The sequence below is a fragment of the Spea bombifrons genome, chromosome 4, assembly GCF_027358695.1.
Source record: "Spea bombifrons isolate aSpeBom1 chromosome 4, aSpeBom1.2.pri, whole genome shotgun sequence".
Lineage (NCBI taxonomy): Eukaryota > Metazoa > Chordata > Amphibia > Anura > Pelobatidae > Spea > Spea bombifrons.
The window spans coordinates 41868644-41936984 of NC_071090.1; the positions used below are offsets into that span (position 1 = coordinate 41868644).

A 68341-nucleotide genomic window follows, 5' to 3' on the forward strand; every position below is an offset into this window, starting at 1 on the left:
ATTGGTGTAGAAGAACTTGACTGGCCCGCACAGAGCCCTGACCTCAACCCCATTGAACACATTTTGGATGAACTGGAGTGCCTGACCTCACAAATGCTCTGCTGGATGAATGAGCAAAAATTCCCACAGACACTCAAAATATAATCTTGGTATATAAAACTTGGCATAACGTTATGTATCCCATGCCTGCTACATAGTCTTGCTCACCTTATGCCTATCGTCATATGCGTGAAATTCCATTTAACCTACCATTATGGGTTCTTTTAGAGATAGCGTTCCGTGTCTGACACCAAAAATAGGTACAACTTGCAACCCCTTGCTTACTTATTATGTCATGTTCTTGATATGCTATGAATTTGCTTAAAATGTAATATTCATTAATTTAAACAATATCTAACTTACATGTCAACATTTAATAGTGAAATGCTATGAAAAGTAAACTTGTTGCATGTCCTGACTCATGAATATGTCTCTATTCAGACAGAGCAAGGTCTTATTAATCCATCCACCATATGACCTTTCAGAATCCCTTTGCTGTTATATTTAGATGTGATAATTCACTTTTTCAGTACCCTTCCTGTGAATCATGATTCAATTATGTGTCAGCAATCTGACCATTATCATTATGTTGCTTATCTGACAGTGAATATGGTATTTTATTGTATCTCTTTCTGGGTATCGTAATTACTTCATTTCAGATAACAAAAAATGACTGTATTATGGACAGGAATTGACAAGCACTTGCACTGTGAAAACTGGGGCTGCAGGCGGAAGATAATTTCAGTTTATTTTTATTTTTAAAACATTTAACCTTCAGGGTGCACAAGAATCAACAGGTGCTAAGGAGGATTCTCCTGTTGGTTTAGACACAAAATCCCCTACAACAGTGATCTTTTTCCTTGCACAGGGCAGAAACAACGAAAGGAAAAAGTAGAGGACCCATAAATTGTAATATGTAATGAAACTCTGCATAATGGTGCACTTTAAATCATGCTGCTCAATAGAGGGGAACAAAATCTGATCGTATAGCTAATACTGTCAAGTTAGTTAATGAAGTAATGGCTTATCATGTAACCGTCCAGGTTAATACTTAATACCTGAATATGGACAGTAATAAAATCTGTCATGAATAGGAAGATATGAGCAATTAAATGATGTGGTGCCTGGAAGAGAATTGTGATGCGAAAGTTATTAGGGGGATGAAGGCATTTTGGTGTAAGAATGCATTTTAAGGAAGGTGTTAATATGCATTTTTAGTTATTCTCTGCATACACAATTATAACGGGAAATTTATAGCAAAATGATGCCACAATAAGAATTATCTAGTGCAGCTAAACGCAGTTGAATATGTCCTTGAACCTCGGATATTGGGAGCCTTGGGAACCCTGGCAGGATAAGGAGTACAGCATGAGAATCCTGCTTTTAGACAGTTACATAGACTCACATGTATTACTAAAAGATATAAAAGTGGGTCCCTTCCAGCAATGGTGAGATTCTGCCACAGATCAGTGTATGGTGCCTGGCTCTCTGTCCTGCAGCCTGTCTCACATTGAGATGCAGCGCATAGCTTTAAGGGTTTCCTGATACTGGAAGGGACATCATTATAATCTGTTTCATTCTTCATTCATTGCTGTTTTTGTGTGTATGTTGATTTGGTTTACAAACTACATGCATGATTTCATCCATTGAGTAAAAGTGTCATCACTGTATCCTCAACATGTTAACATCTGCCTGTCCACAGAGCCATTGAGTTAAATGTCAAAGTATTTGAAAACAGCAGTGTGAGTAGGCCATAGGAAGGATATTCTAGTATTATATTACTAGTGAGTATAGCCTGTACCAGCTAATAGGGACACATTGTAACTGCACACCTGGACCACAGATCGATTTGGAGGATTTGTTGTAAGTTCATGGGGTGATCTAAACTCATGTTATCTCACGTTTCGTGGAAATAACTTTTTTACTGACCAGGAAGCAGTCCGAAAGCACAAAGTGGGTGAAGAGACGATGCATTTGAGGCCATGCAGCCAACATGACTCCTACACCTAAACAAAACCCTCTACTGTGTGACTGTCAAGCAACAGCAACATTTTAAGTCTGACAACATGGAGGATAGCGCCCTATTTCTTTAGTGAGTACGACTTGACTAGTAGAAAAAAAACTAAAGTTCAACAGAAAAAGTGTAATTACAAAAGTCTTTAATTATGCCAGTATATGTGCACTGTAAACACTAAGCAGACTCAATATTAGAAGTAAATAATCTCAAATATAAAAACAGAAATGAACCACAACATGCAAAGTACATCCATGTCTCCTATACAGTATAGTCAAAATTGCTACATATAATACTCATATGTAAAATACAGATTTTCTAGATTTCCAGCAGCTATATTAGCTAACATTGCTTTAGGTTAATATATATATAAAACACAGAATATGCTGCTGTTCCTAAAAGGAAATGTATAAATGTTATAAGTTACAACTATCAGGAAAAAATATTGAATTTTGTTACAAACAACATGTTGTACATTATACAATATACAGTACAGAATATTCTTCTCAGTTGTGTGTTGATTTGTAAGTGCACTAAACTGATGCAGTTTGGTGTGCAGTGAACAGAGATGAGGATTTTTAAGAGGCAATCCCAGGTTCTCCAGCCACACGAACAGAATAAACTGGGTGCTCTGTCCTCCTTTACACATTACTCAATAAAACAGCTACATTAAACATTTGAAGGAAATTTCAAAACAAACAGTTTCTGCTATCTACCATAACTTCACCATCATAGGAAAATAGGAAACTTTTTTTGCCCAAGGATGCCTCATTCAGCCATCTGGTTGATCATGGGGACAAGTTCTTCTCCTGTCCCTTGGAATATTGATTTATGGTGGCATTGTTCCAATCTGTGTTTCATCAGTGTTTTTTTCTTGAGAAAAACCTGGAAATTAAACGGAAGAACAATCCATCTGAGAGCAAAATAATTTATAGTGTTAAATTCTTGAGGTATTAAATCCCTGTCTTTGTGAAGGCAAAACAAAAATAAAATCATCTCAGGACAAAACATATTGAAAGTTAATTAAGGATGTCTGGAGCAATTATGAACAGAACCAAGTGTACACCAAGATAATAATTGAGTTTTGAATTTGTTAAAAAAAAAAAAAATCTGTGAATAAAACTAGGCCATTGTGAACTAATAATCATATGGGGAAACCCCAGTGGTGCACACATGCATGTAAACTTGACTCCGTTTCATGTAGATGCAGACAACTGCAAAACTGATAATATGCCAAAAGGGTAAACTATGAGAACATGCACAGAGTCTCATCGAGGCTGGAACATCAGGTATTCACATGAATTAAAAAGCACGGAAATAACTGTAATTCACTCACAAAATAGCCATCAGACAAAACGCCAAACCTTGCCTAAGAAGATTTGCCCGCCATCTTGGAGCTTAATCATAGGCACAACCTCCTCTCCAAAACAAACAGTTCTAAACAGGAAAAAGTGTTTCCTATTAAATACATAAATGTATATAAAAAAATTGGTAGATCAAGACAAGATGGTGAGGATTGGCATCTTGTATGATGCATCAAATTCTACCAGTGCATTTTAATTCATGTGAATAAATGCTACATTTGTTCCAGCATAGATGAGATTCTTTGCACAGTCTTATATTTAATCCTTTTTGGAATATTATCAGTATGTAGGTCATTGTGGACTGAAGCATGACTTGGAATCATCACTTGTGTAAAGAAGTTATTGAAAGGTTACTATTACCAGATCTCTGTCCAATAATAATGGCATTTGCATGCTCAGCTGTTTAGTTTCATCCTACTTAATGTTGGATTAGTAGGGAATTATTCAGAATGGCCATGGTCCTAGAGGAGACTGCAAGCCTCATGAAAACCTATACACCCAAAAACACCCCACTGAGACATTTTGTAAGGGATAATACTGTATTCTTCCATAGACCTAATTGTGTGTAAAATGTATATCTACTTACATCTTTGGTTATATCTCATATTATTATTTAATAGTAGTTCAATCTTACTAAGTGTACCTGATGTAAGCATCACACTACTTCTTCTGCTGGTTCAATCTGATGTACTGCAAACCATGCCTAATTATTGATATCTAGTACCAGACTGAAATGGTGATTTGTATATTTGTTCTCGTTTGGAGCAGCACTAGCTTTGGTAATCTCATATAAACATACAGTGTTATGATCAAAGAATGCTGTGAAAAAAATGCCTTTCTTTCAAAAGATGTTATAGTATAAACACTGCTAGATGTCAAATAATGCAACATTAAGAGAAAATGCACAAATGCCAAATTGTTTTTGCATTTCCATTGAAATTGCTCCTGTATGTGATCTATGTTTGAAATCGTCTGTTATTATAATTCTAATTGTTTACTTTACTGATTAACTAATTATCCTTGACTTCCATAGGAAGTGACAGCAATGAAAACTCTCACCTACGACATGTGGTTTTGCTGTGTCTGTTGCTGCTGCTGCTGTTGTTGCTGCTGCTGCTGGATCAATAATTGCTGTTGTTGCCTACGTCTTGCTGTCCTCAGCTTCTCAAATCGAGCCTCCATCTCATCCAACACCTTAGGTGTGTATCGCACAACCAGCTTTACACTGTCTTTCGCAGCCTTCAGTAGCTCTACAGCTTTTTCATGATGTTCCCCTTCCACGCTCTGTATGTGAGAAAGTGAAAAATGAGATATCACACATTGAAGTAAATTACCCTGTGTCAAATGGGAAATTAATTTGATAACTATACAAATCAAATGACTTCACGTATAAACAATAGTTTACTTTGCTAAATCAAATGGATGATTGACTTGTCTTCACGGTTTATTACTACTTGTCTGCTGGTTTGTTACTCCTAAAATAAGCATTTAAGCATTATGGTGCTAGCAATGCATTCAAATTAATAAAACAATGTAGCTGACTCCCAGGCAATCTGACAGCCCTGATGGATTGTTTTCCCACAGTGTCTCCATGTTTTGGGATTTTTTATTTTTTTATTTTACACTCTATAGACAACTCTGGATTTTTATAGAATACAATGAAAGCCAAATGTGGGGCACAGGAATTATGTCATCCTCCACAACCATATGCAGTAAAAAAGTGACATGCAACACCAGGCCTTGAGGGTCACAAACATAATTTTTGGATATCCCACATTAAGCACACATAATTCATGGCCTGTTTGCAGCTATTGAGGCCTTAATGTATGCACCACTGCAGTAAAATAAGACTGTGGGGGTAAGAAAAGATTTCATAAGCATACCTGAGAACTTCCTAGGGTGGCACCCCAGACATTTTCCTGTCTCTCTCAGGTAGGAAGGGAGTGTGCAGCAGAGTAAATCTGAAGAGTACTCAGACTTGATGACATAACATTTTGGGCATATCAGACACAAATATTTGAGGGTCCCTCAAGCCCTAATTAAAAACAATTATTTGGTTGGGCTAACGTTAAACCATGGAGTGTCCCCAATAAACTAGTATTTAACCTGACTTACAGACAACTTGCTTTAAGTATGATTCACAACCTCCAGCACATAACAAGAGATGATGTTCTTTATTTTACAAAGCAATAATATTTGAAACATACCACTCCATTTACAGATAGTAGCTGGTCTCCTCGTTTTAGTCCACCATGCCTTTCTGCCACCCCTCCTGGAATGATGCGAGAAATGTAAATGGGGGAGTTCTGCTCCTTTCCTCCCATGACATTAAAGCCAAGTCCTTCATCAGTCTTTGGAAGCTCCACCACTCTAGGATGAGAATGTCCTTCACTGGCAGCAAATGCAGCAACTGTAGCCTAGAAGAAAAGTTATTAAACACTATTAAATGGATTGTGTATAAGAGTGAGATACTTTGGTGGTACAGCAATAGCATTCCCTGCACTCTCCAGGGAAGACGTAATTCAGTTTAATTGCTAAAAATGAGCTATAGACAAGTTATAACATTTTGCTGTCAATATATGGGGAAACCAAGCTGGCGGTATCACAAATCACTTTAGTAATTTTAGTAAAGAATGTATCACTTCAACCAGGCTTCCTGTTTGCTAGGAATCATTATTCTTTTTTTCTCCTTGAGGCAATGTTTTGAAGCCCTTTTAATTCAGAACGTTGATGATTCCTATCAATAAGCTTTCTCGGCATAGTTTTACTAAACATAACTTGCTTTACTACATTGACTACTTTGTATTTCAAAATTATTGCTCTTTAAGAAAGCAAAATTAAATTGTCACCTTTATTGAGTGAGTGGCCAATTCTGCAAAAAAATTTTCTGTAATTTCTGTGTTCAATAAGAAGGACTTTAAAGGGGAAACCACACAATAATTTACCACAAAAAGGCTTATACATCACATGTGAGTGCAAAATTCACAAATACAGATGCCCCAATTGGTGCATCCTCATGCAAGCCACCTATTGTCACTAAAAAAACCCAGCAAAATGCACGTTTATTAAAACACTGAATTTAATGTATGTAAATCACACTAGGTGAAATGCGAAGCAAGGACACAATGCAAACTTCTATGTAAGCTTTCCTGTTCTTCTGCTTCAGAAGTTAGCATATATTGCCAGGTAGTCAACTGCAAGTATACCGCATTGGGGGGGGGGGGACAATGGCAAGTTTCCTGTAAACAATAATCTATCCTAATTTTCAACTGCAGGTAAAAGAGGTAACTGTTGCACTGCATTAAATCCATAATTAGGTACAACACTGAAAACCACTGAGCATTTTTGAGTTTATATGTTTATGTTTTCAAATTATTGCAGTTTAAATTTTCCTATAGGCATCCACAGGGCATTTCAGGAACCACTGTTTCCATCATGATCATTTCCAGGAGATCCTCAGAAAAGTACATTTTATAGAGATGGCTCTTCATCCTGATGATCCTAGACCCCTAGCGGCTATGAATTTAGACTACACAAATTGTGTTATAAACATCAATTGTGTGCAAGGGCACCATCATTGCATTAACTGTCTAAGCTGGTCTCAGTATATGCAACAAATCACAAATCAATGTGACTTCAAGTCCCGCACCTTGCTTAGCCCAGCTCATCAAAATGACAGTTACGATTGCAGCCAACTTGAATCAAACGCTTCCTGTGTTTTGGTACTCACAAGTGTCCATACGAATATGTGCAAAGACCTTCTATGGACCATCTAATGCTTGGCTTTACTACATTTTACCAAACTGACCTTGGGCTCTGGTTGAGCCCTATCTTCTGCCATGCTAAGGGGTATTCATTTATTAAAGACTCACTAAAACTGAATATTTAGAAAGATATTTACAGAATGTTTTTCCTTCCAGGAAAGCAAACAGAAAAAAATGCTTGACTTCTTTGTTACCTGGGAAGCAGTACTGGTTCTACAATCTGGACTGAAATTGATGTCTACATCTTACTGAACACACGAGAATACCTGCAACATACACGTGCAATCAGTTACATTGTCTCACCTAGAAATCTACACAAGATGATTTAAAGACCTTACCTTTGCAGTGGCTCGAGCTCGGAACTCTGGACACCCATTTACAGGAATAGTCTCATGCATGTACTGGTAAACCTGAAAAACCAATACAAAATAGTCACATTTATAATGATTGAGTTCCTTAATTTGTTCATGACTACCAAAAAGATACAGTATATGAACAACTGATGACTAAGAACAAATAATGTGGTTTATGTGGATATTCATCCTAATTATTAGGTTTAGGTGTTTCAGCCACATCTATTGCTAATGGATGTATAAAATCAAGCAGGTAGGCATGTTATCTCCACAGACAAACATTGGTGGTAGAATGGGTAACATAGAAAAAGCTCATTGACTTTAAATGTGGCACTGTCTTAGGATGCCTCCCTGATGACCAGTCATTTTGTGAAACTACTGCTCTGCTAGATCTCCTCTACTCCACTAGAAGTGCTATTTTTGTGAAATGGAAGTGTCTAGGAGTAACAAAAGTTCAGCTAGACCCATTGGTTCCAGTGAAGGGTAATGTTAATGTTACAGAATACAAAGATATTTTAGATAAAACTTTTTGGCAATCCCTTTCATGTACAGCATGACTATGCCCCTACGCACATAAATACATGGTTTCACATGCCTGTTATGAAGAAGCTCAAGTGGCCTGCACAAAGCCATGACCTTAACCCTATTGAACACTTTTGGGGTGTATTAGAGCACCAACTGTGAGCCAGAACGTCTCATCCAATATCAGTGCCAGACCTCACAAATGCTCTGAATGGGCGCACATTTCCACAGACCCACTACAAAATCTTGTGGGTGCTATAGCCATAAGGAGGGGGAGGCTCCATATTAATGCCCATGGTTTTGGAATGGAATGTCCAACAAGCTCATATAGCTGTGATGGTCAGGTGTCCACATACTTTTGGTCATATAGTGTATATTGTATTCTGCCTCGTACGCGACTTTCAGAACCTCTCTGAAAACCCACTTGTTCAGGGAAGCGTACAACATTCCTTTACAGTGCTCCCAACCATCATCCTAACCATGTGAACAAACAGCTTCAACACATCACCGCAACCAGATCAACTCATCCCCATCCAAGCAGTCCTCTCCTATTGTCTCACTCCCCTCAACCACCGACTAGATTGTAAGCTCGCAAGAGCAGGGCCCTCTTCTCATTTGCACCAGTTTGTTATTGTATGTGTTTATAAATTGTTCTAATGAATGTAACAGCACTGCGGAATCTGCCGGCACTTTATAAATAAATGTAATGTAATGTAATTCTGGAGCTGGAGAGGTGTCTACTCAAAGGCTGCTTCCAGCCAATCAGTGAAGCAAATTGTCAAAGCACAAAGGAGGCATTGCATTCTACTAAAGGTAAGCATTTTTTTTCATTCTTTCAGGTTCAATGCCAGCATATTAAAGTACTTACAAAGTACATTAATATGCATGTTCTTCAGGAATCTGCCTGGGACACTGGAGTGCCCTTTTAAATTATTCATGAGTCTCTTGCACAACATTTTGATAAGCCACACATAGTGTGCAGAGAAGACTATATATATATATGTGAGCTGTGTCCACACTGCAGCTCTGGTTTTGTGTTTAAAATAACACAATGAATGAGGAATGCAAAACATGAATTATCCTGATGTGACTGAACAGAATTTCCTGTTGACCACACAAGCATAAGGTGCCATATTGAAAATAATTAGCCAGGCATAGCAAGGCAAGCTGTAGGCAGCTATCCATTTAGAGCAGATGTATTTAGCTGTGGCAGAGGCCAAATGGATTACTTACCCACAAATACAGATACATTGCTTGGCTTGGCTTGGCTTGGCTTTTAAGCAGTTTCTTATAATTATTGTTTTTTAATTGCTATTTATGCCATCACTTTTTTTAATTAACTGATGCACGAACAAGGTTTATACTCCAACCCCCTTAAATTTTTTTTAAAGCCAATAGACTTCATTAGTAAAAGTGCTTATTACATTATACCGGTACTTGTAAAAAATGTTTTTGGAAGAGTGTGGAGTGATAGCAATTATCTAAATAATCATCTCTGCACTACATTCAATTTCTCATTGTATGTTTGTGCTAACTGATTGCCAGAAGATGTTCTTGTCTATACTTAGGCCCCAGAAACTGACAGGCATTTATTTTTTTAATTAAGTTATTTTATCATAGTAGCAAATATTCATCTGTATTCAACTGGGGGGTAATCAATACAGTCATCTTTCTATTGTCCCTTTTTTATTGACTTAAAATATTTAATATAAATAATTGATTTTAAAACATGGTAGTATTTTATTAGTTCAATGCTCCCACTCTACTACTCTAACAAGCACAGATTGTTAGAATTTTTGTTAAAAACAACAACTCTACATGAAAAAAAACATATAGAATAAAGCATGCCTATAATTTGTTAATCCTTTAGGATTTTCCCCAACATTTCTATTGCCCCACAATCAATGCTCTTTTTAATCATTTTGTCTTGTAGGAAAAACGTAAATTTACTTGTTAATGCATGGGGAGAATATACATATGCCCCAGCTTCAGCTCAGAGAGCTTTGGCGGGGGGGATTTTCATGTGCAGAAAGCACTTCTAGAATTATCAGAGAGGAGGCATGGAGCTGCAGCTTCTCCCTAAGGCATGTGCTTTTATTATGTTTTTAACCTATAAAGAATGCATATTAAAGTACTCATAAAGTTCCAGAACCACAATCCATCAGAATTTTATTGTTATTGGTAATAGAAATACATTAAAGAAAAGCAAGAAAGGTTACTTGCACAATAGACACCGTAGAAGTATTAGATGTTGCCCTGCATGGGGTTAAAGATTGTAGAAGATAACAAGATAATTTATAAAAGTTTAAGTTATTATTAACATCAAGTTAATATTCCAGTTTAATTGAACTTTTGACAGCCTTGCACATTAAATAGAGAAACAAGTGGAAGGTATTTGGCAGGCCATGTTTTTTCATTTTTGTTATAACAATGGGCTATTAATCTATAAATGGAAAAATGGGCACTGAGACACTGATTTTGGAATAACGTACCTTATTCTTCAATGACATTATCTATGTATACCGGGAAACATCCTAATTTATACTGTTTATGAATGTGGTCGATTAATGAATTCTCTGTATCCTCCAGCATATCTCCCAGGGGAGGAAAGAGGGTCCTAAAGGATCCTCTGTCCCTCTTCCCTCCCCTGATCAGTAAAATATTTAAATAGGGTGCTGCTATAGGCCTGACCCAGGGTGGCACCCCCATCCTTTTTGCGCTCCCCTTTCTATGTAGTCCATTTCTGCACATTTGTTTTGGGCAGTACTGGATAATACATATTGAGTGTGTTGTCTAATGGATATGTTTTGTACTGCTTTATGGCAATGGCCTTCTCTGCACCTCTTTCACTTCCAGTTTATGATTTTTGGTGTTCTAATAACATACAACCATATCGTTTCCACCTTACCACACATATGTCTTAGTCCATAGATGATTATTAAAGAAGACATTCCTTTATTCCTAAATAATGTGGCGCACAACTTATGTCCATCAATTTAAATCCCACAATGTTTTATATTGGTTCAGCCATCAGTTCCCCTGATGATATTCACGTCTTTAGTATGGTTTGGCAGAATGAAAAAAACATTTCAATTATTCTAAAAGGAAAATAAATACCACCATCTTTATTTTCAGACTGCTTAATGGTAACAGTGGCATTCTTTTTCTATAGACATTTCTAATTAAAACACATCTAAACTATTCCCTTCTTTTTACTACCGAGTGTGGGCCCCGTTGTTTAATTGTTATTTTACTTTAATGGCGATCTTCAAATGTATTTTCTGTTCTTTGTGTGAGAAAATCAATGCTCTTCAGCGATAGAAATTAAGTTAAATCAAATAAACAGCAGGTCATTGTATTGGATAAAGAAAGGCCATTGAAATGAAATTTTAGATAAATTGTAGTACTAAAAGAAACATAGTAATTCATTCAAGTGACAGGGCCACATACCTCTCGTATTGCCGTGCAAAATTCACTTTGTAGGACCTTTTTCAGTGACTGCAGCTTATGCGCTGGCACCTCTCTCGATGCCTCGAGTTTTTCAAGCAGTTCTATAGCTCGAGCAACATCTGGAAAAATAGACCAACAAAAACCCAATTATACTACAAAGTCAAACAATGATAGTGCCTTCAGCGTCGCATCAATTCAGAAGAAACGATTATAACTGCTTTGCACAGAGATGCTAATGTTGCATAAAAGCCAAAAAACATTAACTGAACATAAAATTGAGTTGACAACTATTTGTGATGTACAGTCATTTTTTATTTTTTATGTACAGTCATATTTTAGAGGTATATATGTATCATACATATCAAATATTTCTCACAGAAAACTGCACTTTCTTACTGCAATTTCTCTACTTTAAAAAAAGCATTCTTTAATGAATGTACCTTTACGTTAAAGGAATAGCAAATACCTACTCTCTTTTCTCTCTTACAAGCTATAGTTAGATTGCTTAGTCTGTTATGTTTTTTTTAATCCTGCAAATACCCAAAAATGGATATCTATGAAGTCCACAATGGACACAAGGATGTCAGGAATCAGTTACAAGAGAATGGATTTTGTCCAAATAGACATTGTCCTCTAAACCCTACACTAAAAGTAATTGTGAGTAGTCTTTAACCTTTGTAAATAAGTGACCTAAATAACACTTTTAACACTATTTTGTAAAAATACAATGTGATTTTGTTACATTCTCGTTACTTTTGTAATCAAGCCTCTGTTCATTTCCAATGTAAACCTGTGCGTGTTGGCCTTATATAGATTGCCTCACAGAAATAAACCCTTCATTTTCTAATCAAATAAATGTCTTTTCCTTATTATGTGCGCTACATGAATGCGATCCTAGACAATGGTGTGTTGGCACCTGGAAATCCCTTAAATAAACCGAATTTCTCACATATACCTCCATGTGTCTCTTTTAGGAGTGATAGTCCTCTTTGAGACCCACATCCTACTGTCCTTCTTTCCTCCCTAGAAGCTGAGATTGCTTGCTCATTTTGAGTGTATCATAGTTGTTTACAGCTCTAAAAAAACAATATTGTGTAAACAGAAGGAACATGTGTATAAATAAATTGCGTAAACAAAGTACATTATAACCTTTGTATATACCTTACTCAATTTTGTAAGTAGCTCCAAGTGTCATAAATAACATAAAAGTTCTCCGTAAAGCCCAAACCAGTCCTTAAGCTATACCCGTGAACCAAATGCATCACTCGGAGGCTCACACTTGTTCACAAATGGTGGTATTGAGTATAATTATATACCTGCTCTCTGTTAGTTTTGCTTTTGTGCACCTCCTGTGAGGACAGTTTAGTTCTAGAACAAAAATGCTTTGACCTCCTATGGTTATTGTGGTCGATAAATGGAAATTATTCTTTTGAGGATTTTTTTTTTTGCTTACTGTGAATTGTGACACTTCCTCTAAATGAAAAGGTAAATATTGACTAATAAGCTATTTCATTGAATTGAGCGTGACTGCTCTAGGCATACCGAAGATGATGAAATACATTTTTTTTTGAGGAATGGTTGTGTTAAAATGAATTATTTTTAGTTTGCATTCAGAAAGATGTACCCTTAGGAATTGTTAGAGCATCCTCTCTGACCTAGCAGAGGGAACGTTTGCCTTGAATTCTAAATCCACAAATGAGCAATACAATTCTCATTGCTGTTACTATGAAAACTTCAAAAGGTGATGTAAGCTGGCATAAAAATATCTTACATCTGCAAACTAGTTCAGATCCCGAAACAACATAACACCAAAACACACTCTTCAAGCAGAAATGCTATTTTATTATATCAATGACATGAAAAGAGCATTTGCGTAGCTTCGGGTTACTTGAGCAACGGAAGGAAAGTCTGTGTCAGCCTTAGCCAAATACCCACAATCAAGAGTACACTGCACACGACAACATAATCCCATGTTCCAGCAGAGCTTCGGAATAATAAATCCGCAACAGGTCTTATTGCCCTGGGTGATTAGATTCTAAATGGATAATGGCCCAAGATTCACAAGTGCTATATGTGTATGAACAATATCCCAATGTTAGCATATATGTGATATTGTACAATATAAGGCAGAAGAACAAGGAGAAAGAGAAAAAACAGCAACGAAAAGATAAGACGGAACAGTACAGCACGGAGAGAAAATAATTGTATGAGCACCAAGGAGCCATAGAAAAACAACTCCTATCACAGGTGGTATACTCCCCCCCCTCATAGGAAGGGAATTTTACGCTGTGAAATCAATATTTCCAAAAACAAATATCAAGGAATATACGTTCCAGTGATACCGGCACGAACACCAAATGGTCTTTGGTACCTAAGGACAGTAACATTGAAATTGTCTAATTATGTTTAAAGCGGTAATATCATTTATAAAAGGTTATATTTTTGGCAGTGTTTCCTATTTTTCTGTTTGAAAAATCTGAAAAGATTCACTTTTGTTAAATTATTCAGTACTGTTTTATTTGTAAGCCTTCCTAGCATTAAAGAGAAAGGAAGGTTTGAGGTCAAACAATGCAAGGTTTTTCCAGCCAACCCTTGTAAATATAATGCTTTAAAGATTCCCGTTTAGCATATCTCTGCCATGTTCCCGTACAATGGCGCATGTAAATACAAATATTCATTCAGAGGGGAGGACAATGGGACCAGGGGTGATTCGCTGGCCATAAATGGAGAAATATTATAGAGCCATTACTACTGATCCACAGAATCTATATGAAATATTACACAATGGTTATAATTAAGGGCTCTATGATGTCTTTGGTTTTATATTTGGGATATAATGCAAGGAAATACAATTCTTAATGTCATCAAGGGAAGATGATGGCATATCCTTAACTCAAGCAAACAGCCCGCATTGTATTTTCTTGATAGAAATCCAAATAATGCCAATGGACTTTATACTGTACAACATATTGGACATGGAAACTACATGAGACTAATTGTCAGTAAACTGCAGAGGCTACAATGCTGTTTTCAAACAAGAAGTCATTTTAGCTATTCTTCAAATAAATTGTATCCGTAAACTGCGTACAACCATGTCTAGCAAACCTCTAGAGATTCCTATTATTAGAGGTAACACAGAGGTCAAACTTTACAGCAATAACCATTACAGTATAATTTAGTCACTCAATCTTAAACCTAATATAAGGCTCAGCTGGGTCTTGTTGCGCACAGGCAAATATCTGTTCTCTTATGTTATATTATACGAATTTAGCAGCTCAGACAAGAAAAGCACTGAATATATACCCTACCACAACAATCCCGTGCAGATACTTTAAAGCTAGAACCTGAGAAATGCATATACTTTGCTTGCTTGAAAATGATTTAATGCACATGTCATATATATATATATATATCATAGTCATCTTCCAAGAGATTTTCTTGAGACAAAAGTAGCACGTAGTTTGACATTCTCTACAGCATATTTTTTTTTGAAATTAAAAGTTTTTATTATTCATCGGAAAACGGGTTACAAATAAGGAGTCGCGCAGGACCCAAGACAAATAACATCCGACACGCAGGACGGAACTTGTATCAGTCGGACCGCACGGCAATCTACAAGACAGATCATAAAATAGCAAGTAAAATAATGCGCAGAGGAACGACAGTTCACATCAGTCGGACTCCTAACAGAAACCGATACCGATGAAGATTTTTCAGTTTTACTCAAAACATACAAGAACCATAACGTGGAAGCAACAAGACCACCTGCAATACAGTGTGATATAAATGGCGTATGATGAGTGGAGATGTATAGCGCAAGTGATCACAAAAGCAAAATAAATATAACATAAACAAACCAAAACAAAAACGAATCAGTGATACATCAGACGGCCGAGGCCGCAGAACAGCGGGCACAAAAATACCACGCGACATCCTACCAAAACAACAGAGTGCCGGCCGGGTGTGGTCGAAGGCAAGCGATTAACAATAATCAGAGAGGACCTGGCTAGCAAGCCAGGGAGTCCAGACTGTCAAGTATAGATGAGACGTGCAAGACGAGTCATGGGACATTTTCTCCAAGACCCTATGCCTCTCAGTGGTGGAAACTATTTCATCGACGGTAGGAGGGAGAGGCGCTTTCCAGTGTCTGGCAATGCATAATTTAGTGGCAAGGAGAATGTGTATGAGAAGCTTACGTGTCGAGGAGGGGATAGGATCGGGGAACACATGTAGTAAAGCAAATTCCGGAGAAAAATCAAAAGGGCAGTGAAAAATGCGGCGGAGCAGGGCAAATATCTCCAACCAAAGCGGCTTCAGAACTGGACAGCTCCACCATATATGGAGCATAGAACCAGATCGGCCACAGCCCCTCCAGCAAAGATTGGATTGGGATGGCCACATGCGAGATAGACGAGCCGGGGTGAGATACCAGCGACAACTGAGCTTCTTTTGGAGCTCTATGTGATTGGTGCAATGGGTGACCCCCCGCATCGCCTCCTCCGCCTCCAGCCATGTATCTAGTGGGAATTCCTTTCCCAGCTCCCTCTCCCAGGCAAGCATATGAGGCAGCTTATGGGCAGAGAAACGGGACAGCAACACCGAGTACCAAATAGAGATACCCCCTGGAAACCTGGGAGCTGAGCCGCATAAGGCGGCCACCTGGCGGAGGAGCGGGGTAGAGTGACACACCGGCGAGGGCAAGGAGCCCAGGAGATGACGGACCTGAAGGTAGCGAAAGAAGTCGTGATGTGGAATATTGTGTGTAGATGTGAAGTGTGAAAAAGTGCGCAGAGTCCCGTCCTCGAAGAGATCCCCCAGTGAGGAGAGACCTGGGCGAACCCAATGGGAAATAGAAAAATCAGGAATGAGCAACTCCAAAACCCGTAAGGGAGCAATATGTGTAAGGCGATGTAGAGTAGGGAAACGTTTGGCCACCTTATCCCATATGTCAATAGTGTGCCTAGTAGTCGGGGGCAGAGGCAGAAGGCGCGGGCGTCTAGAGCGGGGCAGCCACAGGAGCTGGTCAACAGTAAGAGGAGAAATAACATTATTTTCTTGAGCCGTCCAAATAGGAGGGCGGATGGGCGAAAGAAAAGGGAGAGTTTGCGCCAGAACGCAAGCCTCATGATAAGATTCTATATGGGGAACACCCAAACCCCCCTGCAGCCGAGGCACAAACCGGGTACGATTCGCCACTCTAGACCTGCTTCTAATACACGTGAAGGAAACAAAAAATTTCTGAATAGAACCTAAGAGCCCCCGCGGGGGTCTAACCGGGACCGTCCGAAACACATATAACAGTTTCGGGAGGGCTGTCATTTTTAAGGCGTTAACCCTACCCAACCAAGAGAGCTCATAGCCCCGCCACCTAACGATGTCTCGCCTCACCGAGTCCCATACCCTCACAATGTTTAAGGCGTTTATATCGTGAAGTGACTTGGGCAATCGAATACCCAAGTAGGAGAGATGGGACGTCCTCCACTCAAATTTATAGATAGAGGAGAGACGAGCCCTACAACCCGGGTCCAGATGGAGACACATCGCCTGCGTTTTAGAGATGTTAATAGAATGATAAGAAACAGCAGAATAGCGAGAGAATTGAGCGAAAAGAGCAGGAAGAGAGCGCTCCGGGGAGGTAACCGACGCCAGAATGTCATCCGCGAATAGTCCAAGCTTGCTCTCATTTCCGTTGGGCAAGGGAAACCCAGAAATCATAGGATCCGCACGTATGTTAGCCGCTAAGGGTTCAAGCGCGAGCGTATAGAGTAAGGGGGAAAGGGGGCAACCCTGACGGGTGCCATTCGTGATGGAAAACGGGGAGGAAAGAAAACCCATCATGGAAATGCAAGCAGTGGGAGACGCATAGAGCGCCAGGACCCCCTGTATAAAGGGGGGGGGGAAATTAAATTTATGAAGAACTCTCGACAAAAACACCCAGTGAAGTCTGTCGAACGCCTTTTCGGCGTCGAAAGAAATAAAAAGGCTGGGGCATTTACGTTTAGCTGCGTCCCAAAGGGAATTCAGAAACTTGCGGGTATTGTCGGAGGGCTGACGGCCCAAAACAAAGCCTACCTGATCAGGGTGGAGAAGGGAGGGTAGGAGCGGGGCAAGTCTATTCGCCAATATTTTCGCATAAATTTTCAGGTCGGTATTAAGAAGAGAAATGGGACGAAAGTTAGGACATACCGTGGGCGGCTTACCGGGTTTGGGCAAAGTGACTACATGCGCTCTAAGATTCTCAGAGGGGACGACGCCAGATGACATAAAGGAGCGGAAAAGAGAAAGCAGATGAGGTCCTAAAGTAGGTAAGAAAGAACGATAATATGCTGCAGTGAATCCATCCGGACCCGGGGCCGAGCCCTTTTTAAGATGACAGATGGCCCTCTCAATCTCCCTCAACTCTATTGGCGCGGCAAGTGACTCAGAAAGTTCAGGCGCGAGGGTAGGTAAGTGTGTAGACTCCAGATAGGTGGCAATGTCTGTGAGTGAGGGTTGAGAAATGGTGGTGTCGCGATGCAAGTTGTACAATTTGGAGTAATAAGCAGCGAAAACCTCTACCATCTGCGAAGGATTACGAATCTCACGACCCCCACTATCAATAATGTGAGAGGGACGGGATAGAGACACAGTGTGTTTAAGTTTTCTGGCCAGAAGGGAGTCAGCTTTATTGCCTTTCGCGTAGAACTTTTGTTTTAATTTCAACAGCATGTATGCTGTGGAACGGGCATTGAGTTCCGCTAATTGGGATTTAATGTGTTTGATTTTGCGCAACAGGGAGTCAGATGGATGGCGTTTGTGGAGAGTTTCCGAGTCATAAAGTTGCAACAGCAGGGAGGATTTATCCGCCAAGTGTTGCTTCTTAAGGTGAGAAGCCAAACTGATAAGCCTGCCACGTATAACCGCCTTATGAGCGTTCCACACTGTCTCTGCAGAGAGATCAGGGGAAGAGTTGTCGTGAAAGTAATCAGTGAGATGCGCTTGAATTTGCTCTCTATGTGCGGGAGTCAACAACAAACTGTCGTTAAGGCGCCAACTGCCCCTGCCCGAGACCGGATAGGAGAGTGCAAGGGTAAGTATAACCGGGGCATGGTCGGACCAAGAGATGGACCCTATGGAGCACGATTTGGCCGATTGCAAAGTAAATTTGTCCAGAAAAAAGTAGTCTATACGGGAGTATGAAGTGTGTGGTGCAGAAAAATATGTGTAATCTCGCTCGGAAGGGTGTAGGACCCTCCAAGCGTCGAACAGTTGATTGGAGTGTAGCAAAGAGGACAACGTGGAGCCAAGCGTGCGTGTGCGAGAAGTGTGTGTGGAGGACCTATGACTGGAGCTATCCAGCTCGGGGTATAAAGTCGCGTTCAAATCACCACATAAGATGACCTGACCCTGCCGTAGGGTATCCAATTTAGATAAAAACGAACTAAAAAATTGAGTGTGGGAGGTGTTGGGGGCATAAAAAGAGGCTATAGTGTAGCGAACGGAATTAATGTCGCAAACCAAAATGAGGAAGCGTCCCTGCGGGTCAGGGCATTTACGTATCAAAGAAAATGAAAGGGCATTAGAAAAGAGGAGCGAGACTCCCGCCTTTTTAGAGGTGGCCGTGGAGTGATACTGCCATGGAAAGCGTTTGGAAAATAAATTAATCTTGCTGGACTTTTTAAAGTGGGTTTCTTGAATACAAACAATATTGGCTCTGTGTGACTGGACCTCAGACCACAAGGAGTTGCGTTTCTGAGGAGTATTAAGGCCCTTGGCGTTAATGGACAGGAGAACTAGATCAGCCATTTATATAACAATAAATAAAAAGAAAAAAAAAGGGAAAAGAAAAGGGAAGAAGGACCCGCAGGGGAGCCAGTCCCCAAAGTGGAGTGAGTGGAGACAACGCATGAGCAACCACACCCGACCCGGCAGGACACGAGAATAAAAAGACATAATAAAATGTATCGGAGGAGCATCACTGATTACAAACAAAAAGAAAAGTACATATAAGGAACACAAACAATGGAGAACCAGGGCGGAATGCCCAAACATACTACGCAAAGAGCGTGCTAAAGATGTAAATAGCACTTGGGGGGCGAGAAAGAGTGAGTGAGAAGGGCTCATCCGGCGGGAGACCGCGCAGCCTAAAAAAATGCGTGACAGCATCACGCGGCTGTAGATGAGGGCCCGAGAAAAATGTGTATGTAAATAAAGAAAATAAAAAAGATAAATAACGTATGAAAATAAAAGTAATGTATGAAATAAGGTGTATGGTGCAGTGCAACGTATCCCTAGCGAGGGACAATATCTAATGCCCGCGAATGGGCTAAGCCAAAACTTGTGAGGGGCTCTGACCCAAATGCAGCCGGCGTAGCCGAAGTCATGGGAGAAAATGGAGTGCAATTATGTAATGCGCTCTTGATGTGTAAACAATAAAACCTAAATAAGGCGTAAATAAAAACGACGGCGGAAATAAAAACGACGGCGGAAAAAGGCGGCGAGACATAAGTAGAAAAATGAAAAAAAAAATAATAGAAAGTCCCTGTGTAGCATGCAAAATGTAGGCGACAGTCAAAGGCCCAATAGGCAAAAATGTACTGGTTACCATCCTGCAGACAAATGGAGGCCGTCAAGTCTTCGTGGACCAGTCCCTCTTCAATTTCTTCTGCGGGGAGACCTTGTCTTTCGTAGCGGAAGAAGGCAGCGGCGCAGGATCAGCAGCCGAGTCGAGACCCCATTTATGCAGGAGAGCCATGCCGTCCTCCGGGGTGAGGATAGAAGATGCGGAGCCATCCCTGATAACAATAAGCCTTATGGGGTAGCCCCATCTATAGGGGATATTGTGCGATCTCAGGAGGCTCGTCACCGGAGCGAAGGAACGACGTCGCTGGAGGGTAAGTTGAGAGAGGTCGGTTAAAAGCATGATGTTCTGGAAACGAGGAGGGAGATCAGGCTTGCGCCTGGCCGCTTGCATGATTTTTTCCTTGATGTCATAAAAATGCACCCTAGTCAGAACGTCCCTAGGGGATTTTAAGGATAGCGCCTTGGGCCGCGCGGTACGATGTAATCGGTCGAGACGTATGTCAACGTTGTTACCTTCTCCCAGGAGATGCTTGAAAAGGTCAATCACGAAATCTTGCAGGGCCTCCTGGCCCATATCCTCCGGAATGCCCCGCAGGCGTATGTTGTTGCGCCGGGAGCGATCCTCCAGGTCCATCACTTTCTCCCTGAGATGCATCACCTCAGATTTGAGTGCAGTATGGTCATCCGCGAGGGTGTTGTGTGCGTCAGCGAACTCCTCCATGCGCCTCTCTAGATGATCTGTGCGATCCCCCAGGCCATCCAGGTCGCGACGGATAGAATTAGCGATATCTTGAAAGTCTTGGCGGAGCTGTTCCCGCATTTCGCGTAACAGAGACTTCATAGTGTGTGAGGTGAGTGCGTGCGTGTCTTGACCCGGGTCATCTCTTTGAATGTCGGATGGGGAGGGAGGCCGAGAGCGGGAAGACAAGGCAGGGCCTGTAGAAGTATCAGAGTCTTCCTCCTGGTCACGTGGTAGGCCCGACGTGCGAGATGAGTGCTTTTTCCGGCCCTTCGGCTCAAAAAAGTTTGGCATTTTCGCAGATTTCTTCGTGCGAGGACCCGACATAGACAGTAAGCAGACGGGAGGAGGCAAAACGGCGAAAACAGCCACCGATGGATGCGGATAAAATGCTGGTAAGGCTAGTTAAACGCGGAGCTCCCGCACCCTGCGTCCGTTCAGTTCGCCATCCAGACCACGCCCCTCTACAGCATATTTTAACCCCTTAATGACAAAGCCTGTACATGGGTTTAGGGACCCATTGTCCTTAAGGGGTTAAAGCAGAGTTGTCTCTTTTCCCCTTAGCCTGTATAAACACTAATATGGATTAAAATGATATTTATATGTTAGAAACTAACCTATATAATCATTCCTCCCCATTCAGATATCGCTCCCTTGTTGTTAAGTTGCTGCTTCTTGTTGGTCTGATCAGGATGTCTTTGTAACGGTGGAGTGAGCACAGACAAATGATCAACTTTGCTTAGACATATGATTACCTGTGATTTGATATATTCTCACTTCTATGATGTAAACCTTTCAACTATACAATTCCAAAACAGTTGCAAAAAGACAAAAATCAAAACCTATAGGTTGTCCTACTAAATTAATTTAGTTATGCTAAAGGCTGTGAAGATTACAGTCCCCCCTTTTAGTCAATACAAAATAAAAAATGAAATGGGCCTTAAAGGGAAATCATGCCTTTAAATCATTCAAATGTTTTTAAAAAGCAGCTCTAGTTTATGCATATTACAATATTTTCAGACAACAGAACATTAACCATTTGTATGTGCTCTAGCTGTGCTATTCACTCTATTAGACAAAGACCCTGGCTCCGCATCACAGCGTCTGTAGTATTATTATATATTGGTATATATAGCGCCATCATAATCCGAGAGCGCTGTACAATGGGTAGGCAGAACATGTATGAAGAAGAGGGGATAGGGCTCCGGGATAAGCCACCCCATAACCAACCCACAACCACTTACCCAATAAAACACGGACAACTGAATATGGATGAAAAACAGGCCACAGCTTTTATTACAAAACACAAACCATACTGTGTTAGCCTATATATAAAAGAAAGCACAATTTATAAACACACAGAATAAACCGCCACAACTAACACAGTAATAAATTAACTCTGTCCTTGCCGGCCCAGCTTCCATCCTGAAAACCACCGAGGTACTCACCTCCCCCCTCGTCCAACATCACAAAAAACAGCTTCTTGCGCTGCCCATCTACCAGTGCTGACCACCAGCCGACCATAAGCTCGGTGGGCACGACCAAGGTCATTGACCTTACCACAAGAGGTTAGGGGAGGATTGAGACCCGACTTCCATCTCCAGCCACACCAATTCCTGACCGGCAAGGACACGCCACCCGCCTGCTGTGACAAAGAAAAGAGGTTAAACATGAAAATGCCATAAGAAAATAGGGAGGGAGGGAGGGAAGTGACTGCTAGCCGGCAATTAAAATGGCAATGACCCAGGTCACCTAAAGTTCACCCCTATATACCTTCTGACAAGCACGCCCCCACACCATACACCCACCAATCACTACGCACTACCCCACACTCATACATGTGCCCTGTACATTAAGCTAAGCTAATTCCCAGGGGCCTTAACAAGCAGGATAAAACATAACAATTTGATTTACAGTTTACAATCTAGAGGAAAGCAATGAAAGGGATTTAACAAAGTACAAAAGGAAAGAGCAGGACCCTCTCCTTCTTTTGTACCAGTTTATTATTGTTGTGACTTAATTATTCCACTGATTGTAACAGTGCTACGGAATCTGCTGGTGCTTTATAAATAAATGTAAAGTAATCTGTATTAAATGTCATGTTTTACCATCCCTGCTACCTGGCTGATTTTTTCACTACGTATGCTGTCTAATATGACGTAAATTAACAATATGCCATCTAATATTTATTTTCCTAGAGCTGCTTGGTGAAATAGGGTTACAAACTGGGGAAATAAGAATTTATTAATTCAAAGGACACTTTTTTCAACAATGAATAACCTCTAGCAGGTGTTATAATGCTCCAAAAGAAAACTGCTGGCGGAGTATTATGGGAGTTGCATTTTAACACCTAGTAAGAGAACCTGTGGATGTCAAGAAAAAAAGAATGCTCCTCAAGGGTTGAATGTATTATAGAGCAATATTAACTTTAATAAATATTCCATAATGTCATTGCCTTCAGATGTGTAAAAAAACTGGCTTTAATGGAAAGAGGGCAGATATAAATATGGATAATAAGCTCATTCTATCAATTTACCATAAAGATATTTCATGTTTCATTTTCTAGGACGTTCCTCAAAGAAACAAAAAACCAAGAAAGATGATTGTAAAAAATATATAAAAAATACTTGAACCTTTAAGTGAATGATTTGAAAAGCACTGCATGAGGCATAGTATTTAGTCCTTGACCAGATCTTGACAAATGACATTATCAAGTGAATATAGTAATATTCAATGTGTTCAGATTGTATTTTTTTAAGAATTATATGCTTAAACCTTCAGAGGAAATAATAAAATGTCAGATCTGCCAAGGTTTATCTGATTATCTCATGAGCAAAATGTATGTTCTAACAAAGTAAAACACTATTAATGCTACATGTAACCACAGCTCTAGCTAACTGTATATGTTTTTAGAATCACAAATGTCCATGCTTCTTCTGACAAAAGTAAAATGTTCCCCTAATGTGTATAACAGATTTTGGGGATCAATTCATTTACATTAACAAAAGTATCAGAAATAAATCTTTCTGCACCTGTGCAGGTGTAGCAATCACTATTCCACCAACTGCAGATAAAACCAGCAAATTATGTGCAGCCATCGGCTTAGTACATGTGGCTGTGAATTACATTGTTTTACTCACACAATGTGCAGCCTTGTGTATCCAGCTGCAAACTTCACACACTGCACGACGCATTCTGCTGCTGGAAAGGCAGAATCAGTAAGCAGTGGCATAACTACCAAGGTCACAACTGCCTGGGCCGATCCAAAGGGCTCTTTCTAAGCTATTTGAACTGGCACAGGTAGACAGGAACGCAGCATGGTTACATTACGTCACATGACCCCGCAGTGAAACCAAGGATGCTCACGCTGAGTGATCAGCGGACCGAAAGCTACAGGAGAGGTAAGGGTGTGTGTATGCTTGTATGCATGTGAGCAGGAATGTTAATGTATAAGTGTATGTGAGCAGAAATGTGTATGTATAAGTGTATGTGAGCATGGATGTCTATGTATAGTGTGTTTACATATGTGTTCCAGAGTATATGTTGGAGGGAGGGTAATGATGACACATATACGCTGTCTGGAGCACTGAAAAGCTGGAGGCAAAGATGGCTGTTTGGGGTTAGGATGTCACTATTAAGCTGCTTGGGGCAAAGCTGGCACTTACAAACTGATTGGGGTAAATGTGGCACTGTACTACATATTGCTTGGTTTTGGGGAGCCCCAAGGCAATTTTAGCACTGGGGCCCTGTGGTTTCTAGTTACACCCCTGTCAGTTAGTTTGTGGCCCTACTGGCCACCAGCCCAGAAAATGTGCCTGTGAGAATCAAGTCAAGTTGAAAACATCATGCTAAGTGTCATATACTAAGTTAAAAAGGTACAAAGAAATACTTTAAACATTTTAAAAACAACTTCACTATTTTCAAAACAGCACAACATATTGACAGCTTTATACACCTTTCCAGTATCATGACAGATCTATTTATGTTCCTTAATGTATCCCTTGGGATAAAACACTATAATCTTAGAATACTCTGGCATCAGTGCATCACAGTACAGATGCAATGTAGTGTCTGATTAGATATACAGTGTACTGAATCCCTGCTGATGCTATACCTAGACTTGCAGTATCTGTGGCAATTTATAGAAGGCAGTGATCCAAAAATACTCTCCACTGTCATGGCATCAGATGACATTTGATCAAACTGCGACGATAGAGCACAATACAGCAGAGGAGCATATGAGTTATTTTAGCCTGATTGGGATAATATGGCATACTGAGAATATCATGAACCTTGTAATTTTTATATCTCAAGATATCAACATTTCAGAGCATCCCTGTTACATTTGCATAGGGTAGTATCATTAATATCAGATCAGTCATACAGCATTTTCTTTTTCAGCTTGTCATCAATCAACTGGAGTTAGACTTGTCACAGTTAGTCCCTCCAAAACATCAAATACCAGGTAACACATTATCTAGCCATTACTTTAAAACAGATACAATAAACTTTGCTCATTTCATAGTCAAATAAAAAAACAACATCAAGGTTGGTGTTGGTTATTTACACATATAGTTATAAATACATGGTTTCCCTAAGGTCTGTTTCCCCTGACGGGTAGGAAATAGCTCAAAATAAGTACATTAATTTAGGCAGGCAACCCTAACCAGCCATGAGATCTATAGTTTACGCCATCTATCTAGATCCAGCTGCACTAAAGCCCACAATGTATTGTAATTAGCTGGTATAATCTTGGTAAGATCATTCATGAGCATCATCCCCCAAATAAACTAAGACATCCCCACACCAAATATGTTGGATCACACTTGATGCTCCATTGACCTAGAGAAGGCATTTTTACTGGAAAATCCCGTTTGCATTATATTTTCTTGTCCCTCAGGATCTGTATAGCCGGGCTGAAATGCTTTCTGTTTGTTTTATGTAAAAGGTCTGAGAAAATGGATAGGTATGTCTTTTGATGAGTGGTGCTGTGATCCAGCAGCTTTATCAATTGCTCTTTAACATTGTAAAAGTGGACCCTTACAATCACATCTCAATGAGTGTAACCGTACGTTGTCTGGAATACCTCATATTCTGGTGGTGTTGTGCCTGGAGCGGTCATCCAGCGGTCATCAAGACAGAGTTACGACTGTTCACAAGCTCATTGTGTGCAGAGCTATATTCTGTCAGTTTGGATTCTATGTGTGATGTCTCCCCAAGGTCTGATACTTCTTTATGAAGATCCACAATTCAATTTTTCATATAAGAATAATGGCAGTTCCCCCAAAAGCTTCTTCAAAACCCCCAATGGAGCAGGTCTAGAATCTAGTAAGGTCTTAAAGACCTCCCCCTACCCCCTCTGGATCACTTTCCAAACATTGTGGCAGCATAGACCTCTCATGCTACCCAACGTGCCCAGTAGATCCTGCATTAGTGGTTCATTCTGCCCTGGCCAATTCCCCTCTCCCCCTGCGTGTCGTCGACTGGTTCCCTGGCTTTAACCAACATTCCTTGTTTGCTCATTCTCCTCTGGAGCTGCAGCAGGCTACTTGTCCACTTCTGGGGCCGCGTCAGACTGCCTGCGCCCATTTTGCTGGAGCCCCTTTTCTCCTGGTGAGGCCCAAAGAATTGAGAAGCCCTATCCAGGGGCTTTCTCTGCTACCTTGAGTACATCTCTGCTGATGTAGGGGAACTGTACCAGCGGTTTCGCAGACTTGTTGCCACTGTGAGTGTTGATTTGCCCCCTAAATCAGGAGAGCATTAGGAAATGGCATCCACAAGCCCATATACAGTTCAACGGTAAAATGCACCACCAGGTCTTTAAATTAACAATTTCTCTTTATTCAAAGTCATATGTCCTGAGGAAAGTCAGCAATGACTGAAACGTCGACTTGACTTTGAATAAAGAGAAATTGTTAATTTAAAGACCTGGACTGCTGACCATCTTTTGAAAGTGCTTTATATGGAAACTGCTGGTTACTAGCACCAGGCTTGGGAAATTTGGAATGGTGTGCAATTGAGTTTGTGAGTAAATATATATATATACACAGTATATATCATTTTCTCCTCACATGATTTCCAATACCATCACAATGATTAATACAAATAAAATGTGAACTGTGCAGAATTTAAGTTCACAACAGCATAACTAATATATCTTCTAAGAAAAATACTGGGCAATTCTTACACATTTAAATAGAAACTTATGTGTGAGACATTATAAATAAAAAAAAAGTGTGGCTCCTCTGTGGCTATATTAGTAAATCAATATATTTCTTTTTTCTATTTTAAAACGCTAGTTTTAGAAGCACAATCCCTAGACTATAACTGCCTAAAACACAATTTCCAGCATATAAATTCCACAGTGGCTTTCGAGTAAGACATCTGTAAATTAGAACAGTCATTTTTCCCTTTGCCATAGCAACTGTTTAACCAAAATTAAATTATAAATATAAAAAATATATATATAAAAATATAATATATAAAAAAAAGTGGTCGCAGTCGTTGCCTCTGCGATATGGCCCATGCCCTGTTCGTGTCTCCTCATACTGGTTCAAAATTGTTTCCCCTAAAATGTTTTTGTTCCTATCTACATCAACACATAATAAAGTCATTTCAAAATGTTTTATATCTGTAGGTAATATAAAAGGAAAATATCACATCATGTCACAATTGAATCCGGCACCTGTAATGTGTGTTATTTTCAATCTTTTGTTAATGTTTCATTGTTCCTTATTCAGTTTAATGTTTGCTAGCTTTGACATCTACCAAAGGCATCATCTGTGCTTTTCATACACATATTCCAAGACTTCCCATGATCCCTCAGGGGAGATTGCACTGGAATCCTACTTATACTCTAATGGTCATGACGTCAAAATCAAGCTGTCATCAGATTGTCTAAAAATATCACAACGCTAAGCAGAATATCTATTCAATACCCTAAACATACAGTGCATTTCAGCAAAGTATTGTACCTTAGGTTAGTTAAGGCTGTTTTGCATTTTACCCACATATGCAGATTTTCTCTCATTTCCCAAATTACTTTAAAAATACGCCGAGATTATAGATATAGGCCAGAACAGCCATTGATTAATAAATCCCTTTAAATGTAGAGTAAAATCTTCAGTACAAAATCTTCAGCTCCAATGTTGGTTTTATTTAGAAAAGTTAAACTGAACTTTCTGCTGGGGACTCTACTCCCCAAGGAAGCATTAGCTGCAAGGTTCTCTCATTGGCTGCCTAGGGCCAGCACCCCTAGGGTGCCTGGATATAATGGAGATGATTTATAAAGGTGCCTCAAGGGCATGATAGGCATAATGATATGTATAAAAGAAATGACCAGCCTTTATAGTTATTTCTGTTGGGGAAGTGATATTACGCTTCTCTGGCAGCTCATTTTCTCAGGGTTTTTTTGGACCTAAAACCTGACACATATTTATGTGAGATTATACACCACTGATTTGGCAAATCTACATTTATATACAGTAAATTTACCTAGTGTGAAATGAATTTATTATGAAATACAGTGACCTCCTGTACCCGTGCACAGAATGAATGTGACTGTAATATTGGTCCAGATTGACGACAATGTAGTGGAAGGAAACACAAAGTGTGTAATGTTACAAGAATTAACTACTTAAGTAATAAAGCAAATAACAAAACTCTGACACCTTTAATCAGCTAAGTGAAGGAAGTCACAGAACAAGCTTTCAATGCTATTACAGCAAATTGCATGTCGTGTTTTGAAGCAAAAATTTGAATAACATTTCACTTGACAGTTTAATATGTTCAGCTGTGACTTTCTATTTTAAGAGGATACATGTCTTAAGTGTTAAGAGAGCTCAGAATATCACTTGCTTCCAGTATGGTATTTCGTTCTGATACAAACAGATTGTATTTATGTTTTCAAACAGACTTGGCATAACACAAGATTCCCACTGACAATTCACTGACAGATGTACAGTAGTTCTTAAAAAGCAGAATTCTAGGTAATATTTAACACAAAAAAAATCAAGCGAAACATAACTACATCTTATTGCATAATATGTAACATTTTCTAGTCAAAACACTAGGATGATTGCATAAAATCGACAAAAGTGACATACAAGATATAATTAATTTATCATAAGCACATTCAATACTGTATATAATTTTAATGTGGGATCAATGGCATGCTATGATTATATTTATTAGGATTTTAATGTATAAGATTATAGTAAATGAATACAGGGCACTTAAAGGCATCTGTCCCACAACTCACTGACGTGTTAAGCACATGCTTAATTATGTTAAAAGTACTTTTACTTTTAAACAAGTAGTTCTGGGTTATCAGTGGGGACCAAAGTTGCTACAAGATATGGCTGACCCTAGGATTTCCAGCTCCCTAGGCCAACTATACGTCTGGTGACCACTCTCCTGCCTTTAGTTGTTTGCTAACAAATGACAGAAAGTCATAACACTGCCACTGGGCTGCCATCTAGTTTGCTTTGATGGTAGGGTCAACCCTTCCTTCGAAAGACAATTACCGTATTTGCTCGATTATAAGACGACCCTGATTATAAGACGACCCCCCAAAATCTGAATATTAACTTAGGAAAAAAAGAAAAAGCCTGAATATAAGACGACCCTAAAGGAAAAAAGTTTTACCAGTAAATGTTAATTCATGTAAACTATTTTTTTTAATAAAAGCTATGATTGAGAAAAATATTTTTTTTTTGTTTTTATTTCTTGTATTTTCCAACCTGTCCCCCAGTTACGCACATCTGCCCCCAGGCTTGCCACACCAATATGGCACTGTGGCCCATGATATGCCTTTTAACCCTCTATATGCCACTGTGCCCCATGGTATGCCTTTTGACCCCCTATGTGCCACTCTGCCTCCAGAAATGCCTTATACCCCTATATCCCATTCTGGCATTTAGGGGGTTAAAATGCATATTATGGGGCAGAGTGGCATATAGGGAGGTATAAGGCATTCCAGGAGGCAGAGTGGCATTAAGGGAGTTAAAAGGCATTATATAGAGCACTCTGCCTCCAGAAATGCCTTATACCCCTATATGCCACTCTGGCATTTAGGGGGTTAAAAGGCATATTATGGGGCAGAGTGGCATATAGGGAGGTATAAGGCATTTCAGGAGGCAGAGTGCACTATTAAATGCCCCCTTAACGCCACTCTGCCTCCTGAAATGCCTTATACCTCCCTATATGCCACTCTGCCCCATAATATGCCTTTTAACCCCCTAAGTGCCAGAGTGGCATATAGGGGTGTAAGGCATTCCAGAAATGCCCTACACACACACACACACACACACACACACACACACACACACTTACTTACTTACTTACCGGTTCTTCCAATTTCCTGCTGTATTGCCGGGGCAGCGGGTTGACGTCTCATTCCGCGGCAGCCGGAAGGAGGTGGAGTTGGCAGCGGGGGTTTGTATGCGTCCGTCGCAAATACCTTCCCCGGCTGTCAGAGATCAGGAACTCTTGAACTCTGATCTCTGACAGTCGGGGAAGGTATTTGCGACGGACGCATACAAACCCCCGCTGCCAACTTCACCTCCGGAAGCACCGGTAAGTGTGTGTGTGTGGGGGGGCGACGACAGGAGGATCCAGGTCCCCTGCAGCGGTGCGGGGGATCTGGATCTTAGTCTCCTAATCAGACCTCTATTTGAGGTCTGATTAGAAGACGACCCCGATTATAAGACGAGGGGTATTTTTCAGAGCATTTGCTCTGAAAAAAACCTCGTCTTATAATCGAGCAAATACGGTAGTAGAATCTTATTATTGTTATGCCATATAAATGTTGAATCTTGGTGATTATATGAGTTATTCTTGTTATACGTGTATGCATGTGTTAATATAAGTGTGCCTCCCCATGAGCTTGGCCCCTGACCAGCTTTTCCCCCAAACCTTCAAATTACCCCTTTCCAAAAAATGAGTCACTATTCTGTACTATACAATCTTATATTAGTGTAAAACACTGTAGAAATACCCAGAGATCTTCAGCTGCCACAACAATTTCCAGTAACAAATAGCATTGCTGTAGACGTGACTACTGTTTGGTGCATACTTAATGCAGACATCAACAGGAAATCAGAGCCAACAGTCAATAGAAATGACGACTGATGATATGATATGAAGGATATGATATGATGTCTCCAACATCCTCATTTAGACTCAAGAAAATATCCTCCAAACCAGTGCTCTATGTAAGCTGTGAGCCTTTTCACCCCTACATACACATGCATCCTATCCTGCCTGCTTTGCCATGACTTCCTTGCCTGCTTCGTTGCCAGTCCTCTTTCTCTCTACTCACAATTTCACTCACCCGACCAAGAGAAAAAAATGCAAAAATACTCCAAGCATTCGGTCATATAAATATTTTACCCGTAAAACATTTTCTTTAAAAGGATGTAATATATTTTAATATATCATCCCCAAAACCCTTAATTAATTAGCTTTGACACATACATGGTTGCTGGATTATACCTTAACGCAATGTTACTTTTGATGACCATTTTAATTGCAGTTAATTAATCAATATTAAGCAAGGTTTATATGTTTTGTATTTATCACATCGAGGGCTGCTTTGGTTTTGATTAAACACTCAACAATATTGGATGCCCAGTGGATTTCAGATGATTATGGTGGTATTCTAATGCTCGGATTTCTAATGCAATGCCATCTGGCCACATTTGCAGTGTTGGATACTAATTGATATACAGTGTTTTTATACACAGAAAAAAAGCTGCATATAGTAACAACTAAAAAAAAATATAATGTACTATTTTAGCAATCCTTCTGTTTACAGAAACAAGAATTAAAATTATATCCATTTGAGTATTTGAGACATAATTTTATAAGTATTATCACTTGAAACGTAAATAAAAATGAGGTTGTAGAACAAACTTGACCTGTTCAGCTCAAGAATATTTTAGCGTATGAATGATCTTTTTTGTGCAGCAGAAATAAAATATTTGTAGAAATTAGTTTCTACAGTACTGTTCCACTAAGATAAAAAATTATTTGCACTCTCTAGTATATTAAGGAAATAATCTTTGGCAGGTCTGTATATATTCCTTCTTTTTAATCACATACAAACAAAACACCTTTTCAGTTTCTATGGCAACAGCCCATAAGTGCCTGCTTTTGTGTCACATGGAAATCAAGCGTTCCCAGCAAAAATATAAATGAGGCACATTATATATATAATAGCTTTTCTGTGTCACGTGGGTGCGAACATGTTTAATGGAAGTTCTGCTATAATGCTGATGCTATAATGCAAAAATATTTTCACCATCTCCAAAATATATCTGTTTCATTTTTTTTATTAAAAGGGTACAATATCTTGGTAAACAAAGCATAACGGAAACATAACTCACACATTTATATGAAATATTAGAGAAAAAAAGTGTTCAACAACCTATTCACTTGGGAATTGTGCTTTTTTTGTGTAAAGTCTCTAAACATTCAATTTTTAAGGGGACTTCATGAGCTGAAACTGTCATAGCATCAGATAAAAAAAATATGCCGAATCGCAAAGACCTCCTGCCTCTTCTATTGAATTTATTAAAAAAAATGAAAAAAAAAAGAAACACACATATGCTACATAGATAAAATGAAACATTTTTTAAGGGGAAATTTATTGTACCTGACAGCTCCACTAAAGAGGAATGTGCATTAAGTGCTCATAAAGTTCTTCAAAAACAAAAAATACCATAGGTAGAAGCTGCAGCTCTGCAGATGCAGCTACCCTCCACCTCTGTGGTCCAACAATTCTTTTGACTGGTTTCAATAGTAGCTCTTTCCATGCATAAGCACTGGGATCTAGGTAGACCCCTGCCTGCAGCATTTACAGAGCCAGTGCTGGAGCCAGCTAGCGGTAAGTATATCACAAGTCAGGAGAACACATCTACTGCATGGAAATTAGCTTAGGGGTAGGCAATGGGGCAGAATTACCATGCATTTGAAAAATAGACACAACATAGATTTAAAGGGACCTCTGAGCTATTACATGCATTAAAGTGCATATAATGGCTGGTGTGTCTATTTAAAATAGAGTTAAATTGAAGTTAATGTGTCTCCCTGCATGCAATTTTTAACATATACATGCACAAACACACGATAAAAAGAATCTCTATAACACCTCTTGTGTTGTCATGGCAGCAGACCACAGATCTAGCACCACTGATTTATAGGAATATGTACCTACCGATACTCATTACATGTAGGTAATGATGGAGGATGAGGATGGAATCAACTAAGCAGGCAAACTGATATAATTGTATGTAAACACCGGCAAACACTCTGTTTCATCTGCCTTTAACTTGATAATAGAAGAAGCTCACAAGGGCAGGGCCTCTTCTTCTGAAGCAATGTGTTAAACTTATTGTCAGATTATATATTGTCAAGTTAATGTTATTGTTAATTTTCACTGTGCCATGGAATCTGCTGACACTATATAAATGAATGTAATATGTACCTTCTACCTGATCCTAGATGAATAATCAGGGCTCAACTGCAAATAACAACATTTCAATATCAATGTCATTGCTTGAAAAAGTTCAATAAGGTTCCACACCTCCGAACATAAAAAACACAACACCCATTTCACTTGCACCTTTAATCCATGCTGATCATCTAAACAACCACAAGAGAAGACAACAATTCAAATGTCAAGCAGTGTCCTATGCTTGGATCATTTAACGGCAATGTGACAGTTTCCCATTGATTTCATTTCAAATAGTGTTTTCTTTCCTTAAAACTCTGGACCAAAATAAATCATAGACATCACACACAAAATATTTTTAACTGGTTAATTATTTATATGTTAAAGGAAGTGCCCTGGAAAACAGAAAGACAGTAGTTGGATATCTTACATAAGCAGCAATGGAGTCATCATCAGAGCTGCTATTATATTTACAGGTACATTGTGTGAAAGTAGATATAAGATACATTTTGAATATTACGATTCTCAAAAGAAGAGGAAGTAATATTTCGGGACTTTCTGTATCTTTGCAAAGTGCAGAACGAAACAAGTATATAAATTAGTACAGATGATTATGTGACCTCTACCTAACAGGAGGTTTAAGAGATGTACCCCACAGTATGAAGCCCTGTGCAGGATAAAAGGCATGAAGATCTGACAAGATAATGCGGAACATAAAAGGGGCATGTAGCTTGTGCATTAAAAGTGATATAGGTACAAAGTTTGAAAACCAAAGGGATGGCTGGTTTGATTGGAACATTCCATTGGTTGTTATGGCGATTAGGCCACTTCTCAAACTTTGCATCAGTATCACTTATTTTATACGTGGCCACCATCGTATCTGATCAGATCGACATCATTATGAAGTTCAGCCTTTCAATAATGAGTTTTTCATACATGGATAAAAATACTCAAGAGACACATGGTTTTAGAAGTCAACCTTAACCTTGTCAGTTGTAACATTTATTCTACATGCTTCTCTAAGTAAAGAAGGGATACTCCATGCTTTCATTTTCCCTTATTAAATATAAGCCTGCCTTTTCTCCTAAAGTATTGTTAATAAAAAAAATGTGCAGCACTTTACCATACTTAATGTAAATCAGATTATTTTCAGATTATTTTCAAATTGACCCAAGTTTAAGGCTGCTTTCATCATCTGAAAGTACCCGATATTAAGACAGATACACCATGGCAGCTTCACCCCTTGCCTTATTATATATCCTGTCGTTTTTATTTCTTGTATAGAGCGACTGTCACTTTAGAAAGAGATTATTAAAAAGGTAGAAAGCGGTACATTGCATTAAAGTTTATTTTTGTTATAAAACACATGTGTGTTGCATTCTGTGTCCGTGTCTTCTTTGACCCCTATAGACATATGCCTAACTACTCCCTGCTGGTCTCAAGGAGACAGATCCAGCTTCTTTTCCTCTTTTATTCTCACACTTTCCCTTAGTTTGTTCGTTTCCCTTCCTCGCTTGTTTATACTGCTTTTAATTAAGTGCTTTCAGCTCAAACATCTGATTAGACACAATTGCACTTCCTCCCCTGTTAGCAGCCGCTCTCTCTGCCATGCCTGCTATTGCTTATTCTTTCTCTGGTATATGCTGCAGGTGCGGTACCTTTTCGTTACAGACAGAGCCATTCAGCATCTCAATACAGATAACACGGAATATCTATGAAAGTGCCTCCTGTGCAGTCTCCTTACTGCAAATGAGATGACTTTTGCCCATGAAATAGAAAAGTCCATGAGGCAGGTGAATTCATTTTACCCTCAGGTTAATACATAGATGAATGGTCATCTATAAATGTTGGTCAAATCCATCATTTTTGATGAACAGAGGCAGGTTTGAAGTTAATGAACCTGTAAACCCACAATAAGCACCCATTCCGCTTATAGTTAGCAATTTGATGCATGATTTCATCTGATGTGCATATAATGAACCTTCTCCAATACAACACTCCTACCCACACTGGCAACGCAAAACATAGAACACTCCATGAAACACTGAAACACTAGTTTAATGTTGCATGAAATGCATCTATGTAAACAGATCCTTGCACAATATTCTGCTTTGAATTCAATGTTGTCAGATATATCCTTATTATATTTTCAAGTAAAAGCATCCCTTGTGTTGAATAGCACCCACGGCATCAGCTGTAACATCGCTTGTCCTACCTCTGTCCAATGTGAGAGGCTGGACCACTGTCGCCATGTCTGTCGTCGGATGTAGAGTGACGCTCAGAGCTCCAGCAGCAGAAGAACTGGAGTGTAAAAAGCAAGGAGGAGGGGGAGGGGAGAAAGCGCTTCAGCACCACAGCAGCAGCCACAGCTAGGATGAGCTTCTAACTTTATTCTTCTAATTATTATTATATTTTATTTATATAGCACCAACAAAGTATACAGCGCTTCTTACAATACATCTATTCAAAGAGTAGGACAAAACAAGAATCTATAGACCAAGGCAAACAACAACGACTAACAAGGGAACTGGAGAAAAAACATTACCAGTTCTCGAATGAAGGAGGAAAAAAGAAAATCTCCAAGATTTAACCAACAAAATCTATTATAAGAAAAAAAAAAATCTTCATTAACATGCTTGGTTACACCCTAGAGGTGCCAAAGTTTAAGATTACATTATCCTCTGGCACGCAAATGGTTAAAGGCCATTCATTTGCTATGAGAATAAATTGATAAACGTTATTGGTTAAGTGCTTTTGATTGATGTGTCTTTGTTACATTAAAGTATAGTTTGTTTCCGCGGTAACTGTTCCAATGATAAATTGCAGTTTATTAGCAGCCATGGAGCTGAGGAGGTCGGCAGTTTGTAAAAAATATTATATGCATCAAAAATTCTAAAGCTGCCTAAATCATGGAAATTGATTTTGTAACTTTGTAAAGTATACAGAACAAAAACAGGGAAGGGTTGCATCTGAAACGATAATGATTTAATACATACACAACTGTTGGTTTTTATCTGTTTTTCTAGATCAATGGCATAAAGATGTAAAGTAATATGTTAACGGGAAAGATCCAGTAGCTGCATTTGATGACATCACACCATTTGGATGGTTTAAACCCTATATTGATCAGAATAGGGTTACCCACTAATATATTGTGGAGATAAAGCTTAACCTTTGTAAACAGAATTTGTAAACAAAAAGCAAAAAACATTTAAAATACATTGAACTGTTTGCTGGGACATAAAACTTTTACATAATTAGCACTTGGCGTGTTGGATTTATTAAATCACTACACATCTCTTTGTATTCTAATTATCAAGATTGTTAAATGTAAGGGGTTGTCTTTTAATTAGAATATTTTTAACAATGTTTGTATGAATGCATTTCCTTAGAATAAATTTACCACAGATTTTAACACAGGCAATTATCTAGTGTAAAATTATATTTTGTTCTCACTTACTATTACAATTCTGACATCAAATTGTTCCTGATATCTGCATTAACTTATAAAGTGGCATGAAAAGTCTCCAGCGCTGGGAAAACTGTCAAGAAGCCAGAGGACTTTTTTACATTAGACAGAAGCGCTTGCATTAACCACAGAAATCTACAATTTTAACGGTTAACTTGATTTACTTGTTTAGTTATGCAAAATAAACCACAAATGAGGGAGGCTAACCTGAGAATATGGTCAAAGTGTAACCAATAGGTTGCCCAACAGCCTTAAGGACCTACATCTTTCCTGATTCTTTTGCATCCTATTTCCAGGGTTGCCTTTATTGCTAAAAGGGCCCTATAGAAGCATCAGCATGGAGGCCATCTTTGACAGCCTAGTCTCTATAATTTCATCTTCGAAGTGCACCTTCACTTCCTTTCCCCCTATCTAAATCTAAAGACCCCTTCCCTCCTATTTTTTTCTTTTTAACAAAAAAGAATGGTATGAGTAACATACAGTAAGCATCTCTCTCCCTTTAAGGGGAGAGGACTCTGGACAGGAAACAGGAAGTGGGGGATTGGCTTGCTGGGAGCTGGGACATAGAAGGAGGAATATGGTGATGTTAAGAAACAAAATAAAGAAAGTTGCTGTTAAAAGTCATCTCTGAGTGTCTGCAGTTTATGACAATATTACAGTATGTTTACAGTCAGGCCCGGACTGGCCATCTGGCGTCCAAGGGCTGGATTAACGTACTGGCTGATGGAGCTCCATCTCCAGGCCCCTACCTTAAAATAGGCCCAGTCAGGACCGGACTGACTGGGCCTATGCGGCCTCTACGGCCATCCTTAACGCAGGGCAAAAGGGGCACCTACCCCTTAAGCCCGCTGCGACTGCGTCCGGGCCCGCCACTCTAGGGGGCCCGAGCAACCACCACGATCAATTCCACAGGGGCCCGCTACTTACTTGTTGCTCATGCGTGTTTACTGTCTCTTCTACCGCGCAGGAATCCAGCGGAGTCACGTTACGTATGTTTCCTCCCTGCAATGCTGGGCCAACTAGTTCTCAGGGGCGTAACTAGAAGCCTCAGGGCCCAGTGCGAGAATCTACCCCCTTCTTACTATCTACCCTCTCTCTCTACCCCCCCTTCTCACCATCTACCCTCTCCCCACCCCCTTCTCACTATCTACCCTCTCCCTACCCCCCTTCTCACTATCTACCCTCTCCCTATCCCCTTCTCACTATCTACCCTCTCCATACCCCTCCTTCTCACTATCTACCCTCCCCCTTCTCACTATCTACCCTCCCCCTACCCCCCTCTGTAGTTCACTTACCGTGTTAAAGTCCTGTGGTGGGAGCGCGAGGCCTCTGTCTCGCTGCTATGCCGTGGTGCGCACGGCTTCACTGCTGAGCGTGAAGCTCTGTCTTGGGAGCATGAGACCAAGTGAGAAGATGGTGAGAAGAGGCCTCGCGGAGGAGACTGAGGGGCGACCGCTTGGTGCAGACGGCGGGGCACAGCATGATGTAGGGGGGCATGGCCCCCTCTGTCCCCCCCTGCTGACGCCACTGCCTTTTCCGCCAGCACTGTGAGCCCTATGTTAAATGAATGTGTTCAATAAAGACATGAACGAGTATCATTGTTAGTGTGTTATTATCTTAAGCATATTGTGTTTGTGTATATTTGTAACGTAGATGTAGATCAAATTAATTTTATGAACAATTAATGCAGAAAACCAGGTAATTTCAAAGGGTTAATTTACTTTTATCAGGTAATTTATAATTTAACATAATGACTTACTGCATGATACAAAAGATACAAAGAAGAGAGATCGGAAGGAAGGGGGAAAAAGGGCAAGATGTGAGATTGGGCAAATTTGCAGAAATAATGAATAAGGGGACAGGTAGAGAGAAAGGGGAGAAATATGAGAATGAAGAGAGATGGGAACAAAGAGAAAGAGGAGGAACATTTAAAAAAAAAAAAGTAAAAAAAGAGGAAAGAGAAAGAGGAGAGAGAAGGTGGAAGTGAGAGAAAGGGTGGAAAGATAAAAATAACACAGAGAGTGAAGAGATAAAGAAAAGGGAATGAGAAATAAAGAAAAGGAGGATCAAAGAGAAGGGAAGAAATAAAGAGAAAGGGGAGAGGTAAATAGAAAGAGGAGTAGAGACAAAAAATGAAGAGATGATAAAAGAAAAGAAGAACAAGGAGTCCTGGACGTGATGGTCTGGCCCCCACAGAGCCCTGATCTCAACATCATCAAGTCCACAGAGTGGTTAGTTCTCCAAGATGTTTGGGACAACCTACGTGACGAGTTTTTTAAAAAAACTGTGTAAAAGTGTACCTAGAAAATTGATGCTGTTTTGAAGGCAAAGGCGTGTCACACCAAATATTGATTTGACCAACTTCTTTAAGGACACCTACAAACTAACACTTTAGCATCATTCCTCCAATATTCAATTGCTCACTTTTCTTAGTACCTGCTCCATCCCTAACATAAGCACTTTTACACCTTAGATCCCTCTAGATTGTAAGCTTGGGCCCTCCTCAAATGTTGTTTGTGGAAGTGAAATTGTTATGTTATACACTACTCGTTATGTCCTGTTTACCCATTGTAAAGCTCTGTGAAATATGAAACAATATAAATGTAAAATGATAAATAATAATAATTAGAATTGGATTTATTTATATTTTTCTTCTGTTTACTTACTTTGCATTTTGTAAATTAATAAAAATAAACTATTAATATGTCTATTTTTCAAAGCATTCTTACTTAACGACATTTGTTCACACCAGCCTAAAACGTTTGCACAGTACTATATATATATATATATATATATATATATATATATATACATACATGTTACAGTACTTCCATTACCCCCTTGAGTTACAATCTATTGACTGTGTCTCCACATGAGTATACTATTTGTATATAGAGCATACTATAGAGCATACTATAGAACAACAAAGAACTGTTACTTTGTATTTGAGCACGTTGAATATGCAGTGAGTCATTTTGTACTTTGGGTAGAAAGCAAATGAAATGCCAAAATGTGAGTATTAAAATTAGCTCAACTGATTGATTTTCATGATCAAAAAGCTAGCATTACCCCTCTAATTAGTGAACTTGCAGCTGGAGAACATCATGTTCAGGTCTAACACAACAAATACATAAAATAGCATAAATTCAACATGGTACAAAACCAACTGATAGCCAATAGTATTCCTAAAGAAACAATAACAGGGACATGTTTCAGGACACTGGGACCCCATAGACTACAACACATATGTACATTCCTAAAAGTATCTCATTTTAAACCATACATGAATGTATGAAAATCCATAGATGTGTGGTAACGTGGTGTGTTTTCAGAGCTTCTGCCCTCCTAGAGAAAGAATTGACCAGACCAAATCCTAGTTTATTACAGCCATGCAGCTGTACGATGATATCAGCTACTCATCCATGGCTTTCATATGATTCTTCATTTCAGTCAATAGCTACCCTGATGGCTCTGTATGTGTTCGTACAAACGCTCCAAATTTGTATTGAATTTAAAGCACAGCTACTTCAAGCATTTTCTGCCCATTACAAAGAGAGATCAAAGGGAGTATTTAGTTAAGGCTATAAACATCTTGATTGCGATTACATTGAATGGGTTTCAATAACAAAAAAACAACAAACTAACATATAACGTATTAAATAAAACCAGTGAGACTTAAATGGTAGTATTTTGCTTGTTACTAACAGCAATATACCGGTATGTATTGTTTACTTTTACTCATTCTTTACATTGTTTTCTTGTATATTTTGACATATGCGTGTCAATACACACACTTGCACTGACATAAATACATAGATACCCTTGATGAATAATCATGCAGGCACACCCCAGGGCAGGTGCATACAGTAATTGCTCATAAAGTTTGAGGCTTGCTAATAATTAACCAAGAACTTTCCCCAAGGCTTAGAAGCCCCCACAGTGTGCAGAGATAAGTTGATGCCTACATTGGTATTCTAAATGTGACAGAGATGCTTCTTGTTTGGGGTGCTATTTGGTGAATGATGGCTCTGATCGTGCTTATAGTGGCCTTCTAAAGGGTATGTTTGAGCTATTTACTTGGATTTTAATATTAATAAGGAGGACACAATTATGTTTGTGTTTGTTTTGCTAACAGGAGTCATGTCATGTGAATAACTAGGTTTCCAAAATGGCGATGTTTTCCTGAGAATGTTCACCAAGTTTATATTTCTGAACATCTAAGTTGCTCCTGGTAATTAAAGTTTGCCAAGTTTGAATGACCTGTGCAACGGCAGTCAGCTCACAATTTATTTGTTCAGCCTGAGGACATGAAGGCGCTTTAATGTTCTTCAGTTGTATCATGAAAGACCAAAGTAGCTTTTCATTGTGTGTTTTGATATTTATAAACTGCTTCTTACAAAAATGGAAAAGATAAAACACTTAAAGTATTTTTATTTGCAATAATTAAGAGCAGAGTTAGGAGGTAAAATATAAATTGGCACTTATATATTACTCTTTCCATTGATTTAGTATAGTGAAATAGCTTGATTTCATTTGTGCTTTAAATGAGGTGCCCTTCTTGTGTTGGAAGCCATTTCCTTTGATTGTCGCGTGCACAAATGGAAACTCTACTTACTGACATAATCATAAGTGATCAAACAAGCCTGGTCTGTCACTTTTTCTTATATCATCTTTTCTTTGGTATACTGACATGGCAAGAAAAATATAATGCTTAAATTCAGAAGAAATTGTCAGATCTATAAAAGCAAACAAATACTTTGGCGGTTGTTCCTTATACTGGCAAGGTGATGGTTGAAATGAAAAATATATTTCCAACCAGCTAAAGTAACTGTTGTAGCTAAGAGAAGACATGGGAAATAGGAAACAATGGATGACATCTAGATCATCTTAAGTGGAAAGTTGCAACAACTCTATGTTGATTGACCTCCTAAAGAAACATAATATTACAAAGGAATCAACCATCAGATTCTGGGGATAATGAAAATCTTAATATCTAAAATATAATATGGTCATGATATTCAATATAGAAAAAAAATTAAGTTTAAGCATTTTGGGTCCAAATTTATCATCAAAACATACCTCATGAGAGCCCTTCTTAAGAAGGGAAAGTTCCTTTTTGGCACCAAGTCCCACCCATCCCTCTTTCCTCCGCTGATGTACCCCTTTTCTATTACCTTGAAGTATTTGTTGGGTATGAGTGTATCCTAATGTTCCGCAGCCCTAATCGTTACAATAATGTGTATACAAACAGCAAAAAATGTATTTATAAACTATATTGTTTAAATCTAACACATTATTACATTATTATTTGTAGAGGTCACAAAATACAGCACACTCCCTAAAATAAAGATGTCCCTCTTTAGCCACTTGACATGGTGAGAGGCACTTGAGAAACATGCTGAATTTTTTTTTAGATGAAAGCTAATCTGAAACTGCCTGCTGAAGACTACAAACGTAAGAAATGATACACGTGCATCAGGGCAGTTTTGAATATCTGTCATCTGCCATTTGGTCAGAAACAGTCACCTAGTTGTTCTTATAGTTGTCATATTGTTATTTCCGTACATTTGTATGAGTGCCTTTATGTATCTATGCAGATGTGTTTGAATGGTTGTATAAGAGCATCAATGACCATGTATGTGATACTCATGCAGCATTAAATGATTATTCTAGCTTGTATTTTACATATTTGTTAATACATATTTATTAATATTTTATGCAATGAGAGGCACTGCAATCCCATGGGATTACCAAGGGATGAAAGGATAAATGTACTGGTGAGCTAATATTTTATGAACACAAAGCTCCCTTTATGGGTCAGGTCCAGAAATACAATAAAAGTATTAAAGCTGCACAAAGAACAGATGGTATGAGATTTGAAGGGGTAAACATCTAGTAAGTATAAACATAGTAAGTATTTTGCTAGGGTGGTTTACATTGCCCAGATCTGTGCAACGTGATTTAAGTCTAGCAATATTACATTGTATCTTTACGTGACCTAGTTTCACCTAATGTTTCATAGTTTGTACCCATATAGGAATGACTGCCAATGCCACAAAATACTTGTATCAACTAGACTTGTGCATTCGTCTTCAGGCGAACATGAAAACGAGCACGAAGAGGCCGTTTTTTTGTTCGTTCCGAAGGAACGTAGAACAGAATACAGTGCCGGCAAACCGTAGGCGAAGACGAAGACTCACAATCACGAAGAATCGAAGATTCTTCGTGATCGTCTTCGTTTTTGCCGCGCAACCGCCAAAATTTCAAACAGGAGTGAGCTGATCCTCGTCTGTCCAATCAGCTCACTCTTGTGACGTAACGCTAAGGGTCTCGTCCAATGCCTGTGCTGCTGTTTTTTGAATTCTGAAGGCGCCTTTATAAGACCAGAGCTTGCCTGAGAGATCCATTCATTTTTCGCTGTGACTGCTTTGGCAACACTGCTGTGCTGCATCCGAGCGTTACAGAGAGAGATTGTTCTGTTCTGTGTGAGACTGGTAAGCCTTTCTCACAGTGTACTTCATCCTCACTTCAGTGCTACTTAATATAATTAATTTAATAATAATAATTTGATTAATTTAATTTTTTTAAAATTAATTTGTCATCAACTTTAGTGTAAGTGCTGTTGAGTTGACAGTGCACCCAGTGCCTCAGTGGCACTGGGGTGCCCTTGCCCTGGGCTGGCACTAGTGCCTATTGCCTGTCCTGCTTAAATAAATTAAATAGAATTTATAAATTACAATTTAATAGAATCTATAATTTAATAGTTCATTATAATATTATATATATATATATATTTGTCAGTCATATATATATATATACTATAGTATACTAGTGTAGAGTGTACTGTAGACATTCATCTACTAGTGTCTAATTTAAAATCAGTAATATTAATTAATATAATTAATAATTGAATTCATTATAAAATATATATATTTGTCAGTTATAGTTAGTAATAGTATACTAGTGTAGAGTGTACTGTAGACATTCAGAACATCTACTAGTGTCTAATCTAAAATCAGTAATATCAATAATTCTCTAATTCTTTCTTATCTTAATAGTTAATTAAATTAGCTATAAATAAAAGTAATAATATTAATTAATTACTACTAGCGTATAGTTCAGCTAATCTTATTAGTACTGGTGCTGCAGCTCTATAGTTTGTGCTTTGTTTTAGCAACAGTAAGAGACCAAGTCAATTTTTCTTAATTAATCTTTCATTTTATTTCATTTGTTTTGCTCACCTCAGTCCATCAGTGAAGTGAACTTGTTGGGCTAGTGAGTGCAGCCGCATAAGTGCTGTGTTTTTTTTTGATCAGCAAGCAGTGACGTTAACTGTTTTGCAAAGATTTTCTCATTTATTTTACATTTTATTTCAATTTTATTAAAAGTACCCTTAGTGTTTTGCTCACCTCAGTCCATCAGTGAAGTGAACTTGTTGGGCTAGTGAGTGCAGCAAGCAGTGAAGATAACTGTTTTGCTGTGACATTTTATTTTATTTCTAATTCTTTTCAAGAAAAATTGACTGTGACGAGCTGTACTAAGCAAAGCTTCAAGCTACTAGCTGTAGTACTAAAATAATTCTAATCTTCTTTAATCTTAATCTATAATATATTATAAATAATAATATTCTAATTCATAATCTATAATATAAGTAATTCTAATTCTAAATTCTAATTCATAATCTATATTCTTCTATCTATAATACATAATATATAAGTAAATTAGTTCTAATCTATTAATATTATATAACTTAATATTAATTAATAAATCATATACTGAATCTGATTTAACCTCACTTTAGCTTAGTGGGTTTGAGAGCGTCTGCCTAGAGGTAGACTTATAGTAAGGAAATATAGCTTTAGGCTAGCATAGTAGTAGGCTAAGCTCTTAGGCCCGTGTAAATTCAAATTAAAAATAAAATACTGCTAGTTATTAAATAGTTAATCTTGAGTTAATAATTTAAATAACTTTAGGATTTTGGCAGATTGCACACAGCACAGTGCAGTAGTGCATAGTTTTACTTTTTAAGCAGTAGCACTGAAGAGAACTTCCTCTAATTTTTTTGTCTTTAATTCGTTTTTCCTTTTTTTTATTTTTATTTTTTTATTTTTTTTTTATAGTTTTTTAAACACTACACTACACTACACTACACTACACTACACTACACACACAACACAAAATTTGAAATGGATCCTCCTTTTGGGACTAAGGAGGGACAAGCTCCATCTACCACCACCACCACCACCACCACCAGCACCACCACCAGCACCACCACCAGTTCTAAGATGCAGCCTTTGCGTCAGTCTAGTCGGCCAAGTAGGCCAAGCTCTCGCTTATCATTTGGGGAAGCATTGCTTGAAGGATCATCAAGTAAAGGAAAGGCACCAAAAGCAGGCAGTAGTAGTGCGGCTAGGCCCACAAGCTCTATGGTTTTTTACGGAAAGCCTAAAGCACCAGAAGCACGTTCAAAGTTAAAGGGTAGCACAAGTAGTACCAGCCCAGTGACTAAAAAGAAGTGCCTTTTGCCCCAAGCAGCATCTTCCCCATCCACCAGCAGCATGCAAGGTACCAAGCAGAGCCAAATTAGCAGCAAGACTCAGAGGGGTCCCAAACCAAAGCGATCTCATTCCTTTGTAGGGAAAACCACCACCACCACCCCCACCTCTACCGCCTCTACCACCACTAGTGCTGCGCCTACTGTTCCCACTGGTACCGCCACGCCATGTCCTCCTAGTACCTCTAGCAAGCCACCAAGTCCTTACAAAATTTTTGTAAAGACAGTTAGAGAGAGGGCTACACATAGTGGAACTCCACCTAGCGAGGTAGCAGAGGAGCCTGAGACTGAGAGGCCAAGTGCAGAGTCTATTCTTCCTGCTCGCACTACTACTAGTCACGAGTCTCACGACGATATCAGTCTTAGCTCCAGCCTAGCAGGAATTCCATTCGATCTGGCTAATGAAGAGCTAGACTATGAGCCAGAGGAAGTAGAGGAGATGAGTGGTCAGGAATCAGATTCCTCAGGGAGCAGTGTCCAAATGACTAGTGCACAATTTTCCCCTGAGCCTCCACCTTCTCCGCTACGATCATCACCATCACCACCACCAGCAGCAGCAGCAGCAAAACCTAGCAAATCTAAAGCAATTAGCAGTCCCACTATGGCCAGTACTGTTACCACCAGTCCCACCACCACTAGTTCTGCCTCTGTTCATCCACCCCGAGCAGTAAGAGCAGCACCCAAGGCACACTCCAAGGCTATGCGCGCCCCAATTTGGGAGCACTTTGAAAATGTTGAAGAAGGGCGCTATGGAAAGTGCAAACATTGTGGGAAGCTAATAAGCAGAGGGAAAGTGTCTGGCCATTTTACCAGTGCTAGCATGAAGCATCACCTCAGCACTCAACACAACGCTGTGCTATTGGGGAAAGATGCAGAGGTAAAACTTAGTGCAGGCAGCATAGCTGGTGGCCGTGGAAAAACCCCAACAGCTTCTTCTTCTGAGCCAATAGCAGCAGCAGCAGCAGCAGCAGCAACTAGTGCTGGCAGCCAGAGACCAAGGCAGGTTGGAGCACTGCATGCCCAGCCCACCCTGGAAGAATTTGGGGCATTCCACTCCAAGAGAACGATGCCCAAACAGCAGGCCAATAAAGTAACGCGACTTATTGGTCAGTTCATTGCTGTTGGAGGGGCATCCTTCTCCATGATTGAAGGGGAGCCTTTCAAACAATTGATGGCGGCTGTGGCTCCACAATACACAGTTCCGTCACGTTCCACTTTCAGCAGGAACATTGTCCCCTCGCTGTATCGGTCCTGTGTTGCAGCAGTGAAAGAGGAGCTTTCCAAGGCTGCTGGTCAGTGTGTTCATTTCACTACAGATTTGTGGAGTGCACCTAGCGCCCAGCATGCCTTTCTTTCTTTGACAGCACACTGGTGGCAGCCCGGTGTGTCTAAGGAAGTTGCTGCAGCAGGCTACCGATCATTCCTTCTCCATGCAGAAGTGATGGATGAAAAGCACACTTCCCAAAATATTCTGCATGCGATTAGGAAAATGTTTAGCCTTTGGGTGGGAGCAGAGGCGGGCACCAATGTTGAAGTTGGTTTTGTGGTAACTGACGGAGGTGCCAATATGGTGAAAGCGCTGCGAGATGGTCATATTGTTGGTGTGCGCTGTGCAGCCCACATCATCCATCTTGTAGTGAAGGCAGCAATGTCAGAAGGAACTAATGTGGCAGCAGTAGTTCTGTCCCGCTGCAGAAAGATCGCTGGGCACTTTCACCATAGTGTTAAGGCTAGCCAACTTTTGAGGGAAGAGCAAGAGAGGTCAGGTCTTCCCGTACACTGCCTACGTCAGGATGTCAGTACACGGTGGAACTCCACGTTAGACATGCTAGAGAGGATTTTGGAGCAGCAGAGGGCAATCCATAATCTTGCCTCAGAGCACAATATAGGGATTACCTCTCCATTGAATAGGGAGGATTGGACAGTGATCGCCCAGCTAGTGGCAGTCCTTAAACCATTCAGGGATGCCACAGAAAATTTAAGCTCAAACACTGCCAGTCTGGCCCAGGTAATCCCAGTGTTCTCCCATCTAGGCAGCAAGATGGATGTGTTCCTTGGAAACCGTGAGGCTGTTCAAGGTGGCACTCTACATCCTGACGTAGCAGCCATAGTCAGGAAGCTGAAGGATCTGCTAAAAGTACACCTTCGCAAGCGAATGGAAGAGAGTCCCGAAATGATGCTAGCGTGCCTTTGTGATCCAAGAATTAAGGGAAAGCTAGCTTTGAAATTCAATGTTCTCAGTAGCTACCGGGAGCAATTGGTCAACAAGGTGCGTGACTGGCAGCGTAAAATGGGAATGCTGTCCGAGGAGGGTGAGGTGCAGGAGGAGGAAGAGATGATGTGGTCTGCTACCCCTAGCAGCAGCATCAGCAGCAGTGCCACAAGCAGCACAACACAGCTGAGTGGAGCAGCTGCGTTTTGGGAAGAGGCACTTGGCAGTATAGTTGGACCATCTGACAGAGCTAGCAGCAGAAAGGAGAGTAGTGCTGCTGAAATGGTCAAACTTTACCTCTGTGAAGTTCCTTCTGCTCCTAATGTTGATCCTCTTAGCTACTGGGATGAAAAGAAGAGTGTGTGGCCTGCACTCTCATGGGTTGCGCAGCAGCTTCTATCATGTCCGCCAACCACTGTTCAAAGTGAGCGCGTGTTTTCTATGACTGGAAACATACTGAGTCCACAGCGCTCACGCATGGCACCTCATCTGATGGAGCAGATTGCCTTTCTTAAATTCAATCTGCCCAAATTGGGTTACCCAGCTCTTAGCTTGGAAAGTTAAATTTTTTCTCTCTAATGTTTAAGGTAGTTTCTCCCCCTGGTTGCACTTGCTGCGGTGTGGCAATGCCTGCTACCTCCGCTGGTGTAGCCAATTTACGCTAGGGCCTAGTGTCTGAGCTCTGTAAGTCCGCTCCCAAACGCCTAGGACTGACAGTCTTTGGATGCTTTGCCCTGGGGTGAAACAGGTGAGTGGGTCGTCAATTGCCCACTCATTCACCTTTTTCCGTTTCCAACGCTGCTGCTGGTGGTGGTGCCAGTATCTTTTGCCAGTTCGCTTCCTGGCTGAAATCATGCCTCAGATGTCCCTAATGGAAAGGGTAGTTTCTCCCCCCTGGTTGCACTTGCTGCGGTGTGGCAACGCCTGCTACCTCCGCCGGTGTAGCCAGCTTACGCTAGGGCCTTGTGTCTGAGTTCTGTAGGTCTGCTCCCAAACGCCAAGGACTGACAGTGCTTGGATGCTTTGCCCTGGGGTGAAACAGGTGAGCGGGTCGTCAATTGCCCACTCATTCGCCTTTCCCAATTCTGCTGCTGCTGGTGGTGGTGCCAGTGTCTCTCTTCAATGCCAGTTCGCTTCCTGGCTAGTGTCATGCCTCGAATGTCCCTGATGGTAAGGGTAGTTTCTCCCCCCTGGTTGCACTTGCTGCGGTGTGGCAACGCCTGCTACCTCCGCCGGTGTAGCCAGCTTACGCTAGGGCCTTGTGTCTGAGTTCTGTAGGTCTGCTCCCAAACGCCAAGGACTGACAGTGCTTGGATGCTTTGCCCTGGGGTGAAACAGGTGAGCGGGTCGTCAATTGCCCACTCATTTGCCTTTCCCAATTCTGCTGCTGCTGGTGGTGGTGCCAGTGTCTCTCTTCAATGCCAGTTCGCTTCCTGGCTAGTGTCATGCCTCGAATGTCCCTGATGGTAAGGGTAGTTTCTCCCCCCTGGTTGCACTTGCTGTGGTGTGGCAACGCCTGCTACCTCCGCCGGTGTAGCCAGCTTACGCTAGGGCCTTGTGTCTGAGCTCTGGAAGTCCGCTCCCAAACGCCAAGGACTGACAGTTTTTGGATGCTTTGCCCTGGGGTGAAACAGGTGAGCGGGTCGTCAATTGCCCACTCATTCGCCTTTCCCAATTCTGCTGCTGCTGGTGGTGGTGCCAGTGTCTCTCTTCAATGCCAGTTCGCTTCCTGGCTAGTGTCATGCCTCGAATGTCCCTGATGGTGAGGGTAGTTTCTCCCCCCTGGTTGCACTTGCTGCGGTGTGGCAACGCCTGCTACCTCCGCCGGTGTAGCCAGCTTACGCTAGGGCCTTGTGTCTGAGTTCTGGAAGTCCGCTCCCAAACGCCAAGGACTGACAGTTTTTGGATGCTTTGCCCTGGGGTGAAACAGGTGAGCGGGTCGTCAATTGCCCACTCATTCGCCTTTCCCAATTCTGCTGCTGCTGGTGGTGGTGCCAGTGTCTCTCTTCAATGCCAGTTCGCTTCCTGGCTAGTGTCATGCCTCGAATGTCCCTGATGGTGAGGGTAGTTTCTCCCCCCTGGTTGCACTTGCTGCGGTGTGGCAACGCCTGCTACCTCCGCCGGTGTAGCCAGCTTACGCTAGGGCCTTGTGTCTGAGCTCTGGAAGTCCGCTCCCAAACGCCAAGGACTGACAGTGTTTGGATGCTTTGCCCTGGGGTGAAACAGGTGAGCGGGTCGTCAATTGCCCACTCATTTGCCTTTTCCAATGCTGCTGCTGCTGCTGCTGCTGCTGCTGCTGGTGGTGCCAGCATCTCTTCTCTGCCAGTTCGCTTCCTGGCTAGTGTCATGCCTTAATTGTCCCTTATGGTAAGGGCAGTTTCTCCCCCCTGGTTGCACTTGCTGCGGTGTGGCAACGCCTGCTACCTCCGCCAATGTAGCCAGCTTACGCTAGGGCCTTGTGTCTGAGCTCTGGAAGTCCGCTCCCAAACGCCAAGGACTGACAGTGTTTGGATGCTTTGCCCTGGGGTGAAACAGGTGAGCGGGTCGTCAATTGCCCACTCATTTGCCTTTTCCAATGCTGCTGCTGCTGCTGCTGCTGCTGCTGGTGGTGCCAGCATCTCTTCTCTGCCAGTTCGCTTCCTGGCTAGTGTCATGCCTTAATTGTCCCTTATGGTAAGGGCAGTTTCTCCCCCCTGGTTGCACTTGCTGCGGTGTGGCAACGCCTGCTACCTCCGCCAATGTAGCCAGCTTACGCTAGGGCCTTGTGTCTGAGCTCTGGAAGTCCGCTCCCAAACGCCAAGGACTGACAGTGTTTGGATGCTTTGCCCTGGGGTGAAACAGGTGAGCGGGTCGTCAATTGCCCACTCATTTGCCTTTTCCAATGCTGCTGCTGCTGCTGCTGCTGCTGCTGGTGGTGCCAGCATCTCTTCTCTGCCAGTTCGCTTCCTGGCTAGTGTCATGCCTTAATTGTCCCTTATGGTAAGGGCAGTTTCTCCCCCCTGGTTGCACTTGCTGCGGTGTGGCAACGCCTGCTACCTCCGCCGGTGTAGCCAGCTTACGCTAGGGCCTTGTGTCTGAGCTCTGGAAGTCCGCTCCCAAACGCCAAGGACTGACAGTGTTTGGATGCTTTGCCCTGGGGTGAAACAGGTGAGTGGGTCGCCAATTGCCCACTCATTCGCCTTTTCAATGCTGCTGCTGGTGGTGGTGCCAGCATCTCTTCTCTGCCAGTTCGCTTCCTGGCTAGAGTCATGCCCAAAATGTCCCTAATTGTAAGGGCAGTTTCTCCCCCCTGGCTGCCTCTGTCTGCGGTGTGGCAACGCCTGCTACCTCCGCCGGAGTGGCCAGCTTACGCTAGGGCCTTGTGTCTGAGCTCTGGAAGTCTGCTGCCAAACGTCTAAGACTGACAGTGTTTGGGTGCTTTGCCCTGGGGTGAAACAGGTGAGTGGGTCGCCAATTGCCCACTCATTCGCCTTTCCCATTTTTCAATGCTGCTGCTGGTGGTGGTGGTGGTGCCAGCATCTCTTCTCTGCCAGTTCGCTTCCTGGCTAGAGTCATGCCCAAAATGTCCCTAGTGGTAAGGGCAGTTTCTCCCCTCTGGCTGCGTCTGTTTGCGGTGTGGCAACGCCTGCTACCTCCGCCGGAGTGGCCAGCTTACGCTAGGGCCTTGTGTCTGAGCTCTGGAAGTCTGCTGCCAAACGTCTAAGACTGACAGTGTTTGGGTGCTTTGCCCTGGGGTGAAACAGGTGAGTGGGTCGCCAATTGCCCACTCATTCGCCTTTCCCAATTCTGCTGCTGCTGCTGGTGGTGCCAGTGTCTCTTCGATGCCAGTTCGCTTCCTGGCTAGTGTCATGAATCAAATGTCCCTAATGGTAAGGGCAGTTTCTCCCCCCTGGCTGCCTCTGTCTGCGGTGTGGCAACGCCTGCTACCTCCGCCGGAGTGGCCAGCTTACGCTAGGGCCTAGTGTCTGAGCTCTGGAAGTCTGCTGCCAAACGTCTAAGACTGACAGTGTTTGGGTGCTTTGCCCTGGGGTGAAACAGGTGAGTGGGTCGCCAATTGCCCACTCATTCGCCTTTCCAATTTTTCAATGCTGCTGGTGGTGGTGGTGGTGGTGGTGGTGGTGCCAGCATCTCTTCTCTGCCAGTTCGCTTCCTGGCTAGAGTCATGCCCAAAATGTCCCTAATTGTAAGGGCAGTTTCTCCCCCCTGGCTGCCTCTGTCTGCGGTGTGGCAACGCCTGCTACCTCCGCCGGAGTGGCCAGCTTACGCTAGGGCCTTGTGTCTGAGCTCTGGAAGTCTGCTGCCAAACGTCTAAGACTGACAGTGTTTGGGTGCTTTGCCCTGGGGTGAAACAGGTGAGTGGGTCGCCAATTGCCCACTCATTCGCCTTTCCCAATTCTGCTGCTGGTGGTGGTGCCAGTGTCTCTTCTCTGCCAGTTCGCTTCCTGGCTAGTGTCATGAATCAAATGTCCCTAATGGTAAGGGCAGTTTCTCCCCCCTGGCTGCCTCTGTCTGCGGTGTGGCAACGCCTGCTACCTCCGCCGGAGTGGCCAGCTTACGCTAGGGCCTTGTGTCTGAGCTCTGGAAGTCTGCTGCCAAACGTTTAAGACTGACAGTGTTTGGGTGCTTTGCCCTGGGGTGAAACAGGTGAGTGGGTCGCCAATTGCCCACTCATTCGCCTTTCCCAATTCTGCTGCTGCTGCTGCTGCTGGTGGTGCCAGTGTCTCTTCGATGCCAGTTCGCTTCCTGGCTAGTGTCATGAATCAAATGTCCCTAATGGTAAGGGCAGTTTCTCCCCCCTGGCTGCCTCTGTCTGCGGTGTGGCAACGCCTGCTACCTCCGCCGGAGTGGCCAGCTTACGCTAGGGCCTTGTGTCTGAGCTCTGGAAGTCTGCTGCCAAACGTTTAAGACTGACAGTGTTTGGGTGCTTTGCCCTGGGGTGAAACAGGTGAGTGGGTCGCCAATTGCCCACTCATTCGCCTTTCCCAATTCTGCTGCTGCTGCTGCTGCTGGTGGTGCCAGTGTCTCTTCGATGCCAGTTCGCTTCCTGGCTAGTGTCATGAATCAAATGTCCCTAATGGTAAGGGCAGTTTCTCCCCCCTGGCTGCCTCTGTCTGCGGTGTGGCAACGCCTGCTACCTCCGCCGGAGTGGCCAGCTTACGCTAGGGCCTTGTGTCTGAGCTCTGGAAGTCTGCTGCCAAACGTTTAAGACTGACAGTGTTTGGGTGCTTTGCCCTGGGGTGAAACAGGTGAGTGGGTCGCCAATTGCCCACTCATTCGCCTTTCCCAATTCTGCTGCTGCTGCTGCTGCTGGTGGTGCCAGTGTCTCTTCGATGCCAGTTCGCTTCCTGGCTAGTGTCATGAATCAAATGTCCCTAATGGTAAGGGCAGTTTCTCCCCCCTGGCTGCCTCTGTCTGCGGTGTGGCAACGCCTGCTACCTCCGCCGGAGTGGCCAGCTTACGCTAGGGCCTTGTGTCTGAGCTCTGGAAGTCTGCTGCCAAACGTTTAAGACTGACAGTGTTTGGGTGCTTTGCCCTGGGGTGAAACAGGTGAGTGGGTCGCCAATTGCCCACTCATTCGCCTTTCCCAATTCTGCTGCTGCTGCTGCTGCTGGTGGTGCCAGTGTCTCTTCGATGCCAGTTCGCTTCCTGGCTAGTGTCATGAATCAAATGTCCCTAATGGTAAGGGCAGTTTCTCCCCCCTGGCTGCCTCTGTCTGCGGTGTGGCAACGCCTGCTACCTCCGCCGGAGTGGCCAGCTTACGCTAGGGCCTTGTGTCTGAGCTCTGGAAGTCTGCTGCCAAACGTTTAAGACTGACAGTGTTTGGGTGCTTTGCCCTGGGGTGAAACAGGTGAGTGGGTCGCCAATTGCCCACTCATTCGCCTTTCCCAATTCTGCTGCTGCTGCTGCTGCTGCTGGTGGTGCCAGTGTCTCTTCGATGCCAGTTCGCTTCCTGGCTAGTGTCATGAATCAAATGTCCCTAATGGTAAGGGCAGTTTCTCCCCCCTGGCTGCCTCTGTCTGCGGTGTGGCAACGCCTGCTACCTCCGCCGGAGTGGCCAGCTTACGCTAGGGCCTTGTGTCTGAGCTCTGGAAGTCTGCTGCCAAACGTCTAAGACTGACAGTGTTTGGGTGCTTTGCCCTGGGGTGAAACAGGTGAGTGGGTCGCCAATTGCCCACTCATTCGCCTTTTCAATGCTGCTGCTGGTGGTGGTGCCAGCATCTCTTCTCTGCCAGTTCGCTTCCTGGCTAGAGTCATGCCCAAAATGTCCCTAATGGTAAGGGCAGTTTCTCCCCCCTGGCTGCCTCTGTTTGCGGTGTGGCAACGCCTGCTACCTCCGCCGGAGTGGCCAGCTTACGCTAGGGCCTTGTGTCTGAGCTCTGGAAGTCTGCTGCCAAACGTCTAAGACTGACAGTGTTTGGGTGCTTTGCCCTGGGGTGAAACAGGTGAGCGGGTCGCCAATTGCCCACTCATTTGCCTTTCCCATTTCCTTTTCCATTTCATTATTTTCCTTCTGATACACAACCAACCAAACATAACACACACAATAACACATATAACACATATAACACACAGTGACATCACACATAACACACATACACACACACTTACAATGCACAAAACACAAGGACGTTTTCCTTGTTATTTGCCCTGGCCTTCACTCACTAATAGCATTACATTAACACTATAACTCACACTTCACCCTATAACATTTTTCCATCCACATACCTGCCAACAGACCCAACTTTTTCAGGGACAGTCCTGCTTTTTTCCAGTCCTGTCCCATCTAATTTAGCTAAACTAGGTATGCAAAATGCAAATACACATAGGTAGTTATAGCTTGGTAGGTAACGCTACTATAAACATTTAATAAATATAATCAAGTACTAAATAATAAATCTAACTTTAAAATACATTTAAATAAACCCCTATTTTTTTTTTAAAAAAAAACATTAAAATTAAATTATTATTATTTAGACATAATCCATCTTTAACCAAACCAGTGCACTGCTACTAATCTTAAACATAACCGTACATTAACCCTAAGCTATTTTTTAGTTCTTGTCCAACATTTTTCCATCAGCATACCTGCCAACACACCCAAGATTTTGGTGGACAGTCCTGCTATTTTCCAGTCCTGTCCAATAAGTAAGTTGGGTTGTTGCAAAGTATGCCATTGTAAATAGGTAGCAAATGTTAGGCATGTAAAGTGGTCCAAAATCAATTTAAAAATGTAAAATATTCCCTATTCTTTTATTAAACATCTATGGACAGTACACCTCGGTATGTGTGTGCAACTCTATTGGTCGTTTCGGCAGGGGGCTCGCCTGCCATCAACGAATGAAGTGCATTCTGCAGTTCTGCAATTCACTCGTTGATGCCAGACCAGCCCCCTGCCGAAACGACCAATAGAGCTGCACACACGTACCTTCACGGCAGCTGCTGCTGCTGTGATGTGTTATTAACCCCGTATTAACCCCTGCTAGGCAACCAGGAGGAAAACGAAGATTAAACGAGCACGAAGAATGTCCGCGAATATTCGCCCGAAGAGAAGACAGGAACGGGCGAATATTCGCGGAATACGAAGATTTTTTTTCCCCCGAAGACGAGCACGAAGACGAACACGAAGAGCCCCCTGGTGCCCAAGTCTAGTATCAACCAATGCTACAAAATACTGTGGGTGGAACTAATACCATAAAATAAATCACAGTAATCTGTTCCTAGCACTTCATATTGCATCTAATGACATTACAGTGCCTAAGGAACTATGGAGATTCATTATTGAAATTACTGAAAATGCAAATAATTGAAGTAGTCATGGAGATCATTACAAAAATGACTAAATGATTTCAATAATGAAAAGTATGTATAAGTGAAGGCATTGCTCCATTGTGCCTGGGTAAAAGTGATTAAATGGGCCACCGAGTAAAAGGGCATGATCCTGCATTATTAGTAATGAGATCACATTATTGATGACCCATGACTTAATAAAACAAAGGAGAACGAATTATCATGTTACTTTGTATTTTGAGGAATGTGTTACTGAACCTTTACATTATAAGGGAGAATCCTATTTTTAATTCCCGAGTAGTGGTTCCAGATCCCCCTTACATTTTTTTACTGGTTTAATATTCCACCCATAAAGGACAATATTATGATGTCTCAGTACCCCCTGTTCTCCTCCCCAATCAAGTCTCCCAAGGAGCTTGCTGCAGTGTCTTTCTATCTTTACCTATGGTTGTCATTTTCCTAGGTATTCGCTGTCCCTTGCCACCCGTCACCTGTATATGGGATTGTAGCAACCATTTGCATTGTTTAAATAGCTGGTCTTGTACAAATTACATGTTGATGGTAATAGTTTTAAAAATGTGATGCATGTCTCTGGAGACCTGGGTGTTGCTAGCGATCTGCATGACATTTAGCTGCGAGACGTTAGTATTATCTATTTTTAGATGCCGGACAGTTCTATTGTATTTACTGCTCATGTCCATTTAATAAAACCAGTCTAGATGTACATTGACATGTATTAGTATTTCCTTCTGTATTACAACATTTCCTTCTGTATACAGTGCAAAGGAGAACGGTCACATCCACATCTATTAGTGCAATTGTTTTGGAGATTTTTTAGTTAACAATTTACCATATAGGGAAGCTGAAATTGGTGGCAGCATGTGGCAGAGCCAGCATTATTTCATCTATTTCATGTCTTTTCTCTTTACCCACAAAGGATGTCTGAATTAATCAACCACAATCTGAAATTTAGATAACTCTCTGCCTATAAATCTCAAGAAAAGTTAAGCCATCTTATGACTGCTTCATTCAACAATATCAATATAAGTTTAATCATCACTATATGGTGATTTTATTATAATTATTATTATTAATATTATTATATTATTGTCTCTACCCCTCTCCCACACTAAAGCTGTCCATCTCATTAGGAGACTATAAAATGACATACTGATTTCCAAATAAAAGATGACCATTAGTCAAGCCGGTTTGTCTGAGAAACTACACTTTATCAATGGAACCAAAGGACAAATTAATAATACAATAAATATACAATACTGATAAAGATTTGCCATAGTTAGTTATGGAGGAATACTTTACCACAAACATTATTTCCCCTATAACTATTTCCCAAACTGAGGCAGTTTAACATTAATAATAGCGTTCTCACTTACACAAAATATCACTTAAAAGGTGTTTCTGGTGTAAAATGTGGAAACAGGTTATTATCACCAAATCAATAAATAACCTTTCCAATCAGCAGGACCATTCCATTGGTTGCCATGGTGATATGACCACTTTTCAGACTTTGCAATACAGTCACTTTTTATGACTAACCCCTAGTCTGTTAATGGGTTGGGGAGCAAGTTGTTATAATTTCTGTCACTTTTGGCTACACTGGAGGTCTTTGTGCATCTCGTTCCCTCTCCCCACTCTGTTTCTATTCCAAGCCTGTCTGGTTAAATGGAAGTGACTTCACTTGTCTCTCAATAAAGAAAGAAAGCTACACTGCCTTGAGACATTTCATTAATTCATGCGGCACTCCACACTAGGAATGCCCTTCATAAAATACATACATTTTGATTGAAGTGAAACATTTTATCTCTATTTGATTTATTAGATCAGGTACTGTTTACATCATTTATGTTTTAACATATGATGTTTGAGTTGTTAGCAATATCATTTATACCGGCGATAGATTGTTTAGCAGGCCTTGGGTTTTGATGACTAAACCTTTACGGTGATGCCGAATTACATTTGTAGCTGACTATGATTATAAAAAACAAAGGTGGAGGAAAAAGACATCAAAAAATACAGTAGAAGAGAGGAGGGAAGGAAATAATAGGACTGCAAAAAATAATGACATGAGAGGAGCAGAAGAGATAATGACAGAGGGGATTAATGATATGGGGCAGACAATAATATTCAGAGAAGGAGGAGTTGCACCTGTGCTATTTGTATTAACGGCCTGCAAGGCTGGGATCATAAGCTGTCTTAAAGTGGCACTGTTAGTAAATGCAAGCTATAATTCATATCAATTAACCCCTTAAGGACAATGGGCGGTCCCAAAACTCATTGAAAACAATTTATTTTGAGCCCGTACATGTACGGGCTTTGTCATTAAGTGGTTAAGTAGTAAATATTCTGGGCACCCTCCAGGGAATGCCGTTTTTTTTATTTACAAGTTTTTGAAATGTAGGTGATAGGGGTGTGATAAATAGTCCATTCTCACCACATATGATAACGTTCTCTCTTGCTAAATGCACATTAAAATTGGCATGGTGAAGTTGTTAATTTGACCACAAATAACCTAAAACTTGTGTCTTAATGAGTACTCCCCCAGAGAGTTCAGCGTTATCTCCGTAGCTCTGCTTTCAAATGGATGTGGGTAACATAATATAGGACAGAATATGGCGCCCTCTAGTGTAGAAGTCAATTCATTTCCTTACTTGCACTAAACATTTTCCAGAGTATATTGTACACAACTCAAGGAAATATCATTAAATCTGTGCAAAACAGGATGATATTAAAAGTAATCTTATGCACGTCTAATAGAGAATGTACAAATTGTTCCCATCTAATTAAATCAAGCACTTATTAGTTAAATTAAATGAATTATGCATTTCCTTTACTCCTGATCCAGTGTTCAACTATTTTTTCTATTATAATTATATCTCTGTACTGCACACAGCACTATTAAAGGTGAAGTCATTCTAAAACCATATAAAAATATTCTAGATATAATTTATTTGGCCGTTTAATGAATCTCATCATACTCATTTGATGAGTAACTACACAGAATCTTCACAAGGGGCTATTAAAGGGTTAATATTTCAAGAGTCTCATGGTCAGCTCATTTAGAGAGTTCCCAGGTACGTTTAACACTCTTCTTCATTTATGACTTCCCATACGCAGCATACATTCAGCCATTCTGGACATTGTCAGTAAAATGGTGGTTGGAAATTTGCCAGACACACAAGTCCATAGAAAAATATAACTTGACAGTAGATAAGAACCACTTGGCCCATCTAGTTAGCTATTTTTTCCAAATGTACACTGCCTTAACTCCTCTCACAGATTATTATTATTATTTATTGTTTTATATATCGCCATCAAATTCCATAAAGCTGTACAATGGGTAGACAGGACATAACAAGTAGTTTGTAACATAACAAATTGACTAACAGAGACAACAGGTGAGGAGGGCCCTGCTCAAATGAGCTTACAGTCTAGAGACCATAGTCATGTAGCAATGTATTTAAAGAACATTCTGATGAGCATGAAATGTGCTTGATGTTAAATCCTCACTGAAATCAGCAAGTAGAAACTGGGTCTTCTTCTTTAGTTGATTAACCCTCCCCCCCAAAAAAAAGAGTCCAAAGAGACTCCACAATGAAACATGATTATTATGTGTTTGCGTAAGGGTTGTTTTTTTTGATTGTTTGTTTTTTTACAGATTCTAGTTTCATATTCAGTTGCCTTTTGTTGAGAAGTTTAAAATGGCAGTATAGAGACATAACCATGATGCCTGTCTCCCGCTCAAAGAGGAATAACAACTTGACCTTATTAATGAAGCCTATAAAGGCTAATGTGGAATCTAGCATGCTGACCATTGGACACAAATATGTGGTATAGATGGCCAATAAGGGAGGACCCCTAAGGATATTTATGCACAGGACTGTGCGGTTACAGTATATACACTGCCACAGATGGGACTTTTCTACATTTGTTCACGCTTTTGCACAGGTTTTGTTGAGATCCCTGGGAAACACACTAAGATGGGAGAGTTGACAGGAGAATTGGAGTATTAAGCTCTTATTTTGCTATTCATTATGAAGGGCCAAAACCAGTATACAGGCACGAGAATATAATGTGTGATTCATTTGGGTAAGGAGAACAAATAAATCTCATTGATTTCACTATAGATTATACAGGGCCTGACAGACTGATCTCTGCAGTTGCAAACTCTCCTGTTCTGTATGGACTTTTCCAGGAATGGAGGGTGCCATTAAAGCAGTCTGGCTCTGGTGTGGCAACCCCTTGTTTTTAGTCCTGCACAGGCAGGTTTTTCTCTACCCGGTCAGCGTGTTTGGCAGGTTCCACTTGCAGGTGTTGGTGGGGTTGTTTTATGATCCTAGTTCAGTTGTATTTTCGGAAAAGTGGTGTGCTCCAGAGCTGGCTACTCTGGAGATGGTTTAATGGATGGATTGTTGTGGGACTGTTGAGCTGGTCTGGTGCTTTTTCAGGTGATGGGCATACCTGTACTTGGGAACTTTATGGGTTCGGCTACCTGGAGCCCCCCTTGCGGGATGCAGGCAGGAAGTTCTGAGCATTCCCACCGACATTAGGGGGGGACACTACTATTATATAAACTACCCTTATAGTTTAGATCCTAGTAATGATACATATTGACACCAGGGATCAATGCACACAATTCTATTTAACCATTTATTGATGCTCTGAATCACACAAGGCCCTTTTATGATGTTAATACCAAGTCATACCAGGCACCATTTTGAAGGCTAGTTTGTCAGTTACACAAATGAAAGAAATCAGTACGTCACTATTATTAACAATATTTCCTTTGAGCTAGAAGGAAATAGTAGTTAAATAAAATATTACAGCAAACACCAGGAGCCTAAATCAATATGAGATTGTCTGTGCTTCCATAATGACTCTCAATAATTCTTGTTTTCTGTGCTGACACTGAACGAATAATATTTTGCCTGAAATTGGCTAAATTCAGGCAAAACCAGTGCAGTTCTGGTAAAACACTCTAAATGTAGCACTTACCCACAGAGGTGTTGCTTATTTACTTTCTTAATACGACCATTTCCCCATCCCCAAGCTAAATGCTCTGCAGGAGATGTGTTTGACATCACTTTATATACTTCAAATAAGCTCCAGAGTTGGCTCGGATAATGCTGCGTGCAGGTGTCTCTTCAGAACCCTGTGCATATGTGTTGAAAATCCGGCCATTGATTTCATTGGGTGCACTTTCCTGCCAATGAATGACTGCTTCAAGCAGCCAATCAATAGCAAGAATAGTTGAAGCATGGAGGAGGAGGGCAGCTGCCTCTGCAGTTTTTCCCCTTGTTTTTTTTCCTTTTTCATATATTGGTTTTCATATAATATTTGTTGTCATTACTGTTTCCCCCTTTTATATTCTATTGTTTTTTATTTACATTGAACATTGTGAATTGTATATATAATCTTATCATATATGATTGATATTTTATTTACATTTACTTTTGTTTTGTATTTTCGTAAAAATATTAATACAAATTATTTGACTAGCTGCTGCTGTAGGGCATCCTCTGTGTTATGTAAGTGCTTTATTTATTTATTTTTCATTTTGGAAGAATGCATATTGAAGTACTCACAGAGTACTTTAATATGCATTCTTCTTATCATTATTTTTATTATCTTTTATTTATATAGCGCCAACAGTTTACGCAGCGCTTAATACAATACATAAATTCAAGGGGTATGACAAAACAAGAATTGACAGACTAAGACAAACTGATGCATTCGGTGAAGAGGGCCCTGCTCGCAAGCTTACAATCTAGAGGGGCTTCAGGGACATTAGGCTGGCCCATTGTGCATAATAATTTAACATGACGTTACTAGTGAATAGATCACCTGACATGTAAAGGGTACACAGTGCAATAACATGTGCATAAATCTTACAACACCGATAAATAAAAAAGAAACATTGTTGTATTAAACCATATAAAAGGTTCCATATGTCTCTTAACACCAGACCAGTAGTTAAAAGTAGCAAAATAGTTTGGTGTGTTTTCTTGATATTTATTTGTATTTTTTTATTGTTGGTGAAGACTAGATGCCCATTTTTATTCTGTCTGTAGTAACCAATGACTATAACGTATGTGTACTCCAGATTGCAGGGGAGGGCTGGCAGCCTACGGCCTGGGGGGGCAAGTCTAGTATAAAACTCTTTTATCAAAAGCCTCAAATTTTCTGATGGTACACAGCAGTATTAAAAATCAGTGAGAGTTTATCAGCAGGACTAGGAGATTTGTCTGTCTGTGTCAAAGTTTGTTGAAATTAGGAAACCTGTGAATTTGGTCAAATATATGTAACAGAGGCTAGAGAAGTGTGCCTCGTGTATACTGTATGTTAAATCCGACCCCTGTTGACCTATACTAATATCCGTATATCACTGAAGTGTGTTTAAACTGGAACTAAAAGCCACCTCCCAGTGCATGCCTTCCAGGGAGGACAATAGCCCTCTTGCTTGCTCTGATATAAAGATTTTGGGCAACTGCCTGAGGCTTTATTGTTTATCAATTGAAATTCCATTCCATTGTCCATTGTTCCCTTTTTTTCTCTGTTTCATTTCTGTGAATGTATTTTGAACAAGATTAAATGCTTTACTACTAGGCTATGTGATTGGAATTGCCTCCTGGGCTGAATGTTGCCAGTTCTACCCTGACACCTACTGTGGTGAATTCATTTTATTTTACACTACAAAAAAGGCTTTCTACGGTGTAAAGACATTGAAAGAATGTTGATGACAGATAAAAACCATTTGGTTTATCTAGTCTGCCCCCTGGAAAACTCTCAAACCTTACTTGGTCTTTGATGTCCTCTTCATTATAGTCTAACACCTATCCCATGTTCAAAATGCCTCTCTGTATTGGTTAAAGGCCCGTTCACATTTACCACGCTCTCAGTGAATTAAGCCTTCATCTACGATGTACATGAACTATAGTTTTCATAATAAAATTAAATTTCATTAAAATATAGTAATCTCACTTTTAATTTTAGGTACTGCTCGCTAGACACTTTACCCCAATCACCTATGACCCATTGTTAGTCTAATGACTACAGTATAACGTTACCCACTGCCCTTTTACCTGTAATTATCCATTATCATTTCAAGTATGACTATTTAAGAGGACCAGTTACTATTTGGAACTAGGGTCACCACACTGGCCATGTTTTCAGGAGACATTTTCACACAATGCTGACCAGCACATGTAAAGTGCTGCCCTTCAGTGGTTTCTCCTGGAAACCATAGCCAATGTTGTCAGCCTATTTGAGCCCAAATAATTCTGATGTTCCTCTAGCAGCTCAGAATGTTTGCTGGTTATGAGCCTATCACCATATTTTGGGGTACACCCCAGCACCAACAGTGATTGGGTTGGTTAGAGCACCATAAACACACTGTACCTGTTGCTTTTTTCCACACTGGCCTGGCCTATGTCTGGTTGGTGATGGTCAATTGCTTATAATACTAGCCATGGGTTGGGGCTGCAATGGCACTTTTTCTTCCCTCTCCCCCGGTGACTGCTTTTGTGCACTTTTTTGGGCTTCATTGAGTTTCTTCTCACCATGATGCCAGGTCCCAGGGCTTTTTGGTGGGAGGTGTGGGTTGATCTTTTGGTTTGGTAGATTGAAGGATTCTGTACTGAACTTGTTAATCCAGCTTGTGATCCAGCCTCCTCCATCTCTGCCACTCCTCCTGGTTAATTAGAGCTGGTAAGGTCGCTTAAACCTGGCACTTAAAAATTGCAAAATGTAATGTTGCAAAAGAGCACTACTTCCTTCCCTCCTATGGAATCTTTATCGCAGTTAGCGAGTTGGTTGGAGGAAGGCTTGTTTCTTCTACATGATTACAATATTGGAAACAAAGCTGTCTCTTGGGAACGTTTGTATTTTGAGGATCATATAGTTAGCTGTCTAGGGATCTCAACCCACCTAATACAATCTTGCTGTGTTTTTTTGCTGTAGTCTTAATTCAGCACAAAGAAGTTAACTTCTAAACATTATTATGATTATTAGGTCTCTTTCAGCCCTTTTTTCTGCTGTAAAGCCCTTGGTCTCATCTTCGTCTTCGATTAAGGATAGCCAAATGCCTCTCTAATGCATGTTTAAATTCCCTCACTGTATTAGCCTCTACCACCTCTTCAGCTGAGAGGCTGTTCCACGTATCTACCACCCTCTCAGTAAAATAAACTTAAGGAAGTTTACATTATGTATTGAGTTTATTTTTTTTTTATTTGCAGTGTTTTGTGTACTACCAGTGATTATGTACTATAATATTACAAAACCACATTGACTGCTCCAGCAGTCTTATCTGTAATGTGTGGATTTGTTTAAAGTTTGGCTCTAGAACAACAAAATAGAGATTTGTTTCTACTTTATTCTCATAAAAGCCTAGATGGTGTGTGTACCTTTCATGCATAAGAAAAGGAAAAAAACCCAAAACCTTGGAATTGAACATTCTTGTTGCAGTATGGCCAATAACAGTGTATGGAAAGTGTTACGTTTTGTGTTACTGTTAAATATTCTGTCCTTCTCATAAGATTCTACTTGACACTGAGATCGATTTACAAAGAAGACTGAAATAATGGGGGGAACCAGTACAGCAAATAATCAACCTCACTGTAGTGCATACAATTGAAGCTTCTTATTAAACAAGAGATTACAGTTTAATTTTTATACCAAGTGCTGTCTTATGCCAGCTGTGGGTCACAGTAATAACTACTTTGGCGGGCGGCCCTCACAGCACTCGGCATAGACTATTACAGCAAAATTATAAGATTTTACTAAAACATGACGTAAAGTCATGATTTTATGAAAGACACGGAGGCGATTATTGTGCATTTAACCCTTTCTTTACTCCCAACAGCAGCAAAGAAAAAATACAACATTGGTAGAAAAAACAATGAATAAAATACAGTAATACAGTATAGCTCCTCCCACATCGTCACTCTGGTATATAAAGGGATAGCACTGCCCACAATCTTCCTCTTTCTTGGCTGCAACAAAGACCAGCTCCAAAAGGACGAAAAACCACGGCGAATCCAACGGGGAAACAACCAGAACCCAGCTGAGAACATCAAACTGTCAATCGCAGAAAACGACTCCGCGGCAGAACTGTAGGAACCCAACCAATGGCGAGTGAATCAACCTGAAAAGAGAGAAGCAGAGAACGTGGAGCGAATTAGTCCAACCATCCCTCAAAGGCAAAAAACACAAGGGACAGAACCAGAAGAAAAAACCATAAGAAAACCACAGGCATCCGGAAAGGCAAAAAGGCAAGACAAACCAACATTACAGGTCAGCGAATAAACAAATAAATAAACCAATAAATAAAGCGCAAATCAAACCTGAAACTCTGAAACCACCCGCAAAGGAACACCACCTAAACGGGAGGGAAACAAGAGTGTGGAATAAAAGGAACCAAACGAAGCGGCGGGACAATAATCGCCTCCGTGTCTTTCATAAAATCATGACTTTACGTCATGTTTTAGTAAAATCTTATAATTTTATTTCAAGACACGGAGGCTCATATTGTGCAAGTTTAAAGCTGAGATACCACTGACGAAAAAACATGTTCAATAGGCTTGAAGTAGAATTCCTTGAAGGTAGATTCCCTAGACCAGTCGGCTGAACGAAGGATATCCTCCAAACGGCCACCCAATTCCAACACCTTTGAAGCAGCCGCGCTTCTGGTGGAATGTGCCCCAAACCTGGAGAGGTTCAGGCCAGCCAGAGCCATGACCCACTTGATCCAGCGAGAGAGCGTGGCAGAGGAGATAGGAAAATGAGGGTGACAAAAAGAGAGGAAAAGTTGAGGGGCATCCGCCGTCTTAAAGAGAGAGGTGCGTCGTTCGTATTCCCGAAGACAAGAAACTGGACAGAACATAGGGTTAGACGGGAACGATGGGTAAGTGACAGATTTAATCGCCGTCTTTGTACGACGAGAAATGTCAAAACGAACACCTTCAGGTACATAAGACCTGGCGTTCCAATCCAGAGCACGCACATCAGAAACACGTTTGCAGGAAATAAGGCAGAACAGCATGGCCAACTTAGCTGATAACTGCCTAAGAGAAAGGGCAGAGTTAGAGGGCCATGTGAGAAAAAGATTCAGGACCAAATTGACATCCCAGGTGGAAGAGTACTTCGGCAGAGGAGGTCTAGAAAGCCGAATCCCCTTAAGCAGGCGACAAATCACGGCATGCTTACCCACAGGAACTCCCTCAAATCCGGAGTGAGCAGCTGAAATGGCTGAACGGTATTAGTTGATGGTCCTGTAGGCGCGACCTGAATCGAAAAGAGAGTTGAGAAATTGAATAACACCAGTCAGAGGGGCTGAAAAGGGATCCAGATCCCGTTCCACGCACCAAGAAGCCCAAGTCTTCCAGGCGGCACGGTAAGATCTGTGAGTGCCTGGCGACCAAGCTCCTGCCAGGAGCCGCTGAGCTGAGTCCGAAAGGCCTGGGACCTGCCAGGAATTCCGGAAACTAAACACGCCAGAAGAGAAAGGCTGCCGTCCAGAATCAAAGGATGCGGGGATCCGTACGGATCCAGAAGCAGCGGAGACGGGGAGTGCAACACCCGCGGAACCGCAACCACCAGATCCAGAAGACTGGGAAACCACGGTTGAGACGTCCAAAAGGGGACCACGAGAACCACAGACGCTCGCTGACGGCGGATCTGTAGGAGCGTTCTGGAGATCATCGCAAAAGGTGGGAAAGCGTAGTGCCTGATGCCGGACCAATCTTGAAGGAAAGCGTCGACGGCCAAAGCGTCTGGGTCTGGGCGCCAGCTGTAAAAGAGAGGGAGACGTGAATTGAGCCGAGAAGCAAACAAATCGATGTGGAGCGGACCCCACAAGGCCATAAGAGATGAGAAAACCTGGCCCTCCAGGGTCCAATCGCTGGCATCCGTCAGGTAGCGAGAATTCCAATCCCCCACAGAATTGGAGAGACCCGGAATGTACTCCGCTTGGACCATGATGTTGCGGTCCAGACAAAAAGACCAAAGGTCTTTGGCTAAATCCGCCAAAATGGGTGATTGCGTGCCGCCCAAGCAGTTGATGTATCGAACTGCAGACACATTGTCCATGCGCAATCTGATGCAGGTGTTGATGCATGACTTGGAGAAACTCTTGATGGCGAACGAACCCGCTAAGAGCTCCAGACAGTTGATATGGAGACCAGCCTCCAGTTGAGACCACGGACTTCCCGTGGACGTTTCTCCGCCTCTCGCACCCCAACCGTGTAAACTGGCATTGGACTCGATGGACATCTCCGGTGCGATTCCAAAAATTGCCTTCCCATTCCAGGCCGTGATGTTGGCCAGCCACCAACGCAACTCGCCCAGCGTCGGAGGGTCCAAGGTGACTGCATCCGCGTAGGAAGCACCCAGGCGCAATTGGCTGATTTTCAGGCGTTGCATCGCCCTGTAGTGGAGCGGGGCAGGGAAGATCGCTTGAATGGAGGCCGACAAAAGACCAATTATCCTGGCCAGGTGACGGATGGAGATCGTACGGAGCCGAAGGACCCTGCGGAGTTCCTTCTTGATGGCGTGTAGTTTGGAAGATGGGAGTTTGAGAATGCCTCTCGTGGAGTCGATGACGAAACCGAGAAACTCCAAACGTTGGGACGGTGAGAGACGGGATTTCTCCATGTTGATGAGAAACCCGAGATTCCGAAGCAGGTCCAGCGTCCACCGGGTGTGCAGGCGCAATACGCTCTTGTCCTGAGCCATAAGGAGCATGTCGTCTAGGTAGATGATAAGGCGAACACCCCGGGAGCGAAGCAGTGACACAACTGGCTTGAGCAACTTGGTGAAGCACCAAGGAGCAGAAGAGAGCCCGAAGGGAAGGCAGGTGAAACGCCAAGACACATTGCGCCAACGGAAACGAAGATTTCTGGATTCCTCCGCAATCGGAACCGTCAGGTAGGCATCTTTGAGATCGATCTTGGCCATCCAGTCGTTCATTGATAACAGGTCCCTGAGTAGATGAATTCCTTCCATCTTGAAGTGCCTGTAACGAACATGACAGTTTAGTTGACAGAGATTGATCACAGGTCGGAGACCACCTCCCTTCTTGTGAACCAGGAAAATATTGCTGGTGAAGCCGGGGGCGTCCAGAGGAGCGCGTTCGATTGCCTGTTTCTCCGTCAGGGAGAGTATCTCCGAGTCCACCAGACTGGAATCCTGTCTGGAAAAATGCAAAGGTTTTGGAAACAGATTTAGAGGTGGAAGGCTTACCAGTTCTATGACGTAGCCTCGGACAGTTTGTATGACCCAAGAGTCTGAGGTTATCGACTGCCAGACCTGTAAAAAAATGGGTGAGTCTGCCCCCTACAGGATACAGGGAAGAATGGGTAATGAGAGATAGGCTTACCAGAGGGTCTGCGGGTAAACTGTGATCCACGCTGTCCTCTTGCCCTCCAAGGGCGACCTCGTTGAGGGAAGAAGGGAGATCTGCCACCGGAGAAATTCTGATAGGGTGTGCGTTGGGAAGAGTAATATGAGTAGGAGCCTCGGCCCGTGTGAGCTGAGCCTTGAGAGGAACGGCCGGACAGGCGGCCCCTGAATCTGCCGGCCCTGGGGGAGACCCGTTGATGAAAAACCTTGCGCATTGACGTTTGCGCCTTGTCTAGGGCCGTGAAAGCTCCCACAAAACGACCCAGGTCCTTAATGAATGAGTCCCCGAAAAGCATGCCCTGAGCCTCACTCCCCATCTCAGTAAGGGCAAGATTGGCCAATTTGGGCTCTATCTTGAACAGGATGGCCTTACGGCGTTCAATAGAGAGGGAAGTGTTGGTATTACCCGCAATACATATGGCCCTTTGCATCCATCCTCTGAGGACCATAGGGTCTGGAGGGGAACCTGAGTCAAGCCAATCCTCGATGATTTGAAACATTTTGGTCAGAGGACCAAAAATGTCGAGGTGCTTATCTTGGGTGGCCCTCAAAGCGGACTCTAGACCTTTACGGGGATTCCACCACGACTTGGATAAAAACTGGACCATTTTGGGATCCACGGTAGGCGTCTCACAAACCTTTC

At 41.5% G+C, this 68341-nt stretch overlaps 1 protein-coding gene across 2 annotated transcripts; it reads right to left on the reverse strand.

The window, feature by feature from the left end:
- Positions 1 to 2181: 2181 nt before the first annotated feature.
- LIN7A (lin-7 homolog A, crumbs cell polarity complex component) lies at positions 2182 to 35537 on the reverse strand. 2 transcript variants are annotated; one of them, XM_053463417.1, is made up of 7 exons: positions 35477 to 35492; positions 12462 to 12582; positions 11507 to 11625; positions 7520 to 7591; positions 5625 to 5834; positions 4477 to 4701; positions 2182 to 2938 (listed from the first exon to the last, which is right to left on the reverse strand). In XM_053463417.1, exons 4-6 carry the CDS (start codon positions 7577 to 7579, stop codon positions 4477 to 4479), a joined length of 495 nt encoding a protein of 164 aa, XP_053319392.1. In that variant the 5' UTR covers positions 7580 to 7591; positions 11507 to 11625; positions 12462 to 12582; positions 35477 to 35492; the 3' UTR covers positions 2182 to 2938. The 2 variants fall into 2 exon arrangements, with proteins under 2 accessions (XP_053319392.1, XP_053319391.1); XM_053463416.1 differs by lacking the exon at positions 12462 to 12582 and having other exon boundaries at positions 35477 to 35537.
- Between the last annotated feature and the right edge of the window lie 32804 nt (positions 35538 to 68341).

Excerpts from the sequence above, each read along its gene's own strand:
- LIN7A (XM_053463416.1), bottom strand. The coding sequence starts at position 35,513 with ATGGCGACAGTGGTCCAGCCTCTCACATTGGACAGAG. Across the intron at positions 11,626-35,476 it reads GCCTCTCACATTGGACAGAG|ATGTTGCTCGAGCTATAGAA; the intron begins GTAGGACAAGCG and ends CTATTTTTCCAG. Across the intron at positions 4,702-5,624 it reads TACTATCTGTAAATGGAGTG|AGCGTGGAAGGGGAACATCA; the intron begins GTATGTTTCAAA and ends TCTCACATACAG.